Source organism: Dendrobates tinctorius, unplaced genomic scaffold, assembly GCF_039654945.1.
Source record: "Dendrobates tinctorius isolate UK_male_01 unplaced genomic scaffold, ASM3965494v1 ptg000063l, whole genome shotgun sequence".
Lineage (NCBI taxonomy): Eukaryota > Metazoa > Chordata > Amphibia > Anura > Dendrobatidae > Dendrobates > Dendrobates tinctorius.
This window is the reverse complement of record NW_027361731.1, coordinates 14,971,262-15,032,209: the sequence shown is the minus strand read 5'-3', so window position 1 is coordinate 15,032,209 and position 60,948 is coordinate 14,971,262. Positions and strand designations below refer to the sequence as shown.

General features: G+C 49.1%; 1 protein-coding gene across 1 annotated transcript; it reads right to left on the bottom strand.

Annotated features, from left to right (window-relative positions):
• Positions 1-1,011: 1,011 nt before the first annotated feature.
• On the bottom strand, positions 1,012-40,494 carry LOC141094312 (oocyte zinc finger protein XlCOF7.1-like). The gene is made up of 7 exons (XM_073580148.1): positions 40,370-40,494; positions 22,426-22,560; positions 22,144-22,296; positions 21,937-22,060; positions 21,756-21,853; positions 20,051-20,141; positions 1,012-4,294 (listed from the first exon to the last, which is right to left on the bottom strand). The coding sequence occupies exons 2-7, from the start codon at positions 22,501-22,503 to the stop codon at positions 3,405-3,407; spliced, it is 1,434 nt and encodes a 477-aa protein (XP_073436249.1). The 5' UTR covers positions 22,504-22,560; positions 40,370-40,494; the 3' UTR covers positions 1,012-3,404.
• Between the last annotated feature and the right edge of the window lie 20,454 nt (positions 40,495-60,948).

Sequence of the window (60,948 nt, the reverse complement as noted above, 5' to 3'; positions counted from 1 at the left end):
AAATGAATCTACTGCTACATCTGGAAGAAGCAGTATATAAAAAGAGGAGAGCCCTGCAAAAATACTGTGAAATATGGGAGGACTGGAAAATTCACCAAGGCATTGACATTACGTCCTTACTTGAGGGTGCTGGGTAATATTACCGTATATACTCGAGTATAAGCTGAAGCACCTAATTTTGCCACGGAAAACTGGGTAAGCTTATTGACTTGAGTATAAGCTAGGTATGCATTGTCCCCTCATCCCTGTCCTGATATGCGTGGCTCCTCCCATAGCTGTCCTGGTATGCGTGGCTCCTCCCATAGCTCTACTGGTATGCGTGGCTCCTCCCATAGCTCTCCTGGTATGCGTGGCTCCTCCCATAGCTCTCCTGGTATGCGTGGCTTCCCCCCTCTCGTCCTGGTGTTCATGCTTTATAATACAAAAAAAATAACCATCCTACTCACTCTCCTCCAGTTCACCCTCGCAGCATCTCATTGACGAAAGCTTCCAGCAGCTCTTTCTGTGCTGAGCGATCACGTTGCACCGCTCATTAAGGTAATGAATATTCCATCCAAGCCTATGGGAGTGGAGAGGTGTACATATTCATTACCTTAATGATCGGGGCCACGTGATCGCTCAGCACAGGAAGAGCTGCTGGAAGCAGGCATCAACGAGATGCTGCAAGAGTGAGTAGGATGTCTTCTGGAAGGTGGCGGCTGCAGCTGTCACTGTGCGTGCTATAAGATAAATGAATATTAATTTCTTTTTAGCAGCGGCACAGGATTTAGCCACAGCCGCCGGCTCCTGCCTCTGTCACCCACTGGCTTTCTGGGACAATGACTCGTGTATAAGCCGAACACAAAAAAAAAATGAGCTGAAAAAACTCGGCTTATACACGAGTATATACGGTATTACTTGTGTCGAGCGAGATATGTCTGATTAAGGTCCTTGGAGTGATGCATATAAAATCTGTTTCCATAATGTCCTTCCTGTTTCAGGTGACAACTAAAGAACTTGGAGACTTGGGACTTATCTTTCATAATGTTTATTTGCACAGGAGTGTACAGATTGCCATATTTAGCGTAAATATGTTGATTAATATAATAAGATACTTGCTAATTAATATGTGGTCCGGAACAAGGAGGGGGGATAGGGGGTTTGGATGGGTGTTGTCATTTGTTGTATATTGAAAAATTCAATTAAAATGTATCTGATTTACAAAAAAAAGGATTTTACAAAGGGCACAAACAATACAGCATATGCAGGGCATAAAAGAAACAAGATTAAAGCCAGAAACTTACTATGGTGATCAGAGATGATTTGGCTTAGCGAAGGAGAGCACAGCGATTGGGAACGTCCAGTGAACGGGAGTGTGCATATACTGATATAGATCTCTCTGCATGAACCCAGATCATAATTTGCCTTGACCTTTTATCAGCACCTAAGTTAGGCTGGTTTCACATTTGCGTTTTTTAGCGCTGGAAAAAAACGCACACCTGCGCATGCGTTTTTTCCCCTATATTTAACATGGGTGCGCATACCTGCGCGCTGGTAAGCGCATGTATGCGATTTTCATGCGCTGCGTTTTTTTGGGGTGTGCGTTGGGATTTTCCAGACGCAGCATGTTGCATTTTTTGGCCCTGCAAAAAAGCGCATGCGCACATATGCGCACGTTTTGCGCTAAAAATGGCCATTATAGCCTATGGATGCGCATATGTGCGCACTGGCATGCTCATGTATGCGTTTTTTTGCATATGCGTTTTTTTTTTAAACCATGGAATTTAGGGGTTTGGGTTAGAGTTAGGGTTAGTTAAGGGGGTTTAGGGTTAGGGTTATGGTCAGGGTCAGGGTTAGGGTTGGGGTTTGGGTCAGGGTTAGGGTTAAGTATGGTTTTGTTAAGGATTAGGGTCATGGTTAGGGTCAGGATTAGGGTTAAGTATGGTTTTGTTAAGGGTTAGGGTCAGGGTTAGGGTTAGGGTTAGGGTCAGGGTTAGGGTTAGGGTTAGGGTCAGGGTTAGGGTCAGGATTAGGGTCAGGATTAGGGTTAAGTATGGTTTTGTTAAGGATTAGGGTCATGGTTAGGGTCAGGATTAGGGTTAAGTATGGTTTTGTTAAGGGTTAGGGTCAGGGTTAGGGTTAGGGTTAGGGTCAGGGTTAGGGTCAGGATTAGGGTTAAGTATGGTTTTGTTAAGGATTAGGGTCAGGGTTAGGGTCAGGATTAGGGTTAAGTATGGTTTTGTTAAGGGTTAGGGTCAGGGTTAGGGTTAGGGTCAGGGTTAGGGTCAGGATTAGGGTTAAGTATGGTTTGGTTAAGGGTTAGGGTCAGGGTTAGGGTTAGGGTTAAGTATTGTTTTGTTAAGGGTTAGGGTCAGGGTTAGGGTTAGGGTCAGGGTTAGGGTTAGGGTTAGGGTCAGGGTTAGGGTTAGGGTCAGGGTTAGGGTTAGTTAGGGTTTAGGGTTTGGGTTAGGGTTAAGTATGATTTGGTTAAGAGTTAGGGTCAGGGTTAGGGTTAGGGTCAGGGTTAGGGTTAGGGTTAGGGTCAGGGTTAGGGTTAGTAAAGTCATGGTTTGGGTGGTGTGAGGGGCCACCTAAAAATGTTGAAAAAAACGCAAACGCGGTAAAAACGTGCTAAAAACGCATACAAACGCATAAAAACGCTGCGTTTTTTTCATGCATGCTCATAAAAATGCTTGAAAAAAACGCAGCAGTTGTATGCTTATGTATGCGTTTTTTCAATGCGTTTTTTTGCGGGAAAAACGCGCTGCAAAAAAAAGCAAGTGTGAAACTAGCCTTACACCCAGACACCCCTCCTTGATGACCTCATGTGGGCGGGTTGTGGGATGTTCTCAGCCCTTCAGGATTTTATAAAATTCCCAACATTAACAATAGCTTCACTCCTGAAGACCGCAGAAGTTCAAGATTGCCACTATGTTTTTTATCGCAATTTTACCTTTCCATATAGGCAGTAAACACGACAGGGCTGGTGTCAGCGATCTGACCACTACTGATTTGGGGCTTATAGGCAGGTATTGCTTTATGGATTTTAATGTTTTCTGTAGCAGTGTCTTATAGTCAAAAAACTATGGTTAACTGTAAAGTAATTTCCCTTTCTTATTTAATTATACAACTGTCCGTTATATCTTTTTGTACAGTTTGCCAATAGCATATATTGTTTCTCCCAATCTAAGTTATTTTTGACGGTCAATAAAAGGAAGTTGAGGAAGTCGGAGAGCAGCCGCAGCCCTGGCTTCCCGTTGATATTCAGTACATCCAAAAGGTGGGGACAGTACAGCTGGCACTGATTGAGAGCAGGACTTGTGTGATGTAACAACCTCACGTGAGCCTCGGGAATGCGAGTCCCGACACCGTTGGAACGGCGCCGGTACGGAAGCGGAGATGAGTGTTTTTATTTTAACGAGGAATCACAAGGGGTTGTTGTCGGTTAAATCATTTCCAACATTCTGAGCATAAAAAAGCTTATCTCCTGTGTGAGTTCTCTGATGAGTATCAAGATTTGATTTAGCTACAAAAGATTTACCACATTCTAAACATACAAATGGTTTCACTCCTGTGTGAGTTCTTTGGTGTCTATCAAGATGTGCTTTCCGGTTAAAACATTTCCCACATTCTGAACACGAAAAAGGCTTCTCTCCTGTGTGGGTTCGCTGATGCTCGATAAGCCATGATTTCACTGTAAAACATTTTCCACATTCTGAACATGAAAAAGGCTTCTCCCCTGTGTGAGTTCTCTGATGTTTGATAAGATGTGATGTATCTGTAAAACATTTCCCACATTCTGAACATGAAAATGGCTTCTCACCTGTGTGAGTTCTCTGGTGAATAATCAGATTGTATTTCTTGCTAAAACATTTCCCACATTCTGAACATGAAAATGGCTTCTCCCCTGTGTGAGTTCTCTGGTGAATAATCAGATTGTATTTCTTGTTAAAACATTTCCCACACTTGGAACAATAATAGTTATTCTCTACTGTGTGAAGTTTTTGATGTTTAAGAAAAGATTTTTCAAAAGGAAAACTATTTCCATATTCTAAACCTGAAAATGAACTTTTTGCTTTAGGAGCAGTTCGTTTTTTAATGCTTATTTTGTGACTTTGAGTTTCCTTAGTAGTCTGTAATGAATCAGAAGACAGGACCTGTTTGAAAGGATCAGATGAGAGATCATCGCTGTGAAGGGAACATGGTATATATGGAGTAATGGCAGTCACTTTCATTGTATCCAGTGGAATCTCAACATCATCTGATTTAAATATTGAAGATGTCAGCTGTCCCTCTGATCTCCTAGTACAGTCATCTGCCAAGAACAAAATCAATTATTAATTTTGAATAAAATATCCTTAACTTATATTTTTGAACATTTCTACTAAAACTGTGTCACGTGAGTGGTTTGTGGAACAACTGTGCCCCGGCCTGCTGAAAGCATGGAGGGGCGTGACTAAGCAATCACCTGACTATTCACTAGAGCCTCTGATGGTGAGGTTAGATTTGGCTCCCGCTGAACCTCAGGTACCACTGCAGGGCAGATCAATGGTCGCGCAGCAGCTGGACCTGAAGAACAGACTGGATGAAGCAGTTGGCAGAGCTTGTATCAGAGTGCAACAGACAGAGTTGATGTCAGAGACAGAGTTTAAGTCAGAGTGCAGCAATTGCGATTTGCTTCAGAGTGCAGCAAGCGGGATTTGCTTCAGAGTGCAGCAAGCGGGATTTGCTTCGGAGTGCAGCAAGCGGGATTTGCACTTGTACGCGACCATACACAACCTAGAATGAAACAGGAATGTTGCTCAAGCACCTTCACAGTGGAGAGGAAGCAATATATACATAATTCCTCAAAACTATTGGCTGGGTAGGAAATAGCAAGTGCACGTGCTGGCACTTTAAGATGGCGAGAGCGCATACGCGCGTGCCCTTAGAACATGGCCAGAGGTCCAGCTGGTAGCACTGCAGGAAGCATGTGGAGTTTAAGGGGGAGAGGGACCACCTGCAACATGGGTGAGTGAACTGACACGCTGGGAAGCTGGCGTGGTGCTAACAAACTGTCTGTAAAAACAGCAAGTTATGTAAAAATATTGATTTACCAAGACAATGGCAGTTCATAGGCTAATAGAAAACCTCATAAGATGCACGAGTAGATCGTGGAGCTCAACTGTTTGTTCACTGTGCTTCCCAAATATTGAATAAAAAGCCACCAAAATGTACTGTAGGCAAAAATAATACAAAAAAACTCTAGTCATCTGAAAAAAGTCCCCAGTCAGGTACATCATCTGTCAGTGGAAAAACAGCTTTCCACATTATTAGGGGCTCAAAGTTTTTTGAAAAGCAACCAATCCAGCAGTATTAGCTCTGCTGGAAGGTGCCAGACACAAGCTTGTTCCCTCTGGTTCAGTCCTCTTTAGTGATGGGCGAGCACTAAAATACTCGGGTGCTCGTTGCTCAGGTCGAGCAATTTGGAATGCTCGGGTGCTTGATCCGAGCATCGAGCCCAATGTAAGTCTATGGGAAACTCGAGCATTTTTGCGGCAGCCCACCCCACTGGTCTTTAGAGGGACTAGAAATTGCAGGGAACAGTGCTCAAATGACATGGGAACATCATGGGGAAGACCCCTGGAAGCATGTCTGACTCCCAGGTCATTGCTGTGAACAATGTTGTCAGAGTCTTACGCCACTTTTACAGGCGCACAATAAAAACATACAAAAACGAAACCAAAATGGATTTTCCTGGGAAATATGTTAAACAACATCCTTCCCAGGGTAATGACTTGTATAGAAGGCAAAATAAAAAAACAAAAACAACAAATGCTCCTCCACACCTTGGGCTATGTTCACACGTAGCGTTTTTGATGCGTTTTTGAACTTTAGCATTGCTTTCAACCAAAATTAACTGGGAAATATTTTAACATTTTAAAACCTTAGCTGGCCATGTGGTGTGTGACACATCATCAGACACATCCCGTTTCATTTATGAAGGAGAGATTCTGAAATTCAAAGAGCCAATTTTTAATAGGGCAATCGGGCAGCCTTTACTATTCTTAGAGATCCATCAGCCTGCTATGCTTTGTTGTTCACATGATTAAACAGTGTGTCTCCTAATACTGTTATTGCCTATGCAGTGAGTGGCAGGGCTTCCATAAACTAGGATGCACCCAAATACCCCTTTGACGAGACAAACAGGAGGGCCTCATAAAATTTTCTCCCATTATTAGGAAGTGTCTCTCCCATATTGTCTGCCTATGCAGTGAAAGCAAAGGCTGCCTAAAATTGGGACGCACCCCAATATCCCTTGGAAGAGACGCGGAGGAGGGCCTCATAAAACAATGTTCTGTAGTGTGGCTAAGGGTCGCATGGTTGATGAGAGGTATGCGTCACAGAGATGGCTTGTCATTGATGTATCCCGGAGTGTTTCTCTTGTGCATGAAAGCACTAAGAGGTTCGTTTGTTGCACCTTTGTCCGGGCTGCGGGTAGCTATGAGAGATGGGTGGGTCTGGCTGCCCGCATACCTTACATCTGTGTGTGGTTACAACCTATATAATGGAGGCTGTTGTTTTGCACATGGTCTGTATATTGGGAGGGAGAAGGCCTCCTTTGTGCGAGGCTCCAGAACAAGCCTGAACTACTGGACAGTATACAAGCCTATGTGCCCACAGGCCTAGAGGAGCAGAGCCCTGCTATGGACATTTATACTTTGTTTTACTTGAGCTAAAGGCTATTTATATTTTGTTTGTGCTTTTGGGGTTTATGAAGAAATAAACCCACATGAACTTTTAAAGGAATGTGTCCTGTTTTCTTCGTATCGCACCTGAGCAAGTACAACCCCTACAATTGGTGGAGAATGTGGACAGGCTTCCTAGCAGGGACATGAGACTGCTACAGGAAGGATTGCATGCCCTGGGTCAAGTCAGTTGTAAGCATTGCCAGACAAAATGGAGGACCTGCTGAAACACCTGGTCCAATCGCAGCAGCAAGGAACCAACAGGCTGTTGTTACAACAGACCCAACAGTGCCAGCAGGAGCAACGGCTGCAGATGCAGCTTCTGGCTACCGCCATCCAGGGCAGGATGAGTGCCCCAACCCCAGGTCCAGCTGATGACGCCCTCATCTGGAAGGTGGTAAGACAGGCTTTGCAGAAAATTACTCCCAGGGATGATGTTGAGGCAGAAGAACCTACAGTGGAGAAATGAAGTGTGGAGGCGGAAGAACCTGCAGTGGAGAATTGCAATATTGAAGCTGAAGAACCTGCAGTGGAGAACTGCATTGTTGAGGCTGAAGAATCTACAATGGAGAATGTTGAAGCTTTCCTGACTGTGTTTGAAAGGGTCGCCGAGGGAGAAACTCCTGCCAGAGCAGCGGGAGAAGGAACTGGCGCCATACTTGATGGGGGAACCCCAGAAAGCATGCTATGATTTAGCTTTTCAGGATGCTAAAGAGTATGGCAAGCTAAAAACAGAGATTCTTTCACGCTTGGGTCTAACAATGACTCTCAGGGCACAGCAGGTTCAACGTTGGGCATATGACCAGGACAAACCACCGTACTCCCAAATGGTTTTTTTATGTCGCTCCTGGTTCAGAAGTGGCTGCAGCCAGAGTCCTCTACGACTACGCAGATGGTAGAACCGGTGGTGATGGACTGGTTTGTGCACTTCCTGCTGAGGCCAGTACAGACTTAGGTTGCCCAGGGTGATCCCCGGAATGCCGATGAAGTGGTCGGACTGGTCAAGAGATTCCAGGGGATGGAAGGTTCCGTAGGAAAGCAGCCCACTCAATACTGGACATCTCAACAGGGGGTGGAGGCCCAAAAGGGGGTGAAGCACCCATACCTTTTTCCTATGCAGTAAATGCAAGGCCTGGCCAAAATTTAGACGCACCCCTATACCCCTTTGAAGAGACGTACAGGAGGGCCTCCCGAAAACAATGTTCCCATTATTAGGAAGTGGGTCTCCCATATTGTTTGCCTATGCAGCAAATGCAAGGCCTGGCAACAATATGGAGGTACTCCAATGCCTCCTTGGAAGAGACCTGGAGGAGGGCCTCATAAAAAATGTTCCCATTAGAAAGGAGCGGGTCTCCTATACTTGTAATGCCCATGCAGTAAGTGTATGGGCTGACAAACATTTACCCCTGGGGGGGTATACATGAACATACCGTATAACCATTTTTTTTTTTTGCACTGGCATCATAAACACCCTGGTGATCTGGTGGTGGAGGATGAGGATGAGGAGAAGGTGGAGGACAACTTAAAGTAGCCAAAAATCAAGAAGCGTATACCCACGTGTGGGTGTGAAGAGGTGCAAGGGAATAGACCTTCCAAAAAAAGACACTGGATTTTAGTTTGTTACGCTGCTATCATTCGGTGGTGTTGAGAAGTCTGGCTCAATCCAGCCCTTGTTCATTTTTACAAGAGTCAGCCTGTCAGCATTTTCAGTTGACAGGCGGATACGCTTTTCAGTTATAATTCCACCAGTGGCACTAAAAACCCGCTCTGACTAAATGCTAGTGGCAGGACAGGCCTGGACCTCCAAGGAATAGAGAGCCAGTTCATGCCATGTGTCCAGCTTGGATACCCAATAATTATAAGGCACAAAGGACGTTGGTACGGTCAGCAAGATACTCCCTCAGCATCTTCCAAAACTTTTCACTCCTTGTGAGAGTACCCTGCACCTCAGGGACTGTGAGATGGGACGGTCTGAGAAAACTCTCCCATAACTTTGCCAGTGTTCCCCTGCCTCTGTTGTGTCTCTTTCGCCTGTACTCCTTGGGTGTCCAGCAAACTGTGACCTCTGCCGCCAAGATTTTCAGATGGAAATTTTTTTCTAACAATTCTACCCCATTTTAGTAGACCTTTCCGCCTCGGGAATAAGAGATCCAAAGTTCTCCTTGTAGCGTGGGTCTAGAAGTGTCATCAACCAGTAATGACTGTCACCCAAAATTTTGAGAATGCGAGGGTCATGGGAAAGGCAGCGTAACATACACTCAGCCATACGCGCCAGACTGTTAACACGTGGGATATGCTCAAAGTGAACTTTTTATTTAATTTGACGGTGATGAAGCGACAGCTGACGTTTCGGCCTAACAAAGGCCTTTATCACATAGTCGCCCTTTTATAGTAGAGTTTCGGTAGTCACCGGGTAGCAATGATCACTGCTAGGCAATATGTGGGTATGACAAGGATTCACTGCAGAGGCACGGCGGTGCCTGCTCCCACCACTGCACCACCAATCATTCCTTGTCATACCCACAGGAGCTCTGATCCTGTGTAAGCAGTACCTCTGATCATATCGGATAATCCACTTCTCTTTGAAATATTGCCTAGCAGTGATCATTACTACCCGGTGACTACCGAAACTCTACTATAAAAGGGCGACTATGTGATAAAGGCCTTTGCTAGGCCGAAATGTCAGCTGTCGCTTCATCACCGTCAAATTAAATAAAAAGTTCACTTTGAGCATATCCCACGTGTGCAGTGATTTCATATTGGACTCATGTTTATGGGGCCACTGTCTCCTTTTCACTAGCACCGAAGACTCATCTTTCCAGTCGAGTGCTAACCATCCCTAGTATCTACCAGACTGTTAACAGGCAAGATTTCTGTGTCCTCACCAAGAGGACGACTGACCATGCTCTCCCCCTTCTTTCTGTCCTCAGGCCATCCACGCTAAATAGACGGTGTGACATTTGTGCATGTCGTACCGTCTTTAGCACATGAAACTAGCTCCTGTTCTTCCTCCTCCTACTCCTCTTCCTCAGTGTCACCCAATCCTTGTTGGGATGAGATGAGGCTGGGCTGTGTGTAATCACCGTGTATGTTTCCTTGCTCCATCTCATTGTGCTCCACTTGCAATGCATCCTCACTGATTGTGAACACAGAGAAGAGGGATGGTAACGTCAGGTCTGAACTAAACACCAATGGTCTTGTTGATGCTGGTAGTCAACAAAGGCCCCCTTCTGCTCACAAATCCTTTCAAACATCTCCAGTGTAGAGATCTAACACATGGGAACATCACACAACAATAATTGAGCTGGAAGCTGCAAACGCTGCTGAAGCACGGCAAGGGCGGCGTAAGCTGGAGCTGACTTTCTAAAATGGGCACACAAGCGGCGTACTTTGACAAGCAGATCTGGCAGCTCTGGGTAGGTTTTTAGAAACCGCTGAACCACGAGGTTAAGCACATGGGCCAGGCATGGTACATGTGTGAGCTCGCCTCGCCTCAGAGCTGCCACCAGGTTCCGGCCATTGTCACAGAAGACCATGCCTGGCTGTAGGTTCAAAGGTGTCGGACACAGATCTGCCTGCTCTTTCAGAGATGTCCACAACTATTCAGCATTGTGTGGTTTGTCACCAAAGCATATTAGCTTCAGCACAGCCTGTTGCTGCTTGGCTGAGGCAGTGCTGCAGTACTTCCAGCTTGTGACTGAAGTGGTCATTTTGGAGATGGAGCCTGAAGAGGAGGAGGATGAGGTGCAGGAGCTGTAGACTGTGGTGGCAGGTGACCTAGGGCCTGCAATCCTTTGCGTCGGGAGGATATGTTCCATCCCAAGGTCCACCTGGGTCCCGGCTTCCACTATGTTAACCCAGTGTACCGTCAGCGAGATGTATTGTCCTTGCCCACAAGCACTTGTCCACGTGTCCCTGGTTATGTGGACTTTCCCAGTAATTACATTGTTGAAGGCATGGCTAATGTTGTGGGACACGTGCTTGTGTAATGCGGGGATGTCATACCTGGAGAAATAGTGGCGGCTGGGGACCGAGTACCGTGGGACGGCCAACGTCTTCAGGTTGCGGAAAGCTTCCGTCTCCACAAGCCTAAAAGGGCAACGTTTCAAGCGGAAGCAGTCACAAAATGTGGGAATCTAGTAGTGTGGCCTGTGGTGCGTTGGCTGCGTATTTGCACTTGTGTTCCAAGGACTGGGGTATGGACAACTGAACTCTGTGCTGGGACAAGGACGAGGACGTACTTGCTGATGGTGCTAGTTGAGTGTGTGCAATGACAGGTGCAGGGCAGGAGGCATCCTCACATGCACCATGGACAGGCAATTGGCTTGCACGCCCAACAGCAGAAGAAGCAGTGCTGTCACCCGCAGACACTGTTCCTGGACCCTGTGGAACGGCCCACAAATTCGGGTGCTTTGCTGCTATGTGCTTGATCATGCTTGTGGTGGTCAGGCTGATAGTTTTGTACCCCTGCGGATGCTGGCCTCGCAGGTGGTGCAAATGGCCTTTTTGGGGTTATCGGCAGTCTTTAAATAAACATCCAAACTAGAGAAGACATAACAGTTGGACTGGCAACTTCCGTCGTATTGGTGTTACGGGGAACGGTTGCCCGTCTTCTGTCTGCGGCCACCACACTGCTTCTTCCTGCCTGTTGGAATACTACGTCTCCCTACCCCTGTGTGCTGCTGTCCTCGCTCTGCATGTTCTCCTCCCAGCTTGGGTCAGTTACTATATTATCCACCACCTCGTCTTCCACTTCCGCACCCTGGTCCTCCTCCTGACTGTAACAATTATATGGGTACTACGGAATCTGATTGCGTAGGATAATATGACACTGAGACCAAAGTTGATCCAAATAAGTATATATTTAACAAGTGTAACAAAACTGACAGGGCTCTTCCTGCAATAGCAACAAAAACAGCACAATATGAAATGATGCAAGTAAAGCAAAACAAACAGAGCACTTCCTGCAATTCTAACGAAAACACAGCTCAATATAGGAATGTCCAGAGTAACTGAAGAGCAGAGCGCGACCGCTAATATAACCAGTCCAACAGTAATATAACCCAGGTGTATACAAGGCACAAAACATAGGAATCCAGCAGAAAGTATGTGAGTAAGTACACCGCATTTAATGAGGCAATCCAGCGATATTAAGAATGAGCACGGACACAGCACTAAAATGTAGAAGTCCAGCAATCATATAGGTGAGAATGCACTTGGCACTTAAACATGGAAGTCCAGCTTTATACAGGAGTGGCATTAACAAGAGAAGGTCACTATGTGTATCTTTTGGGCTGTAAGTCCGCACAAGTCCCGCACAGCAGCACACACAAACACAGACCTAGAGGAGACGATGATGTCAGGATTCCTTACAGGCCACAGCAGTTCCAGGGGCGAATAGGTCCAACTAGAAGTTCAGACAGTAGTTAAGCACAGACAGCATCAAGGAGATGCCCAGAGGAATGTAGGCAGCAGAACGAGGAGAGGCAGAGCACTAAGTAATGAGCAGCAGAAGCGGGGAGTCCACCAGCAAACAGGCAAGAGCTCAGAAGATAACAGCAAGAAAATATTCAGGCAAGGTTTTCTAATAAAGAACACAGTGTGGGTGTTCGAAACGCGTCATAGACACATTCAAGTGAACTCTGTCTTACTTTTTACTCAATAAATGGATCTTTTAGCAGCTGGGATTTTCTTTCTTCATTTTGGATTAACTACATGCTGGACTACGTGATCCCTTGCTCCCACACACCACAGGCTGTTTTCAAGTGAGCTGGTAAGATTTTTTCTTTCCTTAGGAAGTTCCATGGCAGAGCGAGATACAAGACTTCATCTTCGATCAGGTCAAGTAGGCACAAAGGAAAGTCCTGAATCCTTACACTGACTTTCTGGCAATTGTGTCTCATCATCGTCCACCTCTGGGGACACTTTCCCACTATTGCCTCTATGTGACCATGGCTGCTCAAGTGGACTGGGCAAGAGTCCCGAATCTATAAATGGAAAATTGAACAGCTCTTCGGAGTGTTCAAGTGTGGGATCAGTTTTCCGGGCACTCGGCGTGGTGGGAGGAAGGAGGATCAGGGTTATGAATATGTGGTCCAAACTCACGGCTACTGAGACTTAACCGTGTGGAAACCAGGGTGGTGGTGGCAAAGTGACTGGAAGCATTATCCGCTATCCAATCAACAACCTTTTGACACTGCTCTGGGTTCAATAGTGGTGTGCTGCGGTCTCCTAGTAATTTGGACAGGAAGGGTGGGCGAGAAGATGTACAGTCATGGCCAAAAGTATTGACACCCCTGCAATTCTGTCAGATAATATTCAGTTTCTTCCTGAAAATGATTACAAACACAAATTCTTTGGTATTATTATCTTCATTTAATTTGTCTTAAATGAAAAAACTCAAAAGAGAATGAAGCAAAAAGCAAAACATTGATCATTTCACACAAAACTCCAAAAATGGGCCGGACAAAAGTATTGGCACCCTCAGCCTAATACTTGGTTGCACAACCTTTAGCCAAAATATCTGCGACCAACCGCTTCCGGTAACCATCAATGAGTTTCTTACAATGCTCTACTGGAATTTTAGACCATTCTTCTTTGGCAAACTACTCCAGGTCCCTGATATTTGAAGGGTGCCTTCTTCAAACTGACATTTTTAGATCTCTCCAAAGGTGTTCTATGGGATTCAGGTCTGGACTCTTTGCCGGCCACCTTAGAAGTCTCCAGTGCTTTCTCTCAAACCATTTTCTAGTGCTTTTTGAAGTGTGTTTTGGGTTATTGTCCTGCTGGAAGACCCATGACCTCTGAGGTAGACCCAGCTTTCTCACACAGGGCCCTAAATTATGCTGCAAAATTTGTTGGTAGTAGTCTTCTGACTTCATAATGCCATGCACACGGTCAAGCAGTCCAGTGCCAGAGGCAGCAAAGCAACCCCAAAACATCAGGGAACCTCCGCCATGTTTGACTGTAGGGACCATGTACTTTTCTTTGAATGCCTCTTTTTTCTCCTGTAAACTCTATGTTGATGCTTTTGCCCTAAAAGCTCTACTTTTGTCTCATCTGACCAAAGAACATTCTTCCTAAATGTTTTAGGCTTTTTCAGGTAAGTTTTGGCAAACTCCAGCCTGGCTTTTTTATGTCTCGGGTAAGAAGTGGAGTCTTCCTGGGTCTCCTACCATACAGTCCCTTTTCATTAAGATGCCGACGGATAGTACGGGTTGACACCGTTGTACCCTCGGACTGCAGGGCAGCTTGAACTTGTTTGGATGTTAGTGGAGGTTCTTTATCCAACATCCGCACAATCTTGCGTTGAAATCTCTTGTCAATTTTTCTTTTCCGGCCACATCTAGGGAGGTTAGCCACAGTGCCATGGGCTTTAAACTTCTTGATGACACTGCGCACGGTAGACACAGGAACATTCAGGTCTTTGGAGATGGACTTGTAGCCTTGAGATTGCTCATGCTTCCTCACAATTTGGTCTCTCAAGTCCTCAGACAGTTCTTTGGTCTTCTTTCTTTTCTCCATGCTCAATGTGGTACACACAAGGACACAAGACAGAGGTTGAGTCAACTTTAATCCATGTCAACTGGCTGCAAGTGTGATTTAGTTATTGCCAACACCTGTTAGGTGCCACAGGTAAGTTACAGGTGCTGTTAATTACACAAATTAGAGAAGCATCACATGATTTTTTGAACAGTGTCAATACTTTTGTCCACCCTCTTTGTTATGTTTGGTGTGGAATTATATCCAATTTGGCTTTAGGACAATTCTTTTTGTGTTTTTTCATTTAAGACAAATTAAATGAAGATAATAATACCAAAGAATTTGTGTTTGCAATCATTTTCAGGAAGAAACTGAGTATTATCTGACAGAATTGCAGGGGTGTCAATACTTTTGGCCATGACTGTAGGTGTTATTTGTGGTACAACTTCAGCTTGCCCCCGGCCACAGCCTCTGCATGCACATCACCATCACGTCCAGTTCCCAGTCACTTGCCACGCGTCTTGCATATTTTAAATGGAGGACAATAAATTCTATGTTCACTACAAATGGCTGAATTTGAAGCGAACTTATATGTGATCCGTGTGATGAACAAGCCAGTTTGAAATCGCTGGCCTGTAAAAAAAAACATTCCTGGCCCCTGAGACTATGTCTACAAATATCTGTAATAGCAGCAGACAGAACTGGAATGGACCCTCTTGCTATATGAACTGTAGTCTGCCACATACACTGCCTGCCTAGCTCTGATAGATATGCAGCTTTATTAGTTCTCAGAAGGACTGTTAGTTGAGATAGATATGCGTATTATATATGGTATACCCTCACTAAGTAAGAACCAAGCAAATCTCTCCCTAGCTCAGCAGCAACGAGCATGGCGGCATCAGGTCTGATATAGACCTCATGACGCTGTGCATCCAGCCAATCACTGTAATGCCACAACCAATATGGCTGCGGCATTAATGTGTGTGGCAGACAATCCCTGTATGTTCATTGCATTGCATTCATTGTTCAATTGCATTGCATTGTGTTGCATTTTGTTGCGGTCTGGAAGATGGGAGCATAGTCAGTGGAGGAATATGGGCCACAAGTAAGTGTGATGCACCCCACACACAGCAGCACTCAGGGACTGAGACACGTTTTGGCTGTAGGGTGACAGATTGTACAGAAGCAGCAGCTCACCCACAACTACCTCACTCGGTCACCTAACACAAGCAAGGTACATGTGTGAGCTTGCTAAGTTGTAGGGTCTGCGGCAACAGCCACAGATCTGTCTGGTCTGTTACTACTGGAGTAGGAAGTGGAGGAAACCCTGATAGGAATAGGGCCAGCAATCCTCCATGTCGGTAGCACATGTGCCATGCCAGGGTGGGACTCGGGCTCAGCCTCCAAAATATTCACTCAGTGTGCGGTCAGGAAAATGTAGCCTCCCTGAGCACAAGCGATTGTCCACGTGTTGTTTGTTAAGTGAACAATCACAGTAACCACGTTGGTACGGGCACGGGTGATAATAGTGGACATATGCTGGTATAAGATGGGCACCGAGACAAATAGTTGATGCTGGGGACCGAGTAGAGAAGGACCAAATGTGTACACCTGTAGTAGGCCATTTTTTAAAATGTATTTCTAACTATGGAAATTTCACGCATGACAAGATGTACAGTATATACAGTATGACAATAGCCAGTTTTGGAACAACGAAATTTGTAGACCTATAGCAGGCTAATTTTACTTTTTTATTTCAAACAAGCAAAATTTCACCCAAAGCCGGTTACACAGTATGTATGACAAAGTAAATTTTTAGCGCAAACATATTTAGAGAATTGTACCAGTCCAGGTGTTTTTTCTTTTTTCTTTAAAACACCGTAATATTACACAAAGCACGTTAAACTGTATGGATGACTAATTGAATCCAGAAATTTTTTCTTAAGTAAATATTTTGCAAGTTTAGTTTATGTACTTCTACACTCAAAGGCTTTGCAGAAAGTTCAAAGCAAGGGAATATAAGGAAGGTCATCCCTGAAAGGCAAAAACTGGTGGGCCTCATTCAAATATTTTTAAGATGTATTTGATGTACTCCTACACTCATAGCCTTTGCAGAACTTGCAAAGCCAAGAAATTTTTTTTTTATGAGGGTAATGCAAAAATTCACTTCAGGTGTGAGCTTCTTCTTCTCATTCCTCAGAAGGTTTGAGGGACTACCTCCACCCTGATTCCCAGGTGCCTGAGGTGTAAGCGACCTGGTTACAGGCAGAGCTGGAGCCCCGACATATAGAAATGGGTGACAGAACTCTGTCACCTGCACCATAGCCTGCTCCCGCATAGGAGGTGGAGAACCCCAAGGGCAGTACGATCTCTCGGGAGTGGTCTAGAGCGTAATCGAGTTGCTTCTCCTAAGTCCATTCATTCCTCAAGAAGGGTTCATCCTGCTCCCTTCCTTCTGGGATCACACCCACCGCATACCAGCGATGTTGCCCCTCCATTTTGAGGAATGTGACAACTGGTTACAGCAATCAGCAATTACAGCCTTCAAGGCAAGTGTTCCATCTCTACAGCCCACTGGTTGAATGAGATGTGATGAAGGAACCTAAACTCTTCTATATATTTCCATCTATTCTGCCAGTTGTATGCAGCGACCTCACCCGAGATGCTAACTGTTGGTACGTTGTGACTAGTGGGCCCGACAGCATTCCTCTAGCCCTGGCCCTGTCTTGCCTCCTTGTCTCTTCTGACTACTCTAGGTTCCGCAGTCAGCTCACCACTTTCTTGATTCTGACTATGCCAACTGCAGTCCACAAGACCCCAGCAGTAAAGACTGCAGCCTGCGTTATTCCTTTGTGGTTCCAGGAAAGCATTCGGCTTCTACACTCCCTGCTGTTGTGCAAGCTTTCTCTGGCTCCAATATTCTCTGGTCACTCCCTTGGAAGCCTCACGTGATTCCACCATTTTTGTTGCCCACTAAAAAAGTTACACTGTATGGATCACTAATTGAATCCAGAAAACATTTCAAACACTTTTTTGGAGTGATATACAGTGGGGAAAAAAAGTATTTAGTCAGTCAGCAATAGTGCAAGTTCCACCACTTAAAAAGATGAGAGGCGTCTGTAATTTACATCATAGGTAGACCTCAACTATGGGAGACAAACTGAGAAAAAAAAATCCAGAAAATCACATTGTCTGTTTTTTTTTCATTTTATTTGCATATTATGGTGGAAAATAAGTATTTGGTCAGAAACAAAATTTCATCTCAATACTTTGTGATATATCCTTTGTTGGCAATGACAGAGGTCAAACGTTTTCTGTAAGTCTTCACAAGGTTGCCACACACTGTTGTTGGTATGTTGGCCCATTCCTCCATGCAGATCTCCTCTAGAGCAGTGATGTTTTTTGCTTTTTGCTTGGCAACACGGACTTTCAGCTCCCTCCAAAGGTTTTGTATAGGGTTGAGATCTGGAGACTGGCTAGGCCACTCCAGGACCTTGAAATGCTTCTTACGAAGCCACTCCTTCATTGCCCTGGCGGTGTGCTTTGGATCATTGTCATGTTGAAAGACCCAGCCACGTTTCATCTTCAATGTCCTTGCTGATGGAAGGAGGTTTGCACTCAAAATCTCACGATACATGGCCCCATTCATTCTTTCATGTACCCGGATCAGTCGTCCTGGCCCCTTTGCAGAGAAACAGCCCCAAAGCATGATGTTTCCATCACCATGCTTTACAGTAGGTATGGTGTTTGATGGATGCAACTCAGTATTCTTTTTCCTCCAAACACGACAAGTTGTGTTTCTACCAAACAGTTCCAGTTTGGTTTCATCAGACCATAGGACATTCTCCCAAAACTCCTCTGGATCATCCAAATGCTCTCTAGCAAACTTCAGATGGGCCCGGACATGTACAGGCTTAAGCAGTGGGACACGTCTGGCACTGCAGGATCTGAGTCCATGGTGGCGTAGTGTGTTACTTATGGTAGGCCTTGTTACATTGGTCCCAGCTCTCTGCAGTTCATTCACTAGGTCCCCCCGCGTGGTTCTGGGATTTTTGCTCACCATTCTTGTGATCATTCTGACCCCACGGTGTGGGATTTTGCGTGGAGCACCAGATCGAGGGAGATTATCAGTGGTCTTGTATGTCTTCCATTTTCTAATTATTGCTCCCACAGTTGATTTCTTCACTCCAAGCTGGTTGGCTATTGCAGATTCAGTCTTCCCAGCCTGGTGCAGGGCTACAATTTTGTTTCTGGTGTCCTTTGACAGCTCTTTGGTCTTCACCATAGTGGAGTTTGGAGTCAGACTGTTTGAGGGTGTGCACAGGTGTCTTTTTATACTGATAACAAGTTTAAACAGGTGCCATTACTACAGGTAATGAGTGGAGGAAAGAGGAGACTCTTAAAGAAGAAGTTACAGGTCTGTGAGAGACAGAAATCTTGATTGCTTGTTTCTGACCAAATACTTATTTTCCACCATAATATGCAAATAAAATGAAAAAAAAACAGACAATGTGATTTTCTGGATTTTTTTTTCTCAGTTTGTCTCCCATAGTTGAGGTCTACCTATGATGTAAATTACAGACACCTCTCATCTTTTTAAGTGGTGGAACTTGCACTATTGCTGACTGACTAAATACTTTTTTTCCCCACTGTATATCACATAAATGTAACCCATACTCTATGGGTAAGTAATTTAATCCAGCAAAAGGTTGTTTTTTTTGAGTGTTATATGGCACAGAAATGTACCCAAGAGCATGGAATTCTCTATGGATGAGTAAGTGAAAAATTTTTTTTCTGTATTCACTTTTTTGTAGTTTTATATAACAAAATGTACCAGAAGTCACATAATATACTATAAATCATTATATATATATTATATATATATATATTTTGTGTGAGAAAAAAAAAAACTGCCGCAGTACACAGCTATATATTGAGCAACTGACTGCAAAGCCCTAATCACTGTCTACAGACTGTATTAAGCCACTCTCCCTGCTCCTGCAACTCTCTCTTCCTCCCTAGGCTAAATGCAGATTGTATCTGATACAAACTTCAAAGCACAAGATTAGCCCTTAGAAGGGCTGTTAGTATGATGGTTCAGCTTCAGCACCAGTATCTACACTACAGGACTCTGATTCGTTGTACTGTGCACACACGTCTGGACAAGCACTCTCTCCCTCCAATAACAACTGTCACTGAGCTGTGAAATGGCGTTTGTGTGCCGAGCTTGATGCCACCTACCTTTTTAAATAAACCGTGATTATGTCACAAAGACAGGAATGAGAGTAATGCCACTATCAAGATAGCTACAGCATTAAAGTGACGCGCGGCAATCCATGAATGCTTTTTAGCTGTGTAACAGGCGCCACACACGCGGGGTGGGGATTAGAGTTTGAAATCGAGTAACGGCAAATCTTTGCCGAGTAACGGTCATCGAGATAATCAAGTGATATCTGAGTATCACAGAGCACATTTGCTAATTCCTAATTGGGATTCTAAGATACCTATAGCTTCATTGACCTCTGCTTTCTCTTAGAAACCCATCATATTTTTCTTCAAGTGATTTTCTAACTTGTCAGCAAGTTCTATGTACACTTATTTGGAGTTTACAGAACTGGGCAGGTAACAGTTAGAATCTTCTAATCCCTTGAGATAGGTGGATCCTCCAGGTTGTAAGATTAACAGGAAAGGGTTTCACAAAATCATTTGAACATTTTTTGATGGAGGAGAATGTTATACTCTAGAGGCAAAATGGTCATCACACGATTGTAATATGGTCGGACTACACAAGTGATAAAGAAGCCATAGCCGGTGACTGGGAAGAATCTGAGATTTCTCTGCATTTATTGGTCTCTACTCACCTTGGTAATCATATGTAGGAATCTCCTCTTTACACCACTCATCACCTCTCACATATGTCTCTGTAGTATTAATATGGGTCAGATCTTCACCCTGAAACAAATATTGTAAAAGTCACAGACAGATGGAGAAGTCCCATCTATGATCAGCTCTAATCCTGCCATCTCCACCATTCTCATTACACAAGTATAAAACATATAACTCTGGTGGATAAAACAAGACTGAGCACAAGATCATCACAGCCGTCTTCACATCATAGGGGAGATCTCATGACACCTTCTATAACGGTAATGTAAAATATCATGTATCACTACTTCCGAACCATTCCAGACTCTTCTATTCACACTCACACATGCTGCAGATTCGACCCCCCCCTCTTTTCCCCCTGCCTGCTTTTTCACACAGCTTGTAACACTAAACTCTTTCCTCACTCGCTCCTTCCTGTTCCCCTTCCCCCCAAAGGATGTTAATTAGACAAGAAGGTTCTTTGCTTCTCATATTATATATATATATATATAGGAGATAGAAAAGTGGTCATAATTCTAGCCCCGTCAATGATAGAAATATGAAAATTGCATATTGGGACATGCTCCGATAGCACTTCGCTACAGTGGTTTTTCCTAAATTCCAGCATCGACAGAACCAGAGAAATGGATATCTCCTGAACTGAGGGGAACAGACAGCCCATGTTTGGAGTCATTACAAAGCAAATTTCAATATAAGATGAATGATGGTTCTGCCGATAGTCTGCTAGGTTCTCAAGCCAAGTTATGATTATAAGTTTTTTAGCCAGATTGTCCCTCTGAAAGCAGGGGGAGGACTGTCACAAGCCAGCCCCTTTAGTGATGTCACAAGCCCAGAAGTATAAGGTACTTTCCCTCCATGTGCAGCCACTTCTAGCTTGGCATGCCGTGGCAATAAGATCTCAAATGCATGGTGATGTTTGGCTCCTCTCCCCAGCCTGGTTCTGCCTAAGATGACCTAAGCATAATGTGAGTGTTCATTTTCTGTTTTCATCCTCCTGTTTATTTGTAATGGTATTGTACATATTTTAATTGTCTCCCATTGTAAAATCTTTTTATATCTCTGTAAACACTGCCTACTTTTTGGAGGAAATATAAAATGTATTAGTTGCGTCTCCTTGCTCTGTGACGAATTCACGTGCCTATAAGCTAATTACGCTACTAATTTGGGTTGGCTTTGTACGCCTTTATTAATTTTAAATATTAATAGAAAAAATCGGAAGCTGGTGGCAGCAAAATGTGTTTTGGCTAGGTGGGCTAGCTGGCAGTGACGGAAGGTGTTTTATGAGCTGATTGTGTGGTTGCCACCAAAGTATTTATAATTCCCTCGCTGCAGCGTGCCTAATAGCCAATGCACAAGTAGCCCGACCCTCGACTAATCATCCTAGGTGCAGTTCTCTGACTGACCTGAGGGTAAGGGGGGCGCCGGCGAGCTGCAAGTTCCAAAGTGGACCTGGAAAGTGGGATATACATAATTCCTGGCAGTTCGTGACTTATTGTGGCAGCAGTGGGATATCTACAATAAACCCCTGCGATAAATTGTTAGGGCAAAACTAGCTTGCTGTTTTCATCACATTGTTGGCAGCGGTGGGATAACTAGGATAAGCCCCCCTGCACATGTGATAGCCGTGTGCGGCCAAAGGTCATACAAAACCCCCTTTCGTGACACCTTCTCTCCATCTACCTGATGATCCTGAGGAACATTGAGATATTCCTGTTTACAGTCGTCTGGAAGAAAAGGACGGGGACATCTCTCTGGTGTTGTCCACTTACTGGATAGATCTGGGGGAAACACATACCGGGACTGAATTCATTCTTTACATACAGATAATTATAGGCCGTGTGTATTTAGTCCTGTCCATTACCTGGTGATGTGAAGGGTTGGGGAACCTCCATCATGATGTCCCTGTACAGATCTTTGTGTCCTTCTAAATACTCCAACTCCTCCATGGAGAAATAGACGCAGACATCCTGACATCTTATAGAAACCTGGCACATACAATGATATCGTCATCCCCCCGATCCCTTCACAGCGTTACTGTATAATGTCCCAGTATTCCCAGCAGTGTCACCTCTCCAGTCAGCAGCTCAATCATCTTGTAGGTGAGTTCAAGAATCTTCCGGTCATTGAAGTTCTCATGTACCAGGTGAGGTGGAGGCCATGTTATTGGGCTCAGGGGTCTTCCCCATCCATCACTAGAGGTCTTCTTTACTACTGTGTAATCCTGGTTACAGGGAAACACATTAATAAATCTCACTACAGACATTTCCAGAGTCCTCACCTCTCCAGTTCTGTCCATCTGTTATTCCCATAGATAAGAATGATGTAATGTGACGTCATCAGAATCTCTCACCTCTCCAGTAAGCCGGAAGAGGATCTCTAAGGTGAGGTGTAATATTCTCTCTGCCATCTGGCCCTGGTTCATATCCATCCTTAATGATTAATTCAGAAAAATTCTCCTAATATACAAGATGTCCACTGAGATTATCTGATATTGTAGGAAAATGAAAAAAAAAGAAAATGAGTCAATGTAACATCATAAAGAGTGAAAACAAGGGGAAGCAGAACATTTAGATGTTGTATTCTCTAGTCTTGTATGGACTGGAACACAAGTTGAATTGCAGACTAAGACATCTCCTCCATGCTCCCAATCACTGGCCAAGTTGGCCACTGCTTCGGCAACTTATTGGCTGTAGGAATCGTAAGTTTGTTGGGACTCACCAGGACGACTCCCTCCACCGCCGAATTGAACTATACCGGCGTCATAGATGCCGGTACAGTTCAAAGCAATGATGGAGGAGAGAGCATCAGCTGACACTCCCCCTCCCATCATTCCACACTCTTCCTCTGACATTGCGGGTGCGCAATGACATCACCGCACACTCACTGTGTGCCAGGCAGAGCAGGCTGAGACAGGAGCCGGGAGCAGCGTGGGCACGAGAAGGTGAGGAATGTTTTTTTAATGTAACAGTACTGGACTGTGGGGCCACTCTCTGGGGGGTGAGGGAGAGATGTGGGCTGTGCTATATACCATGGTGCTGTGCTGTATACCATGTGGTGCTGTGCTGTATACCATGTGATGCTGTGCTGTATACCATGTGGGGCTGTGCTGTATACCATGATGCTGTGCTGTATACCATGTGAGACTGTGCTGTATACCATGGTGTTGTATACCATGTGGGGCTATGCTGTGCACCATGGTGCTGTACTATATACCATGTGGGGCTGTGCTGTATCCCATGTGGGGCTGTGCTGTATCCCATGGTGCTGTGCTGTATACCATGTGATGCTGTGCTGTATACCAGGTGGGGCTGTGCTGTATACCATGATGCTGCTCTGTATACCATGTGGGGCTGTGCTGTGTACCATGGTGCTGTGCTGTATACCATACGGGGCTGTGCTGTATACCATGTGAAGAAATCTGTACTATACTGCATTATACTATGAGAAGTGAACTGTACTACATGGATGACTGGCCTATGTAGGCGTCATGAAAATCAGTGCCAATATGACCCATGATGCCTACGTAGGCGTCATGGTATAAATCACCCTCCTGCAGGTCGGGTGACCGGGGTCAATGAAAGGTCACCTGACCGGCGCACACACATGACCCTTTATACTTCACCACAGGGGGGTGGCTTAGCCCACACGTGGCTACGATTGCTCTGACTGTTGAAACAGAAAATCAGAGCGATTGTAATATTTCACCGATGAAATTTGGTGAAATATTACAATCCAGACATGGCCGATGCTGCAATAGCATCTGCCATGGCCGGAGACACCGATCAGACCCCCCCACTGACTGACGGCACTGATTGGCCGCCACTGTTATCATCTGCTCCCCTTCCCATTCTCTCCGCTCCCCCAGCCTTCCGATCCCCCCTCCTCACCATCCCCGGTACCTCCTATATCCCTCTGGCTGTCCCGGTGTGCTGCCGTCCCGAATCATGGGCGCCGCCATCGTGGAAAATGGCGGGCGCATGTGCAGTGCGCCCGCCTGAATATGCCGGCTGGCAGATTCATTCATTTATTTTGATCACTGCTATAAACTCTCACAGTGATCAAAATAAAAAATAAGTACATAAACCCCCCTTTATCACCCCCTTAGGTAGGGACAAATAATAAAATAAAGAAAATATTTGTATTTTCCCACTAGGGTTAGAATTAGGGTTAGGGTTGGAGTTAGGGTTAGAAATAGGGTCAGGGTTAGAAATAGGGTTAGGGTTAGAATTAGAGTTGGAATTAGGGTTAGGGTTGGAATTAGGGTTAAGATTAGGGTTAAGGGTGGGTTGGGGCTGGGATTAAGGCTAGGCTTGTGGTTAGGGTTAGAGTTGGGATTAGGGTTAGGGGTGTGTTGGGGTTAGGATTGTGGTTAGGGTTATGATTAGGGTTGGGATTAAGGTTAGTGATGTGTTGGGGTTAGGGTCGGAGTTAGAATTGAGGGGTTTCCACTGTTTAGGCACATCAGGGGGTCTCCAAACGCGACATGGTGCCATTATTGATTCCAGCCAATTTTGCGTTCAAAAAGTCAAACAGTGCTCCCTACATTCTGAGCCCCGACGTGTACCCAAACAGTAGTTTACCCCCACATATGGGGTATCAGCGTACTCAGGAAAAATTGCACAACAACTTTGAGGGTCTAATATCTCCTGTTACCCTTGGGAAAATAAAAAATTGAGGGCTAAAATAATTATTTTTGTGGAAAAAATGATTTTTTATTTTCATGGCTCTGCGTTATAAACTTCTGTGAAGCACTTGAGGGTTCAAAGTGCTAACCACACATCTAGATAAGTTCCTTGGGGGGTGCAGTTTCCAAAATGGGGTCACTTGTGGGGGGTTTCTACTGTTTAGGCACATCAGGGGCTCTGCAAACGTAACATGACGCCCGCAAACCATTCCATTAAGTCGGCATTTCAAAACGTCACTACTACTATTACTACTAATAAATCTTTATTTATATAGCGCCAACATATTCCGCAGTACTTTACAGTTTAACAGTTTCAAAACACAAGTCATAAGTAACAACGTTAACAATACAATAATTAAAGCAAAATAAGACGAAATAAGACAACCCTGCTCATGAGAGCTTACAATCTACAATGAGGTGGGGGAGATACAAGGTACAGGTGTGTATTTACAATGATGTATTTACATTGATGGTCCAGCCATCTTGAGGGAGTGAGGGATAGATTGAGATAGTGAATGGGCTACACACGCACACTTACACATAAAATGACTGATTAGTGAACGTGATAGGCCGCTCTGAACAAATGCGTTTTGAGGGAGCGTCTAAAGCTGTGTAAATTGCAGATGGTCCTAATTTCTTGAGGTAGAGCATTCCAGAGGATTGGCGCAGCATGGGAGAAATCTTGGAGTCGGGAGTGGGAGGTGCGGATTAGTGCGGACGATAGACAGAAATGAGGGAGGAGATGTGGGGGGTGCCGCACTGTGGAGAGCTTTGTGGGTGAGAACAAGTACTTTGAATTGGATCCTATAATGAATGGGCAGCCAGTGTAATGATTGGTGAAGAGCGTCCGAGTACCGATTAGCCAGATGAATAAACCTGGCCGCTGCATTAAGTATGGACTGGAGAGGGGAAAGTCGAGTAACGGGGAGGTCAATTAATAGAGCATTGCAGTTGTCCAGGCGGGTGTGGATCAATGCGACAGTGAGGGTTTTTGTTGTTTCCATTGTGAGAAAAGAGCGGATTCTAGAGATGTTCTTTAGGTGTAAGCAGCAAGAGCGGGCAAGAGATTGTATATGTGATGTCAAGGAGAGATTGGTGTCAAACATAACACCCAGACAGCGCGCCTGCTGCCGGGGTGTTATTATGGTGCCACCCACGGAGAGGGAAATGTCAGATTTAGGGAGGTTAGTAGACGGCGGGAGCAGAAGAAGTTCAGTTTTTGAGAGGTTAAGTTTCAGATAGAGAGTGGACATGATGTTGGAGACTGCGGACAGACAGTCACTGGCATTCTGTAGTACCGCAGGGGTAAGGTCGGGGGATGACGTGTATAGTTGTGTGTCATCAGCATAAAGATGGTACTGAAAGACAAATCTGCTGATGGTCTGTCCAATTGGGGCCGTGTAGAGAGAGAAGGGGCCAAGGACTGAGCCCTGAGGTACCCAGACAGCGAGAGGAAGAGGAGATGACGTGGAGCCAGAGAATAAAACACTGAAGGAGCGGTCAGAAAGATAGGAAGAGAACACAGGAGAGAGCAGTGTCATTAATGCCTAGTGACTGGAGCCCAGAGAGTAGGAGATGGTGGTCAACAGTGTCGAAAGCTGCAGAAAGGTCGAGAAGAAAGAGCAGAGAGTGGTCACAGTTACGTTTTGCTGTCAGAAGGTTGTTGGTCACTTTGATGAGTGCAGTTTCTGTTGAATGTAGTGGGCAGAAGCCGTACTGTGAAGGGTCTAGAAGGGAGTGAGTGTAGAGGTAACGAGTAGACTAGGCGCGCCAAAAGTTTAGAGATGAAGGGGAGATTGGAGACTGGTCTGTAGTTGTTTTTGCAGGATGGGTCGAGAGCGGGTTTCTTTAGTAATGGAGTAACTATAGAGTGTTTGAAGGAGGATGGGAAAATGCCCGAGGAGAGGGAGAGATTAAAGATAGTAGTTAGGTGAGTTGTGACGACTGGAGGAGATGTGAGGGAATGGAGTCAGTAGTGCATGAAGTCGGACGAGAAGAAGAGAGGAGTCTGGAGACTTCTTCTTCTGTGATAGGATCGAATGTGGAAAGTGAGCCAGGGGAAATGCAGGGAGGGATGGGAGTCACAGCAGTTGGTGGTTGGGAGCGGTTTTCCTGACAGATATTATCTATTTTCTCTATAAAGTGGGAGGCCAGGTCATCCGCACAAATGTCTGTGACAAGGGCTTGTGCTTTTGGCCTGAGGAGGGAGTGAAAGGTGTCAAAGTTTCTTGGGGTTTGTTGGCTAGTGAGGAGATCAGGGTGGTGAAGTAGGTCTGTATGGCGAGTTGAAGGGCAGAGTTATAGGTCCTTAACATAAATTTGAAGTGGATGAAGTCTTCTGGTGTGCAGGTTTTTCTCCATCGGCATTCAGCACTTCTAGAGCTTCGCTGGAGAGGTCGAGTTTGCGATGTGAGCCAGGGCTGTTTTACTCTGTGTTTGGCGGTTCTGAGTGTGAGGGGTGCTACTTGGTCAAGGGTGCTTCTAAGAGTGTCGTTGTAGTGATGAACAGCCAGATCAGGACAGGAAAAAGAGGAGATGGGGGACAGTGATGAGTGTAGGAGTCTGAACGTGTCTGAGGGTTAATGGCTTGTAGATTTCTGAATGTGTGGTAGGTAGGAGTGAGCTGGGGTGGGCGAGGATTTGTGAGCGTGAAGGAGAGAATGTTGTGGTCAGAGAGGGGAAGCGGGGAGTTATTTAGGTAGGAGATTGGGCAGAGCCAGACAAAGACCAGGTCAAGGGTGTTACCATCTTTGTGTGTCGCAGAGGTTGAGAGCTGTGAGAGGCCAAGAGAAGTGGTTAGTGTTAGAAACTGGAATGCAGCTGTGGAAGTGGGGCTCTCAATGGCGATGATGAAGACTCCCAAGGGTTTGTAGTTCTGAGGCCATGAAGTGTGGCAGCCAGGCTGAGAAGTGGTCAAGGAAGTGGGTGGGTGAGCCTGGGGGCTGGTATATGACCGCTACTCTGAGGGGGAGGGGACGGAAGAGCCTGATGGTGTGGACCTCAAAAGAAGGGAATGAGAATGATGGAACTGGGGGGATGACCAGGAAAGTGCATTGTGGGGACAGGAGTAGGCCGACTCCACCACGTCTGTTTGTGGGTCTCGGGGAATGGGTGAATTGTAAGCCACCATGGGAAATGACAGCAGGGGAGACAGTGTCAGAGTCCTGAATCCAGGTTTCAGTGAGGGCCAACAGATTCAGAGAGTTGTTCAGAAAGTAATTGTGCAGGAAAGGAAGCTTGCTACATACAGACCGTGGATTCCAGAGGGCACAATTAAATGAAGGAGATGAGGGAGTGCAAGTAATATTAATAAGATTATTATGGTTTTGATATGTAGTACAGTAGGAGTTGAGGTTGGGGTATGGTGGACCGGGGTTGGGGGAGATGTCCCCTGAAATCAGTAGGAGTAGGTACATAAAAAGCAAGTAGTTCTTTGAAAAGTAAGAAGTTTTTTTCTGCGATGTGTTTGGGCAAGATGGGTTGAGGCTTTTCAGGAAGGTGAGACGTGCATGAGTTGTACATGGGAGAAGGAAGGGGCTGATGTGTATCAGTTGTGATGGAGGGGGGATGGGGCGGTGAATGTGGATGGCAAAGGAACACAGGAGGATAGAAATAAAGTACATGGTTACAAGGGAGAGCAAAGTGTGAATTATCTTACTCCTGCCCTGACTAAATGTCATGGAGTAACTGTCTTTTGCTGGATGGGGAGTTCAAAAGTTTAGGCACACAGGGGCTCTCCAAACACGACAAGGTGTCCTGTTGCGAGTTCATTTTCCCCTTCACTACTGAGGCCCGAGGAACTCCCTCTTCTGGTGAAGAAAGGTAGTGAGCCTGATTGTCAAACACCTGGGGCTGATGATGATGACTGGCTGAGTGGAGTTAATGACTGGATATAAGGCTGCCGACGCCCTTCTGGCCTGCGGGTGAATTCTCTGTGGACTTCTAGGAAACCAGTCTGATTCCTGCTCATCTAAAGCTAAGATTTCTGCTTTGCCTTTTTGCAGTAGTGTTTTGTTTTCCTTGCTTTTCTGGATTCTGCCATTCCCTGCTGGGGTGAGCTGAATCTCCTTTTGCCTGTTGCTCTGTCTTCAGAATATTCCTGAGTACTGACATAGCTTTTTTGAAGCCTAGCGTCTTCAGGGCCTTTTTTACTGTCAGTTTGTTGGCTCTTATTTTCATAGGGGTTTTCACAGATTGCAGACAGCAGCCTTCCTGTCCTTTCCTATCTAAGCTAGCGTGGGCCCCATCTTTGCTCAGTCTTTCTTCTTGCTTCACTGTCTTTATATGTGGGGGGGGCTGCCTTTTACTTTGGGGTCTGCTCTGGGGCAGTTTAGATTTCCCTTTCTGTCTTTAGGCTATGTAGTCCTCCGGCTGTGATCGAGGGGCCTAGGGCATCGTAGGAGCCCCCCACGGCTACTGCTAGTTGTGTTGATAGGTTCAGGGGTCTGCAATCCGATAGCTGCCAACTTCTCTGGTTTTCTGGACTTAGCTAGCATTTCCATTTTTGCCTCCTACTCAATCATAACAGAATCACCCACCATACCGCAGATTCTAGGGTACTCAATAGCAGGAAAGAATTGTAAAAAAAAAAAAAAAGTGTGTATATTTTTTCCTCTATATCTCTGAGGCCGTAGGGGGAATTTTTTTTCTCTCAATGGAGATAAAGCAATTGTCTGATCGTGTGGAGCAGCTCGCTGCGGAAGTGCGGGGAATTTCCGCCTACCTTGCTCATTCACATGCTGCTGAACCAAAGATTCCTACACCTGATGTATTTTTTGGGGATCGGTCTAAATTTTTGAATTTCAAAAATAATTGTAAATTATTTTTTGCCTTGAAGCCTAACTCGTCAGGGAGCTCCGCGCAGCAGGTTAAAATTGTCATCTCTTTGCTGCGTGGCGATCCCCAGGATTGGGCGTTTTCTTTGAAACCAGATGATCCTATTCTGACTAATGTGAACGCATTTTTTCAGGCCTTGGGGTTGTTGTATGACGAACCTAATGCCATTGATCAGGCTGAAAAGACACTGCTGGCATTGAACCAAGGTCGTGATTCTGCAGAATTGTACTGTCAAAAATTCCGAAAGTGGGCAGTACTTACTACCTGGAATGATAATGCCTTGGCTGCTCTCTTTCGGAAGGGGTTGTCAGAAGCTGTAAAAGATACTATGGTGGGATTTCCTGTTCCCTCTGGTCTTGACGATTCTATGTCTTTAGCCATTCAGGTTGATCGGCGTTTACGCGAAACCAGAGCTGCACGAGAGGTGTTGCCACCTGTTGAACAGATGTCTGAACCTATGCAATGTGATAGAGTTTTTTCCAGAGAGCAGCGTCAGGAGTTCAGAAGGCGTAATAAGTTGTGTTTTTTCTGTGGAGATGCCTCGCATATTATTTCTGTCTGTCCTAAACGCGAGAAACGCTTTGCACACACGTTTTCTGTTGGTGGTGTTCAACCTAAGTTTCTTCTGGCTATTACTCTGATCTGCTCCCTGTCCACATTTTCCGCCAAGGCTTTTGTGGATTCGGGAGCAGCTCTAAACCTAATGGACTTGGATTTTGCTTAACGTTGTGGATTTCCGATGACACCTCTGCAGACGCCTATCCCTTTGAGGGGGATTGATGCTATTCCTTTGGCTAAAAATAAACCTCAGTTTTGGACCCAGGTGGTAATGCGGGTCGCCCCAGACCATCAAGAAAATTGCAGGTTTTTGGTGTTACATAATCTGCATGATACTATTGTTCTGGGGTTTCCCTGGTTACAAATTCATAATCCAGTTTTGGATTGGAAATCTGTGTCTGTGGTGAGTTGGGGTTGTCGGTGTGCCTTTAGTGAGGCTCCGGTGTTTTCCACCTCTCCTCAGTCGCATGATGTTCCTGATTATTTGGCGGACTTTTATGATGTATTTAGTGAGAATGAGTCTGCGTCTCTGCCTCCTCATAGGAGTTATGACTGTGCTATTGAACTGAGCCCGGGGTGTAAATTTCCCAAGGGTCGGCTCTTCAATTTATCTGTACCCGGGCACGAGGCTATGCGATCCTATATGAAGGAGGCATTGGAGAAGGGTCATATTAGACCATCCTCGTCACCCTTAGGTGCCGGGTTTTTTTTTTGCAGCCAAAAAGGATGGATCATTAAGACCTTGTATTGATTATCGTGTTCTCAACAAAATTACTGTTAAATATCAGTATCCGTTACCCCTGATTTCTGATCTATTCTCCAGAGTTAAAAGTGCTTGCTGGTTTACCAAGCTTGACCTCAGGGGGGCGTATAATCTTATTCGCATTAAGCATGGGGATGAATGGAAGACGGCGTTTAATACTCCGGAGGGACATTTTGAGTACCTGGTGATGCCTTTTGGGCTCACTAATGCCCCTTCTGTCTTCCAGTGCATCATGAACGATATTTTCCGAGATTTTGTCGATAAATTTTTGATTATCTATCTGGATGATATTTTGATCTTCTCCAAGGATTGGGATTCTCATGTGGAACATATTCGGACTATGTTCCGGATCTTGAGGGAGAATTCCCTGTATGTCAAAGGATCTAAATGCCTTTTTGGAGTACAGAGGATTTCTTTTTTGGGATTTATTTTGTCCCCGTCAACTATTGAAATGGACCCGGCCAAGGTACAGGCCATTTACGATTGGGTTCAGCCCACTTCTTTGAAGGCCCTCCAGAAGTTTTTGGGTTTTGCTAATTTTTATCGGAAATTTATAGCAAAATTTTCTAGTATTGCCAAGTCATTGACTGATTTGACTAAGAAGGGTGCTGATGTGTTAAATTGGTCTCCGGAGGCTGTTTCTTCCTTTCAGGAGCTGAAGCGAAGATTCACCTCCGCCCCGGTTTTGCGGCAACCTGATGTCTCACTTCCGTTCCAGGTAGAGGTGGATGCTTCTGAGATTGGTGCAGGAGCTGTTTTGTCCCAAAAGGATCCTGTAACATCTAAAATGAATCCCTGTGCTTTCTTTTCCCGAAAGTTCTCTCCATCTGAACGTAACTATGATGTGGGGAATCGGGAACTGTTAGCCATGAAATGGGCATTTGAGGAGTGTAGACATTGGTTGGAAGGAGCTAAGCATCAAGTCGTGGTCCTCACTGACCACAAGAATTTGATTTACCTAGAGTCGGCTAAGCGCTTGAACCCTAGACAGGCTAGGTGGGCCTTGTTTTTTACACGTTTTGATTTTGTGGTTTCTTTTCTTCCTGGAACTAAGAATGTCAAGGCTGACGCCCTCTCTAGAAGCTTCTTTGCTGATTCTCCTGTGGTGACCAAGCCTGCTACCATCTTAGGCGAAGGGGTAGTTCTTTCTGCCATCTCGCCCGATTTGAGACGTGCTCTGGAAGAGTTCCAGGAGGACAAACGTGAGCGTTGTCCCAGTGGAAAGTTGTATGTTCCTGACCAGTGGAAGAAGAGAGTGATGTCTGAAGTTCATTGCTCTGCTTTGGCTGGTCATCCAGGTATTTTTGGTACTAGAGATCTGGTGAGTCGCTTTTTTTGGTGGCCCTCCTTGTCTCGTGATGTCAGGAATTTTGTGCAGTCCTGTGGGACGTGCTCCTGGTCTAAATCGTGTTCTCGCTCTAGTGGGTTGTTGATGCCTTTGCCTGTCCCCAAGAGGCCATGGACCCATATTTCAATGGATTTCATCTCTGATATGCCTGTCTCTCAAAGGATGACTGTTATTTGGGTGATTTGTGATAGGTTCTCTAAGATGGTTCATCTTGTACCACTCCCTAAGTTGCCGTCTTCCTCTGAATTGGTGCCCGTTTTTACAACAGGTGGTTCGCTTGCACGGGATTCCTGGGACATTGTATCTGACAGAGGAGTCCAGTTTGTGTCTAGATTTTGGAGAACTTTCTGTTCCAAGCTGGGAATTCAGTTGTCCTTCTCCTCTGCTTTTCACCCTCAGACCAATGGGCAGACAGAGAGAACAAACCAGACCTTGGAGTCATATTTGAGATGTTTTATTTCTGCTGATCAGGATGATTGGGTTTCATTTTTGCCCTTGGCCGAATTTGCTTTAAATAATAGAGCTAGTTCTGCCACTTTGATGTCTCCTTTTTTTTGTAACTTTGGGTTTCATCCTCGATTTTCTTCAGGGCAGGTGGAGCCCTCTGCCTGCCCAGGTGTTGACACTGTGGTGGAGAGAATGCACCAGATCTGGGACCAAGTGGTGGATAAGTTATCTCTCTCCCAGGAAAAGGCCCAGCGGTTTTCTAATCGACATAGGACCATTGGTCCCCAATTTAAGGTTGGTGATATGGTGTGGTTATCATCAAAAAATATTGCTACGAAGGTGGCTTCTCCTAAGTTTAAGCCTAGATTTATTGGACCTTACAAGATTTTGGAGATTATTAATCCGGTCTCTTTTCGTTTGGCTCTTCCTGTCACATTTAAAATCCATAATGTGTTCCATAAATCTTTGTTGAAGAGGTTTGTTGAACCTGTTGTTCTGGGGGTTGCACCTCCAGACCCTGTATTGGTTGAAGGTAACATGGAATATGAGGTAGAGAAAGTACTGGATTCCCGTCTGGCTAGACGGAGACTCCAGTATTTAGTTAAGTGGAAGGGTTATGGTCAGGAGGATAATTCCTGGGTCTCTGCCTCTGATATTCATGCCAAAAGATTGGTGCGTGCCTTTCATCGGGCTCACCCTGATCACCCTGGTGGCGTGGTTGAGGGTTCGGTGACCCCTCCTCAAGGGGGAGGTACTGTTGTGAGTTCATTTTCCCCTTCACTACTGAGGCCCGAGGAACTCCCTCTTCTGGTGAAGAAAGGTAGTGAGCCTGATTGTCAAACACCTGGGGCTGATGATGATGACTGGCTGAGTGGAGTTAATGACTGGATATAAGGCTGCCGACGCCCTTCTGGCCTGCGGGTGAATTCTCTGTGGACTTCTAGGAAACCAGTCTGATTCCTGCTCATCTAAAGCTAAGATTTCTGCTTTGCCTTTTTGCATTAGTGTTTTGTTTTCCTTGCTTTTCTGGATTCTGCCATTCCCTGCTGGGGTGAGCTGAATCTCCTTTTGCCTGTTGCTCTGTCTTCAGAATATTCCTGAGTACTGACATAGCTTTTTTGAAGCCTAGCGTCCTTTTTTACTGTCAGTTTGTTGGCTCTTATTTTCATAGGGGTTTTCACGGATTGCAGACAGCAGCCTTCCTGTTCTTTCCTATCTAAGCTAGCGTGGGCCCCATCTTTGCTCAGTCTATCTTTCTGTCTGTGTTTTGTTCTTTCTTCTTGCTTCACCGTCATTATATGTGGGGGGCTGCCTTTTACTTTGGGGTCTGCTCTGGGGCAGTTTAGATTTCCCTTTCTGTCTTTAGGCTATGTAGTCCTCCGGCTGTGATCGAGGGGCCTAGGGCATCGTAGGAGCCCCCCACGGCTACTGCTAGTTGTGTTGATAGGTTCAGGGGTCTGCAATCCGATAGCTGCCAACTTCTCTGGTTTTCTGGACTTAGCTAGCATTTCTATTTTTGCCTCCTACGGTGACTCAATCATAACAGTGTCCGCTAACGATTGGAGCGAATTTTCCATTCAAAAAGTCAAATGGCGCTCCTTCCCTTCTGAGCTCTCCCATGCTCCCAAACAGTGGTTTCCTCCCACATATGGGGTATCAGTGTACTCAGGACAAATTGCACAACAACTTTTGTAGTCCAATTTCTCCTGTTAGCCTTGTGAAAATAAAAAATAGCGGGCTAAAAATCATTTTTGAAGAAAAAAATGATTTTTTATTTTCTCTGCTCTGCGTTATAATCTTCTGTGAAACACTTGGGGGTTCAAAGTGCTCATCACACATCTAGATAAGTTCCTTCGGGGGTCTAGTTTCCAAAATGGAGTCACTTGTGGGGGAGCTCCAATGTTTAGGCACACAGGGACTCTCCAAACGTGACATAGCAACCGCTAAATATTCCAGCATATTTTCCATTCAAAAAGTCAAATGGTGCTCCTTCCCTTCTGAGCCCTGCCGTGCGCCCAAACAGTGGTTTATGACCACATATGAGGTATCGGTGTACTCAGAAGAAATTGCCCAACAAATTTTAGTATCCATTTTATCCTGTTACCCATGTGAAAATGAAAAAATTGATGCTAAAAGAAAATTTTTGTTGGAAAAATTAAAATATCCATCTTTTCCTTCCATGTTGCTTTAGTCCCTATGAAGCACCTGAAGGGTTAATAATCTTCTTGAATGTGGTTTTGAGTAGCTTGAGGGGTGCAGTTTTTAGAATGGTGTCACTTTTGGGTATTTTCTGCACTATAGACCCCTCAAAGTGACTTCAAATGTCAGGTGGTCCCCAAAAAAAATGGTTTTGTAAATTTTGTTGTAAAAATGAGAAATCGCTGGTCAACTTTTAACCTTTATAACTTCCTAACAAAAAAAAATTTTGTTTCCAAAATTGTGCTGATGTAAAGTAGACATGTGGGAAATGTTATTTATTAACTATTTTTTGTCACTTAACTCTCTGGTTTAACAGAATAAAAATTCAAAATTTGAAAATTGCGAAATTTTGAAAATTTTCACCAAATTTCCACTTTTTTCACAAATAAACGCAAAAATTATCGACCTAAATTTACCACTAACATGAAGCCAAATATGTCATGAAAAAACAGACTCTGAATCGCTAGGATGAGTTGAAGCGTTCCTGAGTTATTACCTCTTAAAGGGACACTGGTCAGAATTGCAAAAAATGGCAAGGTCATTAAGGTCAAAATAGGCTGGGTCATGAAGGGGTTAATATATGGAGGGGTGTATTATATTATATGGAGGACTGAGTGTATTTTAATATATGGAGGGCTATGAGGAGTGTATAATACTAGATGGAGGACTATGGGTAGTGTATTATACTATATGGAGGACTATGGGGCACATTATATTATATGGAGGACTATGGGGTGTAAACTGTAGATGTGCTGCTGATAACATGATATTGTATGGGGACAGATTGATCCATTGCAGACACAAAAGCATCTGTGTCATCAATCTCTCAGATTATAAACCGAACAAAGTGGAGCTGGCCGTGCTTTCTAGAAGACTCTCATTTTGTCCTACCAAGGCCCTAGATAGAACTGAACTCTGCAGTGATATGGAACATTATTTCAGGAGACTGCACCTGAGGGAATATTTCAATGATACAGAAGATTCAGAAAACACTCGGACTGAAGGAAAAGGGATCCTAACAACCAAGAAGAGGTCAGACTGGACACTCCCACCTGGACGCAACCCTCATTTGGATAAATGCATAGACTCATTCAGACATTTGATAAAATCCACCATAATAGACACCAACAGGAGACAAGCATCCAACATCAGTGCCCAGGAGAGAAAGGCCATAGAGTCTCTGAAAACAAACAAAGAAATCATCATTAAACCTGCTGACAAGGGAGGTGCAATAGTCATGATGAACATAGACTATATGTGTCTTGATCCAGGTTGAATTATGACAGATTTTGCACAAGTAACCTTTTTTTCCCTTTAAGCTGTTTGCTTAAAGTTAGTTTTGCCCCCGGTGGCCATTAGGGTCATTACACTGTGGTTGTTTCAGTTCTAGTTTTGCCCCCGGTGGCAGTTAGGGTCATTACACTTTGGTTACTTTAGTTTAGTTGCCCCCGGTGGCCGCTAGTGTTATTGCACGTGATTATGAAGCAGGTGTGATTCCCTGGCTCCTACCTATAAAGGAGTTGCAGGTGGTCTCACTCACTGTTGGTGATATTGCTCATTTCCAACCAAGTCTGGTGAAGGAAGGAACTACAGAGAGGAGTTCCTTGCAGCTCAGGGGAGCTCTGGTGTAAAGTCTGGCGAAGGAAGGAACTACAGAGAGGAGTTCCTTGAAGCTCAGGGGAGCGCTGGTGTAATAGCTTCAGGCGGAAGCTGAATTCAGGTGTTAAGCTTCAGGGGTGAAGCTGAACTTTGGTGTCGTACTCTGTTGCTGGGAGCAATAGCAACAGAGCAAAGCTAAGTGGTGTTTTTCCCTGTTTGCTACTTTCCTTGTGTGTGTATTAGTGCAGTGGTGGGATTAGTTTCTGCACCGTCCAGTTCACTAGAAAGGGATAGGTGCAGGGCGAGCTAGGGATTTGAGGTATCCAGCTCGTCGCCAGGTGCGGAACCTGCCTAGGGATCGTCAGGAGTGAAGGGACACTGACTCAGGGGAGTGCAGGAGGTCTCCCTGTTCCCTATTGCAGGGCTCTCCATTGTAACGGTTTCCCCGGTGTTTCCCTTAACTCTGTTTAAATTCGCCCTGCTGGAGGCAGTGTATCCAGGTTCACGGGTGTTATAGAAATTCGCCTTGCTGGAGGCGGTGTATCCTGTCACACGTGACATTACAATATGAAGGAAGCAAACAGACAACTTATGGACACACGCTACTACAGAAAACTGGAGTCGGATCCTACACAGGACTATTACAAGGAACAAAACAAATTGGTATCTTGTATGTCTGACAAATCCATAAGAGGCAATTACCTGATACCAGAGAGTCCAAGAATAGGGACATTCTACATGCTTCCCAAAATCCACAAATCTGGAAATCCAGGTAGGCCGATTATTTCCTGTGTGGGCACCCATACTGAGCAGGTATCTGGATGGGCAGAGGGTATTCTTAAACCTCTGGTAAAGGATACAACCAGCTACATTCAGGACACAACTGACCTATTGAATAAACTAGCAGCAATAGGTCCTCTACCAGAAGGAACCATCCTGGCCACCATGGATGTGGAATCTTGTACTCTAATATCCCACACCAGGATGGATTAAATGCCTGCAAAGTCTTCATGGAAAACACCGGGAATGATGCAAATTCTGTGATGAAACTCACAAAATTTATCCTCACCCACAATTACTTTGAATTTGCCAACAAGAGTTATCTACAGCAGACTGGCACAGCTATGGGAAGTAAAATGGCTCCACAGTATGCAAATCTTTTCATGGTCAAGCTTGAAAGCGACTTTTTGTACTCATGTCCCATCAGGCTTCTGGCCTACTACCGCTACATTGATGATATTTTAATCATCTGGACGGCGTCTGAGCAACAGCTAAAGACGTTCCACGAACAGTTTAATCAATTTCATTCCACCATCAACTTAACACTTAACTACTCCAGCACTGGAACTAACTTTTTAGACACCATCATTAAGCTAAAGAACAATGAAATAGAGACATCCATGTATCAGAAGCCAATCGACCGTCCAACATACCTTAAATGGGACAGTTTCCATCCAAAACACATAGAAAAACTATTGTCTACAGCCAAGCCATCAGATACAATCGTGTATATTCCAACCCCATGACAAACACCTTGGTCACCTCAGAAAGACCATTTTGAATCAGGGCTACCTGTTGTGAATTCGCTTTCTGGTCTACCTCTGGTTACTAGCCCTCTGGTGGTTACTGGAGGTAATGGAGCTGATCTGATTAACAGAGGCTTGCCATCTGATAATGAGGAGGATGATTGGAGATCTGGAGTTTCTGACTGGATTTAAGACAGCTGACTCCCTCTATCCCTGCTGGTGATTTTTTCCTGCCTCCTGAGGTCTTAGTTTCCAGCTCAGTCCCTGCATGCTCAGCTGAGTGTTCTTTTGCTATTGTTCACATTTGATCTGGTTTTGTCTTTTTCAGTTTTGTGTGGTCAGCCAGCTCCGGCTGGGGCTGTGCTGAATCTCCATCCATATGTTAATGCTTGTGCCAGTTTGTTTTTGTCCCTTATTAGATTGGCCTCTTTTTGCTCTGCCTTCAGAATATACCAGATTGTTGATATAGTGGGCGAAGTCTAGTGACTTCAGTGTTTTTCTATGAGACGTGTTGGGCATTTTTTTCAGGGTTTTTTGCGTGACTGCAGACAGTATCTTTCCTTTCTTGTCCTGTCTAGTTAGTGTGGGCCCCATCATTTGCTCAGTCTATTCCTACCTGCGTTTGTGTTTTCATCTTGTCTCACCGACAATATATGTTTGGGGGCTATCTATTCCTTTGGGGTCTGCTCTGGGGCAGTTTAGATTTCCCCTTTCTTGCTTTAGACTTATTTAGTTCTCCGGCTGTGTCGAGGCGTCTAGAATCATCGTAGGTACGCTCCACGGCTACTGCTAGTTGTGTGGATAGGATCAGGGGGTCTGCAATCCACTTAGTTACCAACCTCTCTGGTTTTCTGTGGCTTAGCTTGGTCTTGCTTTCCTCCTCGGTGACCCAATCATAACAGCTACCATCCAAGAACAATTCAAAACCAAATTACAAGAGCCACCAGAATGTCAAAGAATCACCTGCTACATTACACAGCTAAAGAAGAAAATAACCGGGTGCCTCTTGTGGTCACCTACAATCCAAATCTGGAGGTGCTAAGGGGAGCTGCATGGAAATTACAACCTTTACTACAAAAAGATGCCCGATTACAATCCATTTTTCCTGACCCCCCACTGCTGTGTTTTCGGCAGCCCCCAAATCTAAGAAGCATCATTGTCAGAAGCTCCCTGTCCTCTCCAACAGCTACAGAAACCTTTCCTTGCAACCAGAAAATGTAAAACCTGTCCATTTATAATGACCACGGACAAGATAAAGATCCCCAACTCACATCAGGACTACAAGATCCCAGGTGCTTTCAGCTGCATCACATCTAATGTGGTGTACTTAATTATTTGTACTAAATGTCCAACTGGGGGTCTGTATGTAGGGGAGACAGGGCAAAAACTGAGAACAAGGATGAATGCTCATTGTCACACAATAAGAGAAAAAAGAATGGATCTACCTGTGGGAAAACATTTTTGTATTCCCGGTCATAGCATGATGGACATTAAATTACTTGTATTAAAAGGTAACTTCAAGTCTCAGAGAGACAGGAGGGTCTGGGAGTATAAATTTATGACAACTTTTGACACACTCAGTGCAGGAATGAATGTGTCGCATGGATTTATGTCTTTTTACATCAATTAAGAAATTTGCTCTTCAGACCTTCTGGGGTCATCACACAACACAGAACCAGACCACAATCAGAGGGCAATAAAACCTTCACACTGCTTGTCTATGAACTGTTCCAATATTTATGTTTCTCCCTTTCCCATAATGACAATTCTGCTTCACGTCACTTGTCTTATCTATTGCATTTTTTCTAGGCTGTATTGTGCATAAATATGTGATTCTTCAGATGTTGTATTAGTCTAGCCTGATGAAGAGACCTGAGTAGTCTCGAAAGCTTGCAATGTGTTACCATCTTTTCAGTTAGCCATTAATAATATAATAATTTTATTTCTATAGCGCCGACATATTCCGCAGCACTTTACATTTCAGAGGGGACTTGTACAGACAATAGACATTACAGCATAACAATAATCACATAGATCATAACAGATACCAAGAGGAATGAGGGTCCTGCTCGCAAGCTTACCGTCTATGAGGAAAGAGGGAGACACGAAAGGTATCAACCACTGAGGACTCAATTCTAAATATTCTTCTATCTAATGGCTAACACGGTACAAAGATATATATCTTTCCTGTTCTGTCCCCATAATTCTTTCTCAAACGGTGGAAAGAGGCCGGGAAACAAGTGTCATTTAGCATCCGGAACTCACCGTGTGATGTGCAATATGTGAGCGATTGGGGCCCTACTTTGCTTAAAACCGGCCCTGTCCAGCACCTACCTCGACCCGCAGAGCCGCACTCCACATATACGGCTGCTCTGTGCGCACAGGACCTGTGATGAGGTCACAGGAGGGGAGGAGTCAGGGGTCACATGATCAGGGCCCTCAGTGTGTGCAGGACTCTGCTGTGCTGGTTGTCATGGTGCTGGATGAGGGAAGTTTATGTGTGGGGTCAGGAGGGGTTTACAGTGTGGAAGGAGCGGAGCCGGTGTACGGTGTGTGTACGAGGTGTACGGAGCGGAGCCGTGTGTGTACGAGGTGTGAGGAGCGGAGCCGTGTGTGTACGAGGTGTACGGAGCAGAGCCGTGTGTGTACGAGGTGTACGGAGCGGAGCTGTGTGTGTACGAGGTGTACGGAGCGGAGCCGCCTGTGTACGAGGTGTACGGAGCGGAGCCGTGTGTGTACGAGGTGTACGGAGCGGAGCCGCGTGTGTACGAGGTGTACGGAGCGGAGCCGTGTGTGTACGAGGTGTGCGGAGCGGAGCCGTGTGTGTACGAGGTGTGCGGAGCGGAGCCGTGTGTGTAGGAGGTGTACGGAGCGGAGCCGTGTGTGTACGAGGTGTGCGGAGCGGAGCCGTGTGTGTAGGAGGTGTACGGAGCGGAGCCGTGTGTGTACGAGGTGTGCGGAGCGGAGCTGTGTGTGTACGAGGTGTACGGAGCGGAGCCGTGTGTGTACGAGGTGTGCTGAGCGGAGCCGTGTGTGTACGAGGTGTACGGAGCGGAGCCGTGAGTGTACGAGGTGTACGGAGCGGAGCCGTGTGTGTACGAGGTGTACGGAGCAGAGCCGTGTGTGTGTACGAGGTGTACGGAGCGGAGCCGTGTGTGTAGGAGGTGTACGGAGCCGTGTGTGTACGAGGTGTACGGAGCGGAGCCGCGTGTGTAGGAGGTGTACGGAGCAGAGCCGTGTGTGTACGAGGTGTACGGAGCAGAGCCGTGTGTGTACGAGGTGTACGGAGCGGAGCCGTGTGTGTACGAGGTGTGCGGAGCGGAGCCGTGTGTGTACGAGGTGTACGGAGCAGAGCCGTGTGTGTACGAGGTGTACGGAGCAGAGCCGTGTGTGTACGAGGTGTACGGAGCGGAGCCGTGTGTGTAAGAGGTGTACGGAGCGGAGCCGTGTGTGTACGAGGTGTACGGAGCGGAGCCATGTATGTGTACGAGGTGTACGGAGCGGAGCCGTGTGCGCGAGGTGTACGGAGCGGAGCCGTGTGTGTACGAGGTGTACGGAGCAGAGCCGTGTGCGCGAGGTGTACGGAGCGGAGGTGCGTGTGTACGAGGTGTACGGAGCGGAGCCGTGTGTGTACGAGGTGTACGGAGCGGAGCCGCGTGTGTACGAGGTGTACGGAGCGGAGCCGTGTGTACGAGATGTACGGAGCGGAGCCGTGTGTGTACGAGGTGTACGGAGCGGAGGCGGGTGTGTACAAGGTGTACGGAGTGGAGCCGTGTGTGTACGACGTGTACGGAGCGGAGCCGTGTGTACGAGGTGTACGGAGCGGAGTCGCATGTGTACGAGGTGTACGGAGCGGAGCCGTGTGTGTACGAGGTGTACGGAGCGGAGCCGCGTGTGTACGAGGTGTACGGAGCGGAGCCGTGTGTACAAGATGTACGGAGCTGAGCCGTTTGTGTACGAGGTGTACGGAGCGGAGGCGGGTGTGTACGAGGTGTACGGAGCGGAGCCACGTGTGTACGAGGTGTACGGAGCGGAGCCGTTTGTGTACGAGGTGTACGGAGCGGAGCCGTGTGCGCGAGGTGTACGGAGCGGAGCCGTGTGTGTACGAGGTGTACGGAGCAGAGCCGTGTGTGCGAGGTGTACGGAGCGGAGCCGTGTGTGTACGAGATGTACGGAGCGGAGTCGCGTGTGTACGCGGTGTACGGAGCGGAGCCGTGTGTGTACGAGGTGTACGGAGCGAAGCCGTGTGTGTACGAGGTGTACGGAACGGAGCCGTGTGTGTACGAGGTGTGCGGAGCGGAGCCGTGTGTGTACGAGGTGTACGGAGCGGAGCCGTGTGTGTACGAGGTGTGCGGAGCGGAGCCGTGTGTGTACGAGGTGTACGGAGCAGAGCCGTGTGTGTGTACGAGGTGTACGGAGCGGAGCCGTGTGTGTATGAGGTGTACGGAGCGAAGCCGTGTGTGCGCGAGGTGTACGGAGCGGAGCCGTGTGTGTATGAGGTGTACGGAGCGGAGCCGTGTGTGTATGAGGTGTACGGAGCGGAGCCGTGTGTGTACGAGGTGTACGGAACGGAGGCGGATGTGTACGAGGTGTACAGAGCGGAGCCGTGTGTACGAGGTGTACGGAGCAGAGCCGTGTGTGTACGAGGTGTACGGAGCGGAGCCGTGTGTACGAGATGTACGGAACGGAGCCGTGTGTGTACGAGGTGTGCGGAGCAGAGCCGTGTGTGTACGAGGTGTACGGAGCGGAGCCGTGTGTGTACGAGGTGTGCGGAGCGGAGCCGTGTGTGTACGAGGTGTACGGAGCAGAGCCGTGTGTGTACGAGGTGTACGGAGCGGAGCCGTGTATGTATGAGGTGTACGGAGCAGAGCCGTGTGTGTACGAGGTGTACGGAGCGGAGCCATGTGTACGAGGTGTACGGAGCGGAGCCGTGTGTGTATGAGGTGTACGGAGCGAAGCCGTGTGTGTACGAGGTGTACGGAACGGAGGCGGATGTGTACGAGGTGTACGGAGCGGAGCCGTGTGTGTACGAGGTGTATGGAGCAGAGCCGTGTGTGTACGAGGTGTACGGAGCGGAGCCGTGTGTACGAGATGTACGGAACGGAGCCGTGTGTGTACGAGGTGTACGGAGCGGAGCCGTGTGTACGAGGTGTACGGAGCGGAGCCGTGTGTGTACGAGGTGTACGGAGCGGAGGCGGATGTGTACGAGGTGTATGGAGCGGAGCCGTGTGTGTACGAGGTGTACGGAGCGGAGCCGTGTGTACGAGGTGTACGGAGCGGAGCCGTGTGTGTACGACGTGTACGGAGCGGAGCCGTGTGTACGCGGTGTACGGAGCGGAGCCGCGTGTGTACGAGGTGTATGGAGCGGAGCCGCGTGTGTACGAGGTGTACGGAGCAGAGCCGTGTGTGTACGAGGTGTACGGAGCGGAGCCGTGTGTGTATGAGGTGTACGGAGCGGAGTCGCGTGTGTACGCGGTGTACGGAGCGGAGCCGTGTGTGTACGAGGTGTACGGAGCGAAGCCGTGTGTGTACGAGGTGTACGGAACGGAGGCGGATGTGTACGAGGTGTACGGAGCGGAGCCGTGTGTGTACGAGGTGTACGGAGCAGAGCCGTGTGTGTACGAGGTGTACGGAGCGAGCCGTGTGTACGAGATGTACGGAACGGAGCCGTGTGTGTACGAGGTGTACGGAGCGGAGCCGTGTGTACGAGGTGTACGGAGCGGAGCCGTGTGTGTACGAGGTGTACGGAGCGGAGCCGTGTGTGTACGAGGTGTACGGAGCGGAGCCGTGTGTACGAGGTGTACGGAGCGGAGCCGTGTGTGTATGACGTGTACGGAGCGGAGCCGTGTGTACGAGGTGTACGGAGCGGAGCTGCGTGTGTACGAGGTGTACGGAGCGGAGCCGTGTGTGTACGAGGTGTACGGAGCGGAGCCGCGTGTGTACGAGGTGTACGGAGCGGAGTCGTGTGTACGAGATGTACGGAGCGGAGCCGTGTGTGTACGAGGTGTACGGAGCGGAGGCGGGTGTGTACGAGGTGTACGGAGCGGAGCCGTGTGTGTACGACGTGTACGGAGCGGAGCCGTGTGTACGAGGTGTACGGAGCGGAGCCGCATGTGTACGAGGTGTACGGAGCGGAGCCGTGTGTGTACGAGGTGTACGGAGCGGAGCCGCGTGTGTACGAGGTGTACGGAGCGGAGCCGTGTGTACAAGATGTACGGAGCTGAGCCGTTTGTGTACGAGGTGTACGGAGCGGAGGCGGGTGTGTACGAGGTGTACGGAGCGGAGCCACGTGTGTACGAGGTGTACGGAGCGGAGCCGTTTGTGTACGAGGTGTACGGAGCGGAGCTGTGTGTTTGAGCTAGGTGTAGGGAGCGGAGCCGCGTGTGTACGAGGTGTACGGAGCGGAGCCGTGTGTGTACGAGGTGTACGGAGCGGAGCTGTGTGTACGAGGTGTACGGAGCGGAGCCGTGTGTGTGCAAGGTGTACGGAGCGGAGCCGTGTGTATGAGGTGTACGGAGCGGAGCCGTGTGTGTACGAGGTGTACGGAGCGGAGCCGTGTGTACGAGGTGTACGGAGCAGAGCCACGTGTGTACGAGGTGTGCGGAGCGGAGCCGTTTGTGTACGAGGTGTACGGAGCGGAGCAGTGTGTGCGAGGTGTGCGGAGCGGAGCCGTTTGTGTACGAGGTGTACGGAGCGGAGCTGTGTGTGTCCGAGGTGTAGGGAGCGGAGTCGCATGTGTACGAGGTGTACGGAGTGGAGCCGTGTGTGTACGAGGTGTACGGAGCGGAGCCGCGTGTGTACGAGGTGTACGGAGCGGAGCCGTGTGTACAAGATGTACGGAGCTGAGCCGTTTGTGTACGAGGTGTACGGAGCGGAGCCGTGTGTGTACGAGGTGTACGGAGCAGAGCCGTGTGTGCGAGGTGTACGGAGCGGAGCCACGTGTGTACGAGGTGTACGGAGCGGAGCCGTTTGTGTACGAGGTGTACGGAGCGGAGCCGTGTGCGCGAGGTGTACGGAGCGGAGCCGTGTGTGTACGAGGTGTACGGAGCAGAGCCGTGTGTGCGAGGTGTACGGAGCGGAGCCGTGTGTGTACGAGGTGTACGGAGCGGAGTCGCGTGTGTACGCGGTGTACGGAGCGGAGCCGTGTGTGTACGAGGTGTACGGAGCGAAGCCGTGTGTGTACGAGGTGTACGGAACGGAGCCGTGTGTGTACGAGGTGTGCGGAGCGGAGCCGTGTGTGTACGAGGTGTACGGAGCGGAGCCGTGTGTGTACGAGGTGTGCGGAGCGGAGCCGTGTGTGTACGAGGTGTACGGAGCAGAGCCGTGTGTGTGTACGAGGTGTACGGAGCGGAGCCGTGTGTGTATGAGGTGTATGGAGTGAAGCCGTGTGTGCGCGAGGTGTACGGAGCGGAGCCGTGTGTGTATGAGGTGTACGGAGCGGAGCCGTGTGTGTATGAGGTGTACGGAGCGGAGCCGTGTGTGTACGAGGTGTACGGAACGGAGGCGGATGTGTACGAGGTGTACAGAGCGGAGCCGTGTGTACGAGGTGTACGGAGCAGAGCCGTGTGTGTACGAGGTGTACGGAGCGGAGCCGTGTGTACGAGATGTACGGAACGGAGCCGTGTGTGTACGAGGTGTGCGGAGCAGAGCCGTGTGTGTACGAGGTGTACGGAGCGGAGCCGTGTGTGTACGAGGTGTGCGGAGCGGAGCCGTGTGTGTACGAGGTGTACGGAGCAGAGCCGTGTGTGTACGAGGTGTACGGAGCGGAGCCGTGTATGTATGAGGTGTACGGAGCAGAGCCGTGTGTGTACGAGGTGTACGGAGCGGAGCCATGTGTACGAGGTGTACGGAGCGGAGCCGTGTGTGTATGAGGTGTACGGAGCGAAGCCGTGTGTACGAGGTGTACGGAACGGAGGCGGATGTGTACGAGGTGTACGGAGCGGAGCCGTGTGTGTACGAGGTGTATGGAGCAGAGCCGTGTGTGTACGAGGTGTACGGAGCGGAGCCGTGTGTACGAGATGTACGGAACGGAGCCGTGTGTGTACGAGGTGTACGGAGCGGAGCCGTGTGTACGAGGTGTACGGAGCGGAGCCGTGTGTGTACGAGGTGTACGGAGCGGAGGCGGATGTGTACGAGGTGTATGGAGCGGAGCCGTGTGTGTACGAGGTGTACGGAGCGGAGCCGTGTGTACGAGGTGTACGGAGCGGAGCCGTGTGTGTACGACGTGTACGGAGCGGAGCCGTGTGTACGCGGTGTACGGAGCGGAGCCGCGTGTGTACGAGGTGTACGGAGCGGAGCCGCGTGTGTACGAGGTGTACGGAGCAGAGCCGTGTGTGTACGAGGTGTACGGAGCGGAGCCGTGTGTGTATGAGGTGTACGGAGCGGAGTCGCGTGTGTACGCGGTGTACGGAGCGGAGCCGTGTGTGTACGAGGTGTACGGAGCAGAGCCGTGTGTGTACGAGGTGTACGGAGCGAGCCGTGTGTACGAGATGTACGGAACGGAGCCGTGTGTGTACGAGGTGTACGGAGCAGAGCCGTGTGTGTACGAGGTGTACGGAGCGAGCCGTGTGTACGAGGTGTACGGAGCGGAGCCGCATGTGTACGAGGTGTACGGAGCGGAGCCGTGTGTGTACGAGGTGTACGGAGCGGAGCCGCGTGTGTACGAGGTGTACGGAGCGGAGCCGTGTGTACAAGATGTACGGAGCTGAGCCGTTTGTGTACGAGGTGTACGGAGCGGAGGCGGGTGTGTACGAGGTGTACGGAGCGGAGCCACGTGTGTACGAGGTGTACGGAGCGGAGCCGTTTGTGTACGAGGTGTACGGAGCGGAGCTGTGTGTTTGAGCTAGGTGTAGGGAGCGGAGCCGCGTGTGTACGAGGTGTACGGAGCGGAGCCGTGTGTGTACGAGGTGTACGGAGCGGAGCTGTGTGTACGAGGTGTACGGAGCGGAGCCGTGTGTGTGCAAGGTGTACGGAGCGGAGCCGTGTGTATGAGGTGTACGGAGCGGAGCCGTGTGTGTACGAGGTGTACGGAGCGGAGCCGTGTGTACGAGGTGTACGGAGCAGAGCCACGTGTGTACGAGGTGTGCGGAGCGGAGCCGTTTGTGTACGAGGTGTACGGAGCGGAGCAGTGTGTGCGAGGTGTGCGGAGCGGAGCCGTTTGTGTACGAGGTGTACGGAGCGGAGCTGTGTGTGTCCGAGGTGTAGGGAGCGGAGTCGCATGTGTACGAGGTGTACGGAGTGGAGCCGTGTGTGTACGAGGTGTACGGAGCGGAGCCGCGTGTGTACGAGGTGTACGGAGCGGAGCCGTGTGTACAAGATGTACGGAGCTGAGCCGTTTGTGTACGAGGTGTACGGAGCGGAGGCGGGTGTGTACGAGGTGTACGGAGCGGAGCCACGTGTGTACGAGGTGTACGGAGCGGAGCCGTTTGTGTACGAGGTGTACGGAGCGGAGCCGTGTGCGCGAGGTGTACGGAGCGGAGCCGTGTGTGTACGAGGTGTACGGAGCAGAGCCGTGTGTGCGAGGTGTACGGAGCGGAGCCGTGTGTGTACGAGGTGTACGGAGCGGAGTCGCGTGTGTACGCGGTGTACGGAGCGGAGCCGTGTGTGTACGAGGTGTACGGAGCGAAGCCGTGTGTGTACGAGGTGTACGGAACGGAGCCGTGTGTGTACGAGGTGTGCGGAGCGGAGCCGTGTGTGTACGAGGTGTACGGAGCGGAGCCGTGTGTGTACGAGGTGTGCGGAGCGGAGCCGTGTGTGTACGAGGTGTACGGAGCAGAGCCGTGTGTGTGTACGAGGTGTACGGAGCGGAGCCGTGTGTGTATGAGGTGTATGGAGTGAAGCCGTGTGTGCGCGAGGTGTACGGAGCGGAGCCGTGTGTGTATGAGGTGTACGGAGCGGAGCCGTGTGTGTATGAGGTGTACGGAGCGGAGCCGTGTGTGTACGAGGTGTACGGAACGGAGGCGGATGTGTACGAGGTGTACAGAGCGGAGCCGTGTGTACGAGGTGTACGGAGCAGAGCCGTGTGTGTACGAGGTGTACGGAGCGGAGCCGTGTGTACGAGATGTACGGAACGGAGCCGTGTGTGTACGAGGTGTGCGGAGCAGAGCCGTGTGTGTACGAGGTGTACGGAGCGGAGCCGTGTGTGTACGAGGTGTGCGGAGCGGAGCCGTGTGTGTACGAGGTGTACGGAGCAGAGCCGTGTGTGTACGAGGTGTACGGAGCGGAGCCGTGTATGTATGAGGTGTACGGAGCAGAGCCGTGTGTGTACGAGGTGTACGGAGCGGAGCCATGTGTACGAGGTGTACGGAGCGGAGCCGTGTGTGTATGAGGTGTACGGAGCGAAGCCGTGTGTACGAGGTGTACGGAACGGAGGCGGATGTGTACGAGGTGTACGGAGCGGAGCCGTGTGTGTACGAGGTGTATGGAGCAGAGCCGTGTGTGTACGAGGTGTACGGAGCGGAGCCGTGTGTACGAGATGTACGGAACGGAGCCGTGTGTGTACGAGGTGTACGGAGCGGAGCCGTGTGTACGAGGTGTACGGAGCGGAGCCGTGTGTGTACGAGGTGTACGGAGCGGAGGCGGATGTGTACGAGGTGTATGGAGCGGAGCCGTGTGTGTACGAGGTGTACGGAGCGGAGCCGTGTGTACGAGGTGTACGGAGCGGAGCCGTGTGTGTACGACGTGTACGGAGCGGAGCCGTGTGTACGCGGTGTACGGAGCGGAGCCGCGTGTGTACGAGGTGTACGGAGCGGAGCCGCGTGTGTACGAGGTGTACGGAGCAGAGCCGTGTGTGTACGAGGTGTACGGAGCGGAGCCGTGTGTGTATGAGGTGTACGGAGCGGAGTCGCGTGTGTACGCGGTGTACGGAGCGGAGCCGTGTGTGTACGAGGTGTACGGAGCAGAGCCGTGTGTGTACGAGGTGTACGGAGCGAGCCGTGTGTACGAGATGTACGGAACGGAGCCGTGTGTGTACGAGGTGTACGGAGCAGAGCCGTGTGTGTACGAGGTGTACGGAGCGAGCCGTGTGTACGAGATGTACGGAACGGAGCCGTGTGTGTACGAGGTGTACGGAGCGGAGCCGTGTGTACGAGGTGTACGGAGCGGAGCCGTGTGTGTACGAGGTGTACGGAGCGGAGCCGTGTGTGTACGAGGTGAACGGAGCGGAGCCGTGTGTACGAGGTGTACGGAGCGGAGCCGTTTGTGTACGAGGTGTACGTAGCGGAGCTGTGTGTTTGAGCTAGGTGTAGGGAGCGGAGCCGCGTGTGTACGAGGTGTACGGAGCGGAGCCGTGTGTGTACGAGGTGTACGGAGCGGAGCTGTGTGTACGAGGTGTACGGAGCGGAGCTGTGTGTACGAGGTGTACGGAGCGGAGCCGTGTGTGTACGAGGTGTACGGAGCGGAGGCGGATGTGTACGAGGTGTACGGAGCGGAGCCGTGTGTGTACGAGGTGTACGGAGCGGAGCCGTGTGTACGAGGTGTACGGAGCGGAGCCGTGTGTGTACGACGTGTACGGAGCAGAGCCGTGTGTACGCGGTGTACGGAGCGGAGCCGCGTGTGTACGAGGTGTACGGAGCGGAGTCGCGTGTGTACGAGGTGTACGGAGCAGAGCCGTGTGTGTACGAGGTGTACGGAGCGGAGCCGTGTGTATGAGGTGTACGGAGCGGAGTCGCGTGTGTACGCGGTGTACGGAGCGGAGCCGTGTGTGTACGAGGTGTACGGAGCGAAGCCGTGTGTGTACGAGGTGTACGGAACGGAGGCGGATGTGTACGAGGTGTACGGAGCGGAGCCGTGTGTGTACGAGGTGTACGGAGCAGAGCCGTGTGTGTACGAGGTGTACGGAGCGAGCCGTGTGTACGAGATGTACGGAACGGAGCCGTGTGTGTACGAGGTGTACGGAGCGGAGCCGTGTGTACGAGGTGTACCGAGCGGAGCCGTGTGTGTACGAGGTGTACGGAGCGGAGCCGTGTGTGTACGAGGTGTACGGAGCGGAGCCGTGTGTACGAGGTGTACGGAGCGGAGCCGTGTGTGTATGACGTGTACGGAGCGGAGCTGTGTGTACGAGGTGTACGGAGCGGAGCTGCGTGTGTACGAGGTGTACGGAGCGGAGCCGTGTGTGTACGAGGTGTACGGAGCGGAGCCGCGTGTGTACGAGGTGTACGGAGCGGAGCCGTGTGTACGAGATGTACGGAGCGGAGCCGTGTGTGTACGAGGTGTACGGAGCGGAGGCGGGTGTGTACGAGGTGTACGGAGCGGAGCCGTGTGTGTACGACGTGTACGGAGCGGAGCCGTGTGTGTACGAGGTGTACGGAGCGGAGCCGCGTGTGTACGAGGTGTACGGAGCGGAGCCGTGTGTACAAGATGTACGGAGCTGAGCCGTTTGTGTACGAGGTGTACGGAGCGGAGGCGGGTGTGTACGAGGTGTACGGAGCGGAGCCACGTGTGTACGAGGTGTACGGAGCGGAGCCGTTTGTGTACGAGGTGTACGGAGCGGAGCTGTGTGTTTGAGCTAGGTGTAGGGAGCGGAGTCGCGTGTGTACGAGGTGTACGGAGCGGAGCCGTGTGTGTACGAGGTGTACGGAGCGGAGCTGTGTGTACGAGGTGTACGGAGCGGAGCCGTGTGTGTGCAAGGTGTACGGAGCGGAGCCGTGTGTATGAGGTGTACAGAGCGGAGCCGTGTGTGTACGAGGTGTACGGAGCGGAGCCGTGTGTACGAGGTGTACGGAGCAGAGCCACGTGTGTACGAGGTGTGCGGAGCGGAGCCGTTTGTGTACGAGGTGTACGGAGCGGAGCCGTGTGTGCGAGGTGTGCGGAGCGGAGCCGTTTGTGTACGAGGTGTACGGAGCGGAGCTGTGTGTGTCCGAGGTGTAGGGAGCGGAGCCGCGTGTGTGCGAGGTGTACGGAGCGGAGGCGGGTGTGTACGAGGTGCACAGAGCGGAGCCGTGTGTGTACGAGGTGTAGGGAGCGGAGCCGTGTGTGTACGAGGTGTACGGAGCAGAGCCATGTGTGTACGAGGTGTAAGAAGCGGAGCCGTGTGTGTACGTGGTCTACGGAGCGGAGCCGTGTGTGTACGAAGTGTATGGAGCGGAGCCACGTGTGTACGAGGTGTACAGAGCGGAGCCGTGTGTGTACAAGGTGTAAGGAGCGGAGCCGTGTGTGTACGAGGTGTACGGAGCGGAGCCGTGTGTGTACGAGGTGTACGGAGCGGAGTCATGTGTGTACGGAGCGGAGCCGTGTGTGTACGAGGTGTACGGAGCGGAGCCGTGTGTGTACGAGGTGTACGGAGCGGATCTGCGTGTGTATGACGTGTACGGAGCTGAGCCGCGTGTGCACAAGGTGTATGGAGCGGAGCCGTGTGTGTACGAGGTGTATGGAGCTGAGTCGCGTGTGTACGAGGTGTGCGGAGCCGCGTGTGTACGAGGTGTACAGAGGTGTACAATGCGGAGCCGCGTGTGTACGAGGAATACGGAGCGGAACCGCATGTGTACGAGGTGTACGGAGCTGAGCCGCATGTGCACAAGGTGTATGGAGCGGAGCCGTGTGTGTACGAGGTGTACGGAGCTGAGTCGCGTGTGTACGAGGTGTGCGGAGCCGCGTGTGTACGAGGTGTACAGAGCGGAGCCGCGTTTGTACGAGGTGTACGTAGCGGAACCGCATGTGTACGAGGTGTACGGAGCGGAGCTGTGTGTTTGAGCTAGGTGTAGGGAGCGGAGTCGCGTGTGTACGAGGTGTACGGAGCGGAGCCGTGTGTGTACGAGGTGTACGGAGCGGAGCTGTGTGTACGAGGTGTACGGAGCGGAGCCGTGTGTGTGCAAGGTGTACGGAGCGGAGCCGTGTGTATGAGGTGTACAGAGCGGAGCCGTGTGTGTACGAGGTGTACGGAGCGGAGCCGTGTGTACGAGGTGTACGGAGCAGAGCCACGTGTGTACGAGGTGTGCGGAGCGGAGCCGTTTGTGTACGAGGTGTACGGAGCGGAGCCGTGTGTGCGAGGTGTGCGGAGCGGAGCCGTTTGTGTACGAGGTGTACGGAGCGGAGCTGTGTGTGTCCGAGGTGTAGGGAGCGGAGCCGCGTGTGTGCGAGGTGTACGGAGCGGAGGCGGGTGTGTACGAGGTGCACAGAGCGGAGCCGTGTGTGTACGAGGTGTAGGGAGCGGAGCCGTGTGTGTACGAGGTGTACGGAGCAGAGCCATGTGTGTACGAGGTGTAAGAAGCGGAGCCGTGTGTGTACGTGGTCTACGGAGCGGAGCCGTGTGTGTACGAAGTGTATGGAGCGGAGCCACGTGTGTACGAGGTGTACAGAGCGGAGCCGTGTGTGTACAAGGTGTAAGGAGCGGAGCCGTGTGTGTACGAGGTGTACGGAGCGGAGCCGTGTGTGTACGAGGTGTACGGAGCGGAGTCATGTGTGTACGGAGCGGAGCCGTGTGTGTACGAGGTGTACGGAGCGGAGCCGTGTGTGTACGAGGTGTACGGAGCGGATCTGCGTGTGTATGACGTGTACGGAGCTGAGCCGCGTGTGCACAAGGTGTATGGAGCGGAGCCGTGTGTGTACGAGGTGTATGGAGCTGAGTCGCGTGTGTACGAGGTGTGCGGAGCCGCGTGTGTACGAGGTGTACAGAGCGGAGCCGCGTGTGTACGAGGTGTACGGAGCGGAACCGCATGTGTACGAGGTGTACGGAGCTGAGCCGCATGTGCACAAGGTGTATGGAGCGGAGCCGTGTGTGTACGAGGTGTACGGAGCTGAGTCGCGTGTGTACGAGGTGTGCGGAGCCGCGTGTGTACGAGGTGTACAGAGCGGAGCCGCGTTTGTACGAGGTGTACGTAGCGGAACCGCATGTGTACGAGGTGTACGGAGTGGAGCCGCGTGTGTATGAGGTGTACGGAGCGGATCCGCATGTGTACGAGGTGTACAGAGCGGAGCTGTGTGTGTACAAGGTGTACGGAGCGGAGCCATGTGTGACGAACAGACCACCGCTGTTCGCCCAATACGGCAACTAACGGGGATCCCACTGCCACCAAAACGCGACGGACAGCGGACCCTGTGTCACCACTATGTCACAATCCCACCACTGACACGGGTGTTTCAGCGGACGGAGGGACGTGACACACTGCCTCACCACTATGTCACAATCCCACCACTGACACGGGTGTATCAGCGGACGGAGGGACGTGACACACTGCCGGCACACGGCTATCACAGGTGCAGTGGGGGCTTATCTTAGTTATCCCACCACTGGCACCATGTGACAAAAATATCCAGCAAGCTAATCTCGCTCTACAATTTGCTGCAGGGGGGTATTTTGGATGCCCCACCACTGCTATCAATCTTCTAAGTACTGCGGGAATTTATGGATATCCCACTTTCTCAGTTCCACTTTGGAACTCGCAGCTCTCCGGCGCCCCCCTTACCCTCAGGTCAGTCAGGGAACTGCACCTAGGATAATTAGTCGCCGGACGGGCTGCTTGTTGTGAACCGGCAATTAGGCTTCTGCAGTCACGGAATTATCAATGCTGTGGCCGCAGCCCCTCACTCAGCAATATAAGACCCTTCTGGGCTGCCAGCAAGCCGCAATAACCGTACACAACGCGCTGCGCTGCAACCAGCTCCTGGTTTCTCCGCTTAAGTTATAGACTCAAGGGAGGGGATCGAAGCCAACCCGACCAATTTAGTAGCGATTATCTAACAAAGGCGTATAGTTCGATTCTTAGAGCATGGAGACAGAACTAAATATTAAATCATTTATTTCCCGAAAGAGGGCAGTGATTATACAGATAAAAGTTGCTATAAAATTGAGACATTACATATGTACAGTTGCAAATATAAAATAAAAGATGGATGAACATAGAAAGTAACAATCACGGTTGTTCATGACTCTTTAGGCAAAACCAAGTGGCTGAGTGGAGGGAAGGAGAAGGCAGAGCCACACGTTCTACTCATCTGGGTTCTGCTCAGCACGGACTCTGCAGCTGCTCTGAGCTGGTTTTGCCAAGGGAATGCCTTATAGACTCTGCTATGCGACATCACGGAGAGATGCATTCTGGGGTAATCCCGCCTCTCTCTTTCCAAGGTAGAAATCTTACCAAACTTTATAATCGTCATAACTTAGCGAGGGAAGCCCGCACAGACACATATATGGCATTATTGGTTGTAATTTGTCGAGTACAATCATTCAAGCCCAAATATGCAGTATTTCTGATACACCGTTTAGCAGGAACCCATATCTCAGGTTCTGATGATCCGAGAGTTTTGCAACAGGCACCACAGCGAAGCTGGGTCCACTCGGATCAAAGAAATATGATCGTTGTTTCTCTGTCATGTATGGTTTGTGAGCCAGGCTTCTTTTTAATATCTCCTATATTGATCCCAGCACACTTTCAGAGGACAAAGGGATCTTTTCTCCCTAGCTAATTAACATTCCTGCTCTTCCAGAGGGAGTGGCAGGGTTGATAACACTTGGGGGGGAAGGGATTCCTACTACCTACAGTTTACAGTGTCATAGAATGGAGGATCTCTAGCACATTCCAATAGAAAACATATTTTGCAGACATTGTATATCACACCTCCCCCCTTAAGAGGGCGCTAAGGAGGCATTACCTCTCGGTAATCGGCCATGCGCACCTCAGCGGGTTTGCCCCGGCGGAACAACCCATCGGCATTGCCGTTTTCCCTGCCCTTCCGATGTTTTACAGTAAAGTCGTACTGTTGAAGGGCAAGGCTCCAGCGGAGCAACCTTCCATTGGTTCCAGACACTGTTTGCAACCAGCTCAGAGGGTTGTGGTCAGTTACCACCATGAAGGCACGCCCATACAGGTAGGGCTGCAAACGTTGCAGTGCCCACACCATGGCCAGACACACCTTCTCGATGGTCGAGTATGCCACTTCCCTCGGCAGAAGTTTCCGGCTCAGGTACAATACGGGGTGCTCCTGGTCCCCCGAGTCGACCTGGCTGAGCACAGCACCGAGTAGAGTTGAGCGACTTTTGGTTTTTTAGGGTCGAGTTTCGTTTTGTGAAACCCGACTTTTCCAAAAGTCGGGTCGAGCAAGATCGACCGATTATAGGGAAAAGTCGGGGTCGTCCCGAAACACGAAACCCAATGTAAGTCAATGGGGAATAAAAGTCGGCAGTGAGAGGAGGACAGGAAACACACCTACAGTGCCCATTTGAATGCCAAAAGCATCAATTCTTCTTACTTAAGCTTGTCAACCTTAATTAACTTCATAATACAAGTTACGCACTGAAAAATGGGGGTTATTTGGCTAAAGTTGTGGGGGGGTAGGGCTGGCTCCAGGTTTTCATGTACCCTGGGCAAAAGAGCGCCCCTTTAACACATACCACAACTCATCATGCTCCGATACGGCAGAGAAATAGCGGTATAGTACAATGAAAAATACTTCACTTTTTACATCTCATGACAAGGCCCATCTATTTCTCCATACAGAATCATTGGTCCCATATAATGTTTGAAACAGTATGTGATGAGCTCCACATAATGCTACAGTATATGTTGGTCCCCATGGATGAAGCTCCACTGTCTTATGGGCCCAAATAATGCTCCAAACATAATGGGCCCCATTTCTAATGCTCTAGTGTATAATGGGCCCTGTAAATGCTGTTCCAGTGTCTGATGTCCACCTTTGGAATGTTCCAGTGTATGGTGGGCCCCATCTATCATTCTCCAGAGTATAGTGCTCCCCAAAAATTGCTGTCCCAACATTGAAAACAATCAAATAAGTCTCCTCGCTAGGGAATCCCTGTACTAGTCTGGACTCCTCGTCGTCCCCATCTTCCATACTGCACAGTATTTCAACCTTGCAAGTGCTGTGATCCTGAGCAAGCAGGGGGGGCCCACTCGTTGGCGACGGCACTGGCACAGGGCCCCTGATAGTACGGTGGTGTGTCTGATGGCGGGTGGGCCGAACCTGCACTTTCATCTGCAGCTTCCTCTTTGTCACCGTGTAAGATGGAATTGTATATGGGAAAGGTAACCTGAGTTTCATCAGGGTCAGATTCAGGCCGTGTAGCGTGCGAGGGGAATGTAGTGGTCTGGGTCAATGTACCAGCAGATTCATCGAGCAGTGGCTGGGCATCAGTGCACTTGTGTCGCCCCCAGGAGTACGGTCGCAACAGTGGCATTACCTTCCTCCAAGGGAGTGTGATGTCATGCTTGGGAACAACGAAGGATCTCTCTAGCAGGTTAACTGATTGGGCGGCGTTATTCCCACGAGTCATGACCCTCCAAACAGCGTTCATGAAGGCAAAGTGTTTGCTTTACGTGGGCAGTATGGTTGCAAAGCTGAACCTTAAAGGAATGTCCAGAAGGGCACCACCAGGAGTGGAGCCTACGGTTAAATTCGACTCCACCTGGGAAACCTCAACCATGCCAGCTACAGAAAAGATGCACACATTGCAAGCTTAATTCCGTTAACGAACGAGACTCCGTCATGCCCCGCGGTCCGAGTCCGGCTTACTAGAGGGACACGTGAGGCTCTGGCACATGAGATTGGCCAATAACTGGTGTGTCATGCCCTTACATGTCCGTGGCTGCATGTGCGCTACACTGAAAAGGCCAGCGTTTGTCGCTTACAGGTGCAGATAACCCGCTGAACAACGTTAGTGATGGGGATCACTGATTACAATTATTACCCGCGAACGATGATTTCCCAGTAAGTGCAGGTCAACCACTGTTCCGGAATTAGGCCTAACCGTCATTCCTGAAAAAATGAAAAACTTACGTGTGCAAACCACAGGTGCTGTAGCTTGCTTAACAGCTCGCCAGCCGTTCTCACGCCCAGTATGGATTACACGTGATTGCACAAAGGTGAGAAAGGGTACCGTATCCCCGGATAACATGTATGGATAGCGTACACATTCAAAATATATGTCTATACATCAGGAGGCAGGCTCAGACGGTGTCAGGCACAGTATGGATTTGACGGCCCAGACTACACAGCGGAGGAGCAGGGAGAGGTAAAGATTGCAAATGCTGGGGCCCTGCCCAAGCAAGGGGGGCCCACTCATGGGTGTCGGTACTGGCACTGGGCCCCTCATAGTACGGTGGTGTGTCTGACGGCGGGTGTGCACCACCACCGTCAGAGACACTTGATTGCACTATGAGGGACCCTGTGCCAGTGCCCGCACCCAAGAGTCGGCCTACCCACCTGTCCAGGGCAACGGCACTCGCACGGTGTCGTGCGCTAGGTGGTGACCCCGGCCATGGGGGGGGAAGCAGCACAGTTAGGGAGTTTTAGAAAGAGGCATATGTTGATGTTGGACATTCAGCTGATGCAAAAGGCGAAATAGGTCAAGTCCCAGGAAGAGGTGGACCAAAGCAAGCCATTTTTCTGTCACCCTATGTGTCATCAGGGGAAGGTGGGACAAAATCCTTGGAAACCCATGCATGGTTCATTTTAATGAAGGTTAGATCATCCACATTTTGGGTTGACAGACGGGTCCTTTTTTCTGTCAGGATTGATCCAGCTGCACTGAAGACTCTTTCCGATAGCACTCTTGCAGCTGGGCAAGCGAGCTCCTGTAAGGCATATTGTGCCAATTCAGGCCAGGTGTCCAGTTTAGCGGCCCAATAGTCAAAGGGGAATGACCTGTGTGGGAGAACATCGATATGGGAGGAAAAGTAGTTTGTAACCATAGTTGACAACTGCTGTCTCCTGTCACTTTCCATCGATGCAGTATTACCAGTTGTGTGAGCGGTACTTGAAAAATCAGTCCACAACATTGTCATGAAACCCCTGTCTCCAACGCCACTTCTGCTGTGTGCACCATGAACACCTCTGCCAAGCTGCCCCCGGCCCGTACGGCTCGTGTGAGAACCATCACCGCTGCTGTGTGCTGGGAATGCCTCAAGCAACCGATTTACCAGAGTTGCTTGTTTATTAGCCAATATAAGGTCAAGGTTCTCCTGTGGCATGATGTTTTGTAATTTGCCTTTATAGCGTGGATCCAGGATGCTGGCCAACCAGTAGTCGTCATCGTTCATCATTTTGGCAATGCGGGGGTCCCTTTTTCGGATCTGCAAGGCATAATCTGACATGTGGGCCAATGTTCCCGGTGTCAATGATGCACTGCGATTGCTGGTTGGAGGAGCACTTTCTGGCAAATCCACATCCCCCCAGTCACGCACAAACCCTATACCAGACCTTGCCACGCCAACATTTTCACTTGCCCCACGAGATGCATCCTCCTCCCCTAAGTAATCATCCCCATCATCATCCTCCTCCTCCTCTTCTTCCTCCACCTCGTCCAGGAGAGGTCCCTGAGCAGACAATGGCTGAATGTCATCAAGGATTCCCTCCTCCTCTTCCTCCTCATCAACATTGGCTGCAGACGCCTGCTCCTTAAGGTGCGTCAAAGTTTGCATGAGCAGATGCATAAGTGGGATGCTCATGCTTAGGATGGCGTCGTCTGCGCTTACCAGCCGTGTGCATTCCTCAAAACACTGAAGGACTTTACAGAGGTCTTTCAGCTTCGACCACTGCACACCTGTCAACTCCATGTCTGCTCTCAAAGTGCCTGGCCGTGTATCCTCCCACAAATGCATTATGGCCTGCCTCTGCTCGCACAGCCGCTCCACCATGTGCAGGGTGGAGTTCCACCTTGTTGCAATGTCGATAATGAGGCGGTGGTTGGGAAGGTGGAGCAATCGCTGCAGCTTCTGCATACGAACGGAGTGTACAGGCGACCGGCGGATGTGCGCGCACAGTCTTCGCACCTTCTGGAGCAGGGCTGTTAACTCCGGATAATTTTTGAGGAAGCACTGCACCACCAGGTTCAAGGTGTGAGCCAAGCAAGGTATGTGGCTGAGTTTTGAAAGGGCTATGGCTGCCACAAAATTACGGCCGTTATCACTAACTACCTTGCCTGCCTCAAGATGTACACTGCCCAGCCATGACTCAGTTTGTCGCTTCAAGTACTCGGCCAGCACCTCGGCGGTGTGTCTGTCACCCAAACACATCATCTGCAACACAGCCTGCTGACGCTTTCCACTAGCTGCTCGATAGGGAGACACCTCGTGTGCAACAGTGGCAGCTGCAGATGGAGTGCTCGTACGACTGCGCTCTGTGGACGAGCTTTCGCTTCTGGAGGAGGAGGAGGAGGAGGAGGGTCGAACGCCTACAGCCAACTGTTTCCTATACCGTGGGCTAGGCAGCACTGTCCCACCACCGCTGTCCCCTGTGGACCCTGCATCCACCACATTAACCCAATATGCATTGATGGACATGTAACGGCCCTGGCCATGCCGACTGGACCATGCATCAGTTGTGAGGTGCACCTTTCTACTCACTGACTGCTTGAGTGCATGGACAATGCGGTCTTTTACATGATGGTGGAGGCTGGGATGGCTTTGCGAGAGAAGAAGTGGCGACTGGGTAGGTCATAGCGTGGTACTGCATAGGCCATGAGTTCGCGGAAAGCTGCGCTTTCCACCAACCGATAGGGCATCATCTCAAACGAGATTAGTTTGGCAATGTGGGCATTCAAACCCAGTGTACGCGGATGAGAGACTGAGTACTTTCTTGACCTACTCATAGTGTCTAGGAGGGTGAGCTGGACTTGAGAGCTGCATATGGTGGAAGTAGCGGTGGACAGGGCGGACTGAGAGAGGGTTGATGATGGTGATGGAGTTGGTGTTCTTTCTGATGGCCTAGATTCAGTATTTCGTTGATATAACAGTGGGATTCCCTGACTGCTGTGGCCTTGCAACGACACCTCAACATTTGCTGCTGTGCTAACCGGTGGGCTTACAGTGGGGGAAACAATGTAGCGTTGCTGACTACCTTCTTTGGGATCAGTTGCACATGTGGCACTTGAGGTTTGGTGTTGTGTCCACACTTGCAAGTGCATGGTGGTTAAATGTCTAAGCATGCAACTGGTATTCAAATTTTTCAGATTTTTCCCTCGGCTAAAGGTCTTTGCGCACTTCTTACAGATAACCTTGGCCTGATCATGAGGATTTTGTTCAAAAAAGTGCCACACTGCACTCTTCCTACTTTGGCAGACATTTTGCGGCCTAGCACGCTGTGATCTTTTGACCCTCTGGACAAGCTGTCCAGCAACTCTTTTGATTTTTGGAACCTGTCTTTGGAGTGCTCCGGGCCTGCCAGATAACAGCTGTTGCGATGTCGATGTCTGCTGTGGATGCTCCTCCTCCTCATCTGAGCTATTGGAAGCAGCACCCTCTTCCCCCAATGGATGCCAATCTGGGTCAACAACTGGGTCATCCATCACCTCCTCTTCAATGTCATGTGCACCTTCCTCTGTGTCACCGTGTATGGTGGTATAGTGTGCGGGAAGGGGCACCTGAGTCTCATCAGGGTCAGAATCTGGCTCTGTACACTGCGAGGACAATGTAGTGCTCTGAGTGAATGTACCAGCAGAATCATCTATCAGCGGCTGTGCATCAGTGCACTCCATGTCAGATTCATCTTGGCCTGGGTAATTCACCATTTCACTTGATAATCCAGGCATGGTATGTGAAAACAGCTCCATGGAGTAATCAGTAGTATGGCCTGCATCATCCTTCAATCTTGGTTGGGGTGAAGGACACAAGGAAAGGTGTGGTTCATGAACATGAGCCTCCAATGACGACTCAGTGCTTTTACTTTTTACAACTGAAGAAGAGGAGGCGATAGAGCTGGAGGCTGAGTCAGCAATGTAAGACAAAACTTTTTCCTGATGCTCTGGCTTTAAAAGCGGTTTGCCAACTCCTAGAAAACTAAGTCTTCGAAGCCTTATGGAGCCAGACGATGACGCAGGCTCAACACCTCCTGCATTCGGTCCTATTTTGCTCTTGCCACTACCATCAGATCCACCACCAACACCATCATTACCAGCTGCCAACCCCCGCCCAATTCCACGGCCTCTTCCACCAGCCTTCCTCATTTTTTGTAGAAATGTAGACAAA

Bases quoted from the DNA above. Each gene is read 5' to 3' on its own strand.
- LOC141094312 (XM_073580148.1), bottom strand. From the start codon at position 22,503: ATGGATATGAACCAGGGCCAGATGGCAGAGAGAATATTACACCTCACC. The intron at 22,297-22,425 runs GTGAGAGATTCT...CCCTGTAACCAG, and splicing joins TCTTCCGGCTTACTGGAGAG to GATTACACAGTAGTAAAGAA. The intron at 21,854-21,936 runs GTAATGGACAGG...TGTTTCCCCCAG, and splicing joins CCAACCCTTCACATCACCAG to ATCTATCCAGTAAGTGGACA.